The sequence below is a fragment of the Mustela nigripes genome, chromosome 3, assembly GCF_022355385.1.
Source record: "Mustela nigripes isolate SB6536 chromosome 3, MUSNIG.SB6536, whole genome shotgun sequence".
NCBI lineage: Eukaryota > Metazoa > Chordata > Mammalia > Carnivora > Mustelidae > Mustela > Mustela nigripes.
In genome coordinates, this window is record NC_081559.1 from 189,131,613 (window position 1) to 189,202,691 (window position 71,079).

General features: G+C 52.6%; 1 protein-coding gene across 1 annotated transcript; it reads right to left on the reverse strand.

Moving 5' to 3' along the window:
• Positions 1-2,832: 2,832 nt before the first annotated feature.
• Positions 2,833-55,373, reverse strand: NDRG1 (N-myc downstream regulated 1). The gene is made up of 16 exons (XM_059395202.1): positions 55,289-55,373; positions 42,951-43,027; positions 40,165-40,200; positions 29,455-29,560; positions 27,373-27,493; positions 23,617-23,679; positions 22,824-22,884; positions 21,706-21,792; positions 19,255-19,311; positions 16,791-16,894; positions 15,342-15,398; positions 14,489-14,540; positions 13,356-13,403; positions 11,016-11,051; positions 7,974-8,025; positions 2,833-4,760 (listed from the first exon to the last, which is right to left on the reverse strand). The coding sequence occupies exons 2-16, from the start codon at positions 43,011-43,013 to the stop codon at positions 4,549-4,551; spliced, it is 1,155 nt and encodes a 384-aa protein (XP_059251185.1). The 5' UTR covers positions 43,014-43,027; positions 55,289-55,373; the 3' UTR covers positions 2,833-4,548.
• Positions 55,374-71,079: the final 15,706 nt, after the last annotated feature.

Here is a 71,079-nt window from a genome sequence, read left to right on the forward strand (position 1 = left end):
ACAAAAACCTGCTGAAACGCCCTGGGCATTTTGTGCTGGTCCTAAGGACACAGAAGAAATGCCATTGCCGGAGAAAAGGACACCCAAGGTAACCCACAGTTGAAATACTGCACGTTCTACTGGGTCCGGCTCTGCAGGACATGGTGGGTGCTTCCTGCGGAGGACGGGTAATTAGGAAAATACTTCTCAGAGCAGGGGTGAGGAAGGCTCTGTCTTGCAACAGTGAGTTTGGCTGTCAGTGAATTTAACCTTGAAGAATACATAGCAGTTCACGTGTTACAACTACACACATTGCTTAGAGCCCCTGATGCACTTATGTGGGGGGAGGGGGTGGGAGGAGGGTGAACCCAGTCATAGTTGATTGGACAGTAAGTGCACACCTAAGTCAAGCTGAATCAGTGGTTTTCTTTCCCTTAGGAGACACAAAGACCTGACTGGTTCCATGTCCAAGAACCTGAAGGTCAGAGCCCTTGGGTTAGGACTACCATTTTAGGCTTAGGAGATACAGAGAAATCTGATTCTTTGGAAGAACAAAGAACGAGGCTGATGGGCTCCCCAGGGTCCCTCCCTCATCTGGTCTCCAACCTCTTAAGGCCAACTTTTACTCTTTGCCCCTGGATTCCACATGGGACACCCCTGAAGGGTTTCCACGCAGCCCAGCTAGCCCAAGACAAGTAGGTAACCAGAAGGATCGGGGTTACATCAAGGGACCGATCCAATGATCAACAGTGAAGCTGTATCTGAGAAGGGACAATGAAGGTGGTGGCAGGTCAAGTCCCCAATGTCCCTAAAGATCCTGCACATGGTTCATCTCCATGCACACTTGCTCTGCTGGCTACTACTGAAACCCAAAGGTTAGGGGACAGAAACCAAAACAGGCATCTAGGAGAACAGAAATAGGTCCCCCCAGCAGGCAGAAATCCTCTGAGTGTAGCGTCTCTCAATAGCCATCTGGTGCATGCACACACCTGCCACAGCTCTTCCTCCGGGGGAAGCCCGAGCCCCAAGCTATGAGCATGGCGGGTCCAGCCGTGGCTGCACCACGCCCCCACTCCCAAAGCCAACCTAGGCACCCACCGCGTGCTTCTGGGCTCTTCCACTACCCGCCCTCTCTCTGTTCTGACTCCTGCATAGGACCCGATGCAGAAAAGGGGCTTTCTAGTGAGTGTGGGTAAAGTTCCTTCTCCCGTGTGTAAAGTAGGTTTCCCTAATGTGGGGTGCTCTGACCCATGGTCCGTGTTTAGAATCCAGGGGCCATGTATGGGATGAGGGTAAAACGCATCTTTGTGTTGACTAATCTGATGGCGGTTTAGCGTACCCCCCCCCCATTTAAGCGTACGCAACACACCCCAATATCACCGACTGAAATCACACCATGGCAGGTTATCTGCCTGGTCACCCGCCCCCGTCTCCACTACAGGCTCCTCACAAAGGCCCACGTCTTCCCTCCTCCGCACCGGGGTCCACACAGTCCCCGTGGCTAGGAAAGCCTTCTTACCCTTCCGTGCTGCACTAACAACTCTGTGTCAGCCCAAATTCATTTCTGAAATCACAGCAGATCTCCTCCCTGAACCATAGCGCAGACATCAAGTTTTATAGGGAATTTATAGCCAATTACACTTGAAGGAACTCTCCCACGTAAGTGAAGAAAATCCCGCATAAATAACAGCAAGATAGCTATTTAAAAGGGAAGGCAGGCTTGAGTGGGGTCTGTCTTCAGCAATTTAGTGACCTCCTTCCAAAGAACAAGTGTAGGAAAGCAGAAAAGTTAACAGGGCAGTGGAGGACCCTGGCCAACCCTGCCTCAGCCAGGTGATCAGGGTCGACGGTGTTGAGTGGGGACTCCCGATGACTCATCACGCTGTTGGCATGGCACGGTCTCTGCGATCTTCCTTCCAAAAACCCATCGCCCCAGTGGAGCCATGAGAATAGTATCATAGAACCCTTCACGGAGGGACAGTCACAAAATGCCTGACAAGCACTTCTTAAAGGTATCAAGGTCCTCTAAAGCAGGGAAAGTTGGAGACACCGTTACAGACCAAGAGAAGTTAGGGAGACATGAGGACACATACCGTGTGGCATCCTGGATGGAATCCGGGGACAGAAAAAGAACAGCGACAAGGTAGTGACATTCCAAGGAAGTATGGAGCTTAGTTAATAGTTAATTACCAATGCTGATTTCTTAGTTGTGACCAGTGCACCGGAGCAAAGTGAGGTCTTACTAACAGTGTGGGGTATATGGGAACTCTCCACTGTCTTTCCAATTGTTCTACAAATTTTAAATTTTAAACTAATCCCAAGCCGCCTAAGTAACAAGATATTAAAACCTGTTGTGTTTAAATTATTTTTTTAGTCTAGTAGAAACAAGGTGTGAGGAGTGGTTTTATCACATGCTTTGCTGTAATAAAAATAAAATGTAAGGGATGTTTCCTTCTAAATACGGGTTGAAAACTTTTAATCCTTTGTTGCTGTGCCGTCTGAGCTATGGAGCCCCCGAAATAGGGCTGGTCTGAATTGAGAGGTACTATAGTGTGAATTACTGATTTTCTTAGCATAAAGGTGAATTATCTTAATCATTGTCATACTGATTCTATGTTGAAATGGTTGATATTCTGGATATGCTGGGTTAAAGGAAACATACTAAAATTCTCTGGTTTCTACCTTTTAAATACGACTATTAGAGAAGGTAAACTTATATCGGTGGCTCGCATTGTAGTCTTCGGGGACAGTGATGTCCTAAGGCAGGCGTTGGGAATTCCCAGGTGAGGAAGGACCCCTCCCGCCATGTGGGGCTACACACCCACTCTCTCAGAGGAAGAAGACACAAGCCACTGCAAAGTTACAAATTTATTGGTCTGGAAATAAATACAAATATCTCATTAAGAAACTCCTTTGGAAAGACGTGTACAGAACAGTTTTGCGTCTCGATTCAGCCACTCCTGCCCTGACCCCTGACCTTTCTGCACAAGTCGGGGGATGGGGAAGCCTCTGGATGGTAGGGGCAAGAAACTTGAGTCACTGCCCCTCCAGTTACCTTGAAGTCTAGACTACTTCCTTCTACCTACCAATCGTAGGGTCCCAGAAAGCACCAGGCCCCAGTGGCTGATTCGCACGGATTCATCCCACTCGGATCAAACCTCCTCTAAGATCACCCATGGTTAGCCAAAATGAAAATCAAAAGCCAGTAGTACAGAAACTTGACAGCGATGCTGACATTGCCCAGAACTGTCAGTGGTGCCGCTGCATTCAGCAAAAGGTTAGAGGGGCAGGGAAGAGGGGCAAGCAGGAGAGGGAAGGCAGTCCCATGGAATATTCCAGAATCCCTTCATCTTCTCAGCCAACACTCTCCGTGTGAATCCCCACCCCCCTGCAGGGGCAAACGGTTCTCCCCGAAGACCCAGTGATGCTACCAAGTCAGAGACATTCCATTCGGCTGTCACACTCAGGTTCAACCCCACTAGTCAGAGATTGGAAGCAAGTTAACTCCATCACCCAAGATTCCTGGGAACCGGAGTGGGATCAACTGAAATCACGACTGCCCTGGATCCCATCACAACCACAGAAATCCCTTACACCTAATAAACCAAATACCACCCCCACCCCAACCCCTGCCCCACCCCCACCCCCGCCCCACTGCGCGGAGACTCATCACAGCCATGTAGGGCTGTTTGGAATGTTTCCCTCCATGTCAAAGAAAGCAAGGACAAACCTAAGTCCTCTTCCCCATGAACGAAATCATCACTCACGTATTCAGGGTGGGAAGTCGGGCTACGGAGGAGGAGGCAGACAGCAGAGCCAAGGGCTCCGATCCAATGACACTGATGTTTGCCAAGACCATTTCTTTGGAAAGCCCAGAGATTTTGCTGCCCACTTTCACTGTCCATTGAAAGGATGCCAGAAGAAGAGGCTTGTATGTTTCGGCATGAAAGAGTGGCTATATACACTAAATTTGAAAATCTATGTCTTCACGTCAACTGCGTAGATTTGTTTTTCCAAGCATTCTAGCCTCCACATAAATTCCACCTCTCTCCCGCTTCCTGTTTGGTGGAGTTCAAAAGAGCTACCTACAATCTGCTGCTCTCCCCTCCCCAAATCAGAACAGGGTTCTGTTTCCAGAAACTGGGTCAGTTTGTCTTTAGTTGGAGAAGAAACAGGAAGGAGAGGGGGCTGGCTTCCGACAAAGTGCCCTTTAGAACCAGGATGCTCGGGTCAGCCTAGGCCTGGATTTAGGAAGTGTTTAGGGCGGCATGTCTTGTTTTTGGCAGTTCGGCGTCTCTGAGGGAGGGTGGGGGGCGGCCATCAGGCCAGCCCAGCCACGAGCACAGACACTGAGATCCTTCTTTTCCTTTGATCCGCCTACCCTGCTTCTGCTGGGGAAGGCACCCTTGATGAACCCAGTCTCACTGTGTGCCCCCCCCAGAGCTCTCTTACACCATAAGCTTTGGGTTAATACGAGTTACGTGTGGTGTGGCAGGCGGGGGCGGGAAGGGCCAGAGAAAGGGCAGCTGCGCAAGCCCAGAGTCCAGGGGCAGCCGTGGTGCAGGCCGCCTAGCAGGAGACCTCCATGGACTTGGGCCCGGTGTTGTTGCCCGTGGCCCCGGAGTTGGGAGTGATGTCCAGGCGAGCACCCTCGCTGGTGTGGGAGCGGCTGCGGGTGCCCTCGCTGGTGTGGGAGCGGCTGCGGGTGCCCTCCAGGGACGTGACGCTGGAGCCAGAGGCCGTGCGGGAGCGCATCAGGCGGGTCATGCTGGCTGAGGGCACTGGGGAGAGAGAGAGAGAGATGCCCCTGGTGAGGGACCCGGTTAGAGAACACGACGGGCACCTGCACGCCAGCAACGGCGCCTCCTCCTGCCTGACCTGTCCATTCCGGTATCCACCCAGCCACCGGGCTCCCTGTCCTCTCCGTATCTGCTCGCCATGGTGGACAGCAAGTCCCCATGAAGCTAAGAACGTGCAATCACACAGTGGCTTGAACCTAGAGGTGGGTCTGAATCCAAGTTTGCTACTTGCTTAACAGCTGTGTGACTCTGGGAATGTCCCTCTCGGAGCCCTCCAAGCCCATCAGTAAAATGGAAACACCGATCCCCCAGCATCAGCACCCCCGTGTGTGCCCACGTACCACAGCCCTCCACTGTCAAGACACCCCTGGAGGACACCAGCTGGGCTAATCCCCGCATGCCACAGGTGGGGAATCTGAGGGCACCCCCCCCCCCCCCGCGCCGGCAAATCTGCAGCCCAGCTGTGACTGGTCATCTCTTCCAGAGAGCTCGTGAGCTCCCAGCTATCAATGGCGATGTCCATCCTTTAGCACTTGTACTAGCCTTGCACAGAGCAGATGGCTGAGAAAGTGAAATGAAGACAAAGCGACTCCCCCACCGGCACTGGGCTGAACCCTGCCCTCTACTCCCCGCAAACTCCTAACCACCAGCCCTAAGTTCATAGGCAGCAGAACTGAAGAACAGAAATATGGTCCTTGCCAATACATTTTGTTAAGATGAGGTCATACTAGATTAGGCCGGTTGTTCATGAGACAGAACATCCCTACACGTGCGCGCGCACACACACTCACACGGCCATGTGAACCCAGGGCAGAGATGGGAGTCATGTGGCTACAAGCCAAAGAAAAGCGAGGGCTGCCAGCTCCCTCCAGAAGCTGAGATGAGGCAAGGAAAGATCTTTTTAGACTCTCCAAGGGGAGGCATGACCTTGCATACATTTTGATTTTGGACTTCTGGCTTCTAGAGCTGTAGTAGCGTGAAAACACGTTACTCGGTGTTTTTAAGCCATCCGGTTTGCGGAGATCTGTTATAGCAGCTATAGGAAGCTAGTACACCACCCAAACAAAGCATCACTGCGAAGGCCACACTGAGCAATTGGTCACAATCCACGGAGCCGGATACATACACAAGCCTGGCGGTGATTACGCCCGTCACTCCGAGGGCGCAGGGGCTGGCCTGTTGGGACACGTGCCCATAAACCAAACGAATCTTTGCTGTACTGAATTCCCTTCTCCAAGAGCGAGTGTTTAGATCCAGGGAGAATCGGGATTTCTCCCACATCTGTCGCTCACATTTTTTTCTGAACCCCTATTTCTCAGTCCCCCAATCTGAGAGTTTTTTTGATGTCCCAGGGCTTAAGGCTGACCAGCAAATGATGTCACGGATGCAGAGAGCGAGTCCTGCCTGGCCCAGCTTGAGCAGACACTCAGCAGATGACTACTTGCTTTCTGGGACGAGAGCTCTTCCTGCTTTCTTCCCCTGTAACCTGCCGGATGCTTCAGCTTCCTGGAAACAGAAGCTGGGGTGTGTGTGGGGTGGGGGGTGGATATGTGTGTGTTGGAGGGAACAAGGCCTGTCTTTCACTTCCTCTCTCCTCAGAATACACTTTCGGGGCAGAAATCCAAAGCCAGGGCAGGTCCAAAGCAAACAAGCCATGATGTACGCCCTGCCAGGTAAACTAAGTCCATCCGGCAGCGTTCTCCGGGCGCTGCCTCTGCCTGCTCGCTTTCCCATTGGGCAGGTAGCTGAGAAGGCAGCAGACCCAGAGACAGATGTTTTCTGTTGGAGCAGGGCACCTGGGGACACGGGCCCTGCCTGCAGCATGTAAATGAGACTCACTGGCTCTTGGCCTCTCCAGAAACTAAAGGCGGCTGCGGCCAATCTTAAGAGTGTGGTTGGCTTACCAAAGATACCATTACTGTTTTAAATGACAAAAAGTTTCGGTCTCCAAGGGGGAAAAAAATGAATAGATTAGACATTCAGACATCCTCGTTAAGATGGGCACATAAATTATAATTCAAAGCCGTCGGCAGAAAGAGCCAAAAGAACCACGTCATGGCTCACACCTCAACTGGTACCATCTGTGGCCACAACCCGCCAGAGTGCTTACACTTGGCAATGGTCTGTCCCGGTCATGGGACTGCACTGCTGAAGAAGGCTGGATGTGTCTAACAACTAAACTATAACCATCACGTGAGAAACAGCACGTTCCTGAAGTATGCTTCTATTTCTCCTTCAATTCCCAAATCCAAGGACTTGGCAAAGAGGCACAGTCTTGAATATGGGTGACTTTATCACCCATGTACCGAGTTTTATGGTTTTCAAAGAACTTGCAGAGCTACCTACTCTGCTGCTTGCTTAATCTCTCCAAACCTCAGTTCCATTATTTGTAAGATGAGGTAAGAGGACTTCATAGGATGGGCACCTGGGGGGCTCAGTCATGTAAGCATCCAACTTTTGATTTCGGCTCAGCTCATGATCTCAGGGTTGCAAAACTGAGCCTTTCACTGGGCTCTGTGCGGAGTGTGGAACCCAAGATTGTCTCCCCCCTCCCGCTGTTCCTAACCCCATTTGTATGCACATGCATTCTCTCCCTCTCTCTCAAAAAAAGGGGGGGAAAAAGTATCATATAGGCTCACTGTGATGGTTAAATGAGGGGAAAAAAATGATTTAGTAATAATCTTTCATCATGACCATCATCACCACCACCATCCCAACTGGAAGTCTCGTAAGCAAGCACATAATCACATACACATAACTTGACGAATCACTAAGTTTTGCCCCTGAAACTAGTGATGTACTATATGTCAATTAAATTGAAATTAAATTTTTAAGAAAAGCAAGCAAGCATGTAACTGAAATGTGGAAGATTTTCAGAGTTCCACTGTGCTCTTTTTGGTGCGTAGAAGGTGGGTCCTCACCTAATCTAAAGAAAATTCCGTTTGAAACCACACCTGGTAATTAGTGGATGGAGATGAAGCCACCGTGGTATAAAGAAGATACTAGAACCTCCGCACTACCGCCCATCCACCACACACCTAAACATTTCCTCCCCTGACCTTCCTCATTTGCAAAAAGCTGAGGCTGGCCGGGAGTACTGAGCGTGGTTACTTACAAGCCCGGTCCAGGTCATTGTGTTTTCAATTCCCGTGCCTGCCCCTCACCCCACCACCCGCCCAGAAAGGCCACACTTACTGTATCCCATGCCCTGCACGAAGTACTTGAAGGCCTCGGCAAGCTTGGCTGGCTGCAAGAGGAAAAGGGACAGTGTGGTCAGTCGTCGGAGGTCTCCCTCCTGAAGGGCTACGTGGAGCTGTGCCCACAGTCGCCTTTATTAAAGAGCTGGGCCCGAGAGGGAAGGCCACCCCGTGCTGATTGGACAGGGAACAAAAGGAAAGGAAAGACTATGGGTTAGTCATGGGGAGCAGAATTCACTTTGGCTAGGGAGAAAAAATTGTAAATTCACTTCATAGCTGGGGGAGTCTGGTCACGTTATATGACCTCTCCCTGTGAAACACGGACAGATGGCCACACTAAGTGCTGAGGGTTTCCATGAAGATGATTACACTGATAGTGATGTGTCCAACTCAGCATCTGGAATGTAACAGCACTAACAGCCGGAAGCAGTCCATCTTCTTTTGACAATAACTTTCTGAAGTTGGTGCCATTTCCATGCATGTTTCATTGCTCAACAGTCATGGAGCGGTAAATAATCCATCCACGGTCTTACAGTCAATTCATACGTGGTCCTCCAGATTCATCTGGGGCTTTCTGAACTCCATGCTTTCAAGGCAATTCACTCTCTGCTTCAAGAGAAGGCTGGCTGGCTGGCTGGCTGGAAGGACGGTGGACAGGTAGAGAAAAATAAAGACGGATGGACCGAAGTAAGGAGTATCGACAGATGGATGAAAAGAAAGGATGGATGCAAAGAGATTAAAAACAGAAGAGGAATCGATGGATGAATGGATGGATGGATGATGGACAGTTGGGTAAACCAACTAACCGAATCTATGAGCGACTTTAAGTGAAATGAGTTCGGAATACTGAGAACCTACCCAGTTCCATCAATTAATCTCTCCAAATTTAAATTCATCTGAACTGGGAGGTGACATGTTCTCAAGGCCACACCCACAGTCCCATTAACCGCCAACTATCCCAAGCGATGTCCCGGGTCTGCGCTCCTCAGTTTCTTTCCGCCCCAGGGAGAAGTCATCGGCAGTCGCAGTGTTCCTGCCCACCCCCACCAACGCCTGCCACTATTCTACAAACAGCCATGTGACATTTAAAGGAGAGGCTGTAGGGGGGCTGGGTGGCTCAGTCGGTTGAGCGTCTGCCTTGAGCTCAGGTCATGATCTCAGGGTCCTGGCATCGAATTCCGCATCAAGCTCTCTGCTCAGCAGTGAGTCGGCTTCTCCCTCTGCCTCTGTGATCTCTCTCGCTTTCGCTTTCTCTCAAATAAATAAAATCTTTTAAAAAAATAATCAATCAATAAATAAGGGAGAGGCTGTGTTCAAGCTGCCGTCTGGGGTTTGTGCGACAACAGTAAGTGACAGGAGTTGTCATCGGAGCCCAGCACAGAACAATTCTCCAGCCTCCCTTCCCCTTCCGTGACACTGCAACACACACCTGTTCTTCTCACCTCTGAGGCCTTGCAAATGGAATGAGGGATGGGGATGCCCCCTGGAAACACACCCCCAATTCTCGTAAGGGCAGGAGGAAGAGGAAGGACAGTAAACAGGGTCTCCCTGGACTGGTCTCCCGGAAACTGGGCTGGTTCAGCCCCTGCCAGGCTTTGACAACGTGTTTCCATTATGGTCAGGATTGGAGCTGTTCTCATTTCCAATACAGACAAGGAAGAAGGGGAAGGGGGCAGCGACAGGGGGAGGGAGGAAGGGAGGGCAGATCGAAGGAACCCTGGGGCCCCTCTCCCCGAGCCAGCCTGAGGACCGTGGGTCCTGGAGAAATACTGCTTCACTAGAAGTCCAGCAGCGAGCTGGATGCTGGAGGATGCACCACCCGCGTGCAGGTATTAACCCCTGCTTCTGTCTAAGCAGGCTCTATGGCGGGGAGCCCATCTGTTCCCTCTGGAGGCGGGACCAGCCCACCCTCCTCTGGTTTCTCCCAGCTGTAATGAGGCGTAACACAACAGCAGATGAAACACTACAAGGATTTTGTACTTTCCTAGTGGGAGCGGAGGGAGCCACTGCCAAGAGGCTAGTCGAGCTACCAAAAGCCACTTGTGCCTGCACTTCTGTGCAGAGTTCTGGAGAGAGTGGCTGCAGTTGAGAGACAATGCAGAGAAACGAGTCAAGCCCAGGATGCACCTGTTCCAGAAATCTGCTTCTCGGGGGTCTCCTCGTCCCTGTCTCTCCCTACACCCTGGCAGGTGAGACGGACCCTGCATGCAGGCTCATTGCCACCAGAGGCTCCCACGGTGGGGGCCCAGGGGAAGGAGGGTACGTGTCTCTAGAAAAAGATCCAGATTCTAGTGCTGTTCATCAAGAGGGTGCTGGATTGCAGAAGCCATGAAGTCCCTTTCAGGAGGGCAGGGAACAGAAGACAGAACAGGCATCATTCCGTCCATTCCCACCGTTTGGTGGCAACGGCGACCCACGATTCACATCATGTTCCATGTTAGGATAGAGAAGAAAACTATGATGATGAAAACTCAAGGACAGAGATTCCGGAAGTTCCTTCCCTGGTTAGGTCAGTGGGGTTATTTACGGATGGGGGATGGGAGGGATGAGTGGCTGGGCAGCAAACACACTGCACTGACGTCTGTACGCACATGCACACACACGTGCACACACGTATGTGTTCACATGCGCACTCACAGGCGTGCTCAGACACATGCACGTGTTCACAGGCACAGACATACATGTGTACACACACACACACACACACACACACACACACACTTTGGCTTCATCTCCCCACTGCCCCGCTCTGCTTGGCCTTGAGCTCCGGCAGAATCCTGTGGTCTCTGAGGGCGAACCCCAGACACAGTTAGACTTGGGTCTGCAGGTGTCAAGCCGTGTCCGTGCATCAAACCCCCTCCCCTCATAAACCCCAGCGTCATCCACCCCGCTGGGGTTCCTAGGATGCTCAAGCAATTTCTGTATACAGTGACATGTCCGTGGTGTCGTCAGATGTCACAGTGAGTTGGGGGACAAGCAGACAGTGGGGGAATGGGTGCTAACAGGACACAGAGGCACCCACGGGACAGGTGGGACTCACCTGGGAGATCTGTGGGAGGCCACCGCAATCCGCCATCTAGGAGAGAGGGAAGCTGGTCAGTGCCAAACACCACGGCAGAGGCCTCCCTCCCCAGGGGACCCGCCTGCCACCGCCCGGCCCGGTCTGGCCTCGTTCAGCTGACACTGGGCACCTGACGGGTGGAGAGACACCCACCCCCACCCACCAGGGCTGCTCGTTTCTGTCCATCTCGGCATGGATCTGTGTCTTCTTGACTGAGATGCCAGATACCCTGCTGGCCCCTGGATATTTCCCCCAGTTCCCTGAGAACCGAAGGTGCGAACATCCCACAGCAGAGGCACATGGTGGGCCTGAGAGAGCTCGAGGAACCAGCAGGCCTGAGGCCAGGGTCCATCTGACCAGAAAGCCTCCGTGTGGGAGGCCCCGCACACACACATTCTCGTCGAACGTTCTGAACGTTCCCTTAGACAGAAACTGCTCCACCTGGGAAGGCCGGCCTCAGTCTCCCCACTGGCTATACCAGCACAAACACCACAGCTTCCAAAGTTTCTACGGAATCATCAAACCACCAGGCACGTGGGACCATGACCCAGAGACCCAGGGCTCGGGAGACTGGGGCAGCAGGTGGGGACAGCAGGGGGGGCGGGGTGAGGACGGCTAGGAGAGACACGGGACCGGCAGGCCTGGTGAGGGACCAGGACGGCAGCTGGCACTGGGCCAGGCCAAGGCCCAGCGTCTCGCCTCAGGGTCAGGCTAACTGGGGTATCTGGGGGCACCCATGCAGCGACAGGACACCAGAACCGACCCCAGGGGCCAGGCTGTCTGGACTCAGATCCTCATCACGGCCAAATCCACCCCTGCTCATAGGTTGTCACCTTCCCTCCACAGATGTGCTGAGCTAAGATGAGGTCGTACTGGAGGAAGGTGGACCCGAAATCCAGTGACTGGGGGTGTCCTTAAAACCAGAGGGAAATCTAGTCACAGGGCTGCCCAGAGAGAAGGTTGGGCGGCATGGAGGCAGAGACAGGAGGAATGCGGCTGCCAGCCGGGAAACTGAGGCCTGTCGGCAACGGCCACAAAAGGGAAGAACATGAAAGGGGCCTCCCTAGAGCCCTCGAAGGGGCCGTGGCCCTGCCCACACCTGGACTTGGGACTTGCAGCTTCTTGACCGCAAGGCAGCAAGAGAACAGACTCCTGTGACTTTCAGCACCGCACCCCCCTTCCCCTGATCTGGTTGCTTATAATGGAGACGAGGAGACTAAACCCCTTCTCGAATGCTCCATCCTCCTCTCCCTATCAGCAGTAACTGTGACCTCTCTGTCTTTCTCCTGGGATAGCGGCCCCAGTGCTGCCAGAATCCAGACACAGTTTGCTGGGACAGTTAGGAAAGTCAACGGGCCTCCTGGTGCCGATCAGCAGCCCCCCGGGGCCCAAAGCCCCACATCTTCACCTGTAATTTCCCGTGAAGGAATCTTGATAGAAAATGTATGTGAAGTCAGGGCACCTGGGTGGCTCAGTGGGTTAAGCCTCTGCCTTCGGCTCAGTTCATTATCTCAGGGTCATGGGATCGAGCCCCACATCGGGCTCTCTGCTCAGCAGGAAGCCTGCTTCCCCCCAACTCTCTGCCTGCATCTCTGCCTACTTGTGATCTCATTCTCTGTCAAATAAATAAATAAAATCTTTTGAAAGAAAGAAAGAAAGAAAGAAAGGAAATGTATGTGAAGAGCCGGCTCCGGGGACCAGGTCCCCTCCTCAGTATCAGACGCCTCCCAGTGCCTTTCACAAGGCCACTGAAGGCACAGTCCTCCACAGACCCTCAGCTCATTCCACGCAGGCCCTACCTGGGTTGCCTGCCCTCCTGGAGGTACAACCAGAAAGGGTCCTCATCTTGTGTGGTGCCTTTACGCAAGTCACAAACAATATGGTGGCTGGACTGGGAGTCAGGGAGGGCACAGACCCTCCATCTGGCCTCAGGGACAGCGAGCACCTCAAGTACCCAGAGAAGCTGCCAAAGTCCTGCCCTCCCATGGCAGAGCCCCTCTTGGAGGAACATCCAGCCCAACACTTAGGAGAGCCCCTGCTTGCACAAATCCTAGTCCATCCTTCATTGGAGAACCAAGGCCAGTAGCCCACAGACTCTAGGGCTCCCCCCACGGGTCTAGACAGTTCCTTTCATCTCTGCAGCCTAGGGTGTCCAGCCACGGGCACAACAGATAGATGTTCACGAACACACACATTAAATAATTATTTCAAACGGTCTCTGCCCCCAGCTGTGCCTCAATTAGGCACTACTCCATTCTGCAGCGAGCTAGGGGTTTCTGAGAAAGAAACAAAGGCAAACTCGCATCCTTCTGCCTGTACCTTCAGGAGAGTAGTCTTTGTTGGATCCAATTTCGAGTTGCACTCCACCTGAACCAGGAAAAGGGAGAAGGGATCTGTTAATTTCCCACCCACAGCCAAGGTCATCAGCCTTCCCCCTTCGCTGCCCCCAGAGTGGCAACTCGTCTTCCCACTAGCATGGAGGCAAGAATGTGAGCTTCAAGATGAAGCGACGTAACCGAAGTTCCAGCTCCGTCATTACTAGCGACCTTTGACAAGTTACTTAATTTCTTTGAGCCTCCGTTTCTTTATCCATAAAATGGGGGTAATCTTTTTTCGAAGGATTGTTACAAAGATGAGCTAAAATCCAGCAGACGCTCCAGAAACAGCTGCTGCATGAATGGGCTTACTTAACCCAGTGCTGCCAGAGGTTCTACAAGCGGATCAACATCTGCAGTCCTGACAACCAGTCTTCATACGAGATTAACACCCACTAGCTTTAATTTGTCAATGACTATCTCAGAAGCACATCCAAACTGGACAAAATACCCACATGTAACCTGTGATGTTCCAAGTGCCCTACAGTAAGATTATTATCTCCCTTCATATGAACAATATCTCTGCACTGATATATCCTACGATTACGCCTGGTGGGTCAGATCACAGGAAACTCATGGCCCTTTGCAAGTCCCACTCTGTAGCCACAAGGTGTGTCACCATGCTAGCACTCTGCTCAGTAACCCCTAAGGTTCTCTGTCTTCAGCTGTGGGGCTATGAGAGGGTCAGGTCTGCACTTTGCCTCTCCAACATCCCAGGTGGGAATTAAGGGATGAAATGAGTCAGAAAGCCTGGTCTAAACGCCACTCCCCAAGGCCCTCTCTGCCCTGCCAGAAAATCAGGCACCAAGCACGTCTGGAAACTCTACCAGATTCCCGAACGAGAGGAGAGTCTGTTGGCCGGGAAGCCAAGCGGCAAACATGCCCATCTAAACAGACCAATGGGAGGTGGAACAGCAGGTGTTGGGCCTGGAAATAAAAGACAGAGGACCCGGTGCCAAGCAAACAGGGCTGGCAGTCACCAGGGGTAGAGGCTGATGTTGGGGCCCTCTGCCCAAAGGCCAACCAGATTCAGACTGTCGAATTAAGCACAGAAACAAGTGGACGATTCCTACATACCACAGCATCCACAGCAGGAGAGTTGTCCCCAACCACCAACAAAGCAGGACACCTGGGAACAGAGAGAGAAGAGCGAGTTAACACAAAGTTTACTTATTAAAGATTCATATGCTCCCAGGCCTCCCAGGCTGAGACCAGAGTTCTAAAAATATTTGTTTTGGTCTCCCCAGTACCCTTTGCTCTTCGAAATTTCTTCTCCTTCCATTCTCTGCTTTGTTTTAAGATAAACTGAGATGATAGTCATTTACACCTTAGTATGAATTTCAGCCAGAGAATTTCTGGGCCCTGATGTTTTAGTCTCAAGCATCCTCTCCTCAAGGAAGGAGGAGTAGGGCTCTGCCAACAATTAAGACCAGAGACCACGTGGACATGCCCGACAAAGGGAATGGCATATGCCAAGTTCAGGTGTCAAATAACATGGCTCACTGACAGAACTACAAAAGACAGAGGATACTGGCAGAATGCAGTCCGCTGTACCCATGACTAGCTTATAGGGTACTTCAGGGTGGGACTAATGTCTTAGCCATCTCCCGGTTCTGTGAAAGCAAAGCCTAATGCAATATTCAACATAGAGTAGGTACTTAGTAAGTTTTATCCAAAGTACACGCATCGCTCCTTCTCTGAGACCCTAGGCTCCCACCCAAGTCGCAGGGACACCCCCAGGAATTGAACCCCTGCACATCAAGTAGGCGAGAGAGACTGGGCCAGGCCTGCCTCCTGCGAAGCACACACCCAGGGTGCGCCACTGATGGATGTCCTGGCACAGAGCGCCACCCCTGCCAAACACAGAAGGGCGGCCCTGCCAGGGGCTGAGCAAGACGACAAGATGGCGAGGGGGAGAAAGGCCACTCACTGCAGGGTGACTGTGTGGGTTCCCGGCATCGGCCGCTCAATCTCCAGGTCCCGCCGGCTGCAGATGACAAACGCATGGTTACATCGTTACCTGGACAGCCCCTCCCATCTCCCTAATCCCAGGAGGCCCTGCCACTGGCTGTCCTGGCAAAACACTCGTGTCCCAACCCGCATGGCTCTCCGGGCCAGCACAGCCTCTCAGGGCCGATGTTAATGGTTTTAGGGACAGCAGGACTCACTCATTTCCCATGGCACCCACCTCCTTGTCCCCAACCCGAGTCTTCTACACAATCTCTTTTACACTGCAGACCTGATCCTTTCCCTCCTGCATTTCAAAGCCTCCCACGGTTTCCTACTGTGCCGCCTCCTGCCCAGCATGGGCCCGGCCAGCCCCATGGCTCACCCCTGCAGACGTCTATCCAGCCTCTCGCCTCCTGAGGGCTCCTACCAGCAGACACCCTTTTCCAGAGCATGGCCTGGAGCCAGAGAGACTGGATTTAAATCACACCCTTCCACGTCCTCGCTGTGTGACTTTGGGCAGAATGCTGAACCTCTCTGTGCATGTGCTTCCTTGGCAGGAAATGGTGATGGTAACAGTGTCCCAGGATTTTTAAGAGGATTTACTTGATTCCTAGGGGCACCATGAGGGCAAAGCAGTGTGTGGGACTTGGAGGTTTGTTCTGGTCTCTGCAGGTCTGCTGCTTAGCCAACAGCCTAATTGTTCAGGCTTAAGCAATGCTCTGCAGGGTCCCACGTCTTCAGTTGCCCACTAGGGCAGGACCTCTCCCTCCTGCACTGAGAGGCGGGATGCTGGGAGGATGGTAGAGGAGATGGACACTGAACTTTGTTAGACACTAGCGCCTTTCATGAAGCAAGCTACTGACTGCAGAGAGATACAGTCCCGAGGCTCCTTCCTGTCCCCCAAATGGGAGAGCAGCAGACGGCGTTCCCTGTTTGCAGAACACCTGGCTGACACCAGTGTCCCTGAGCTGTCCCCTCCCTTAGCTGAGGTCCAGACCAGCCCCTCACTATCATGAAGAGGGCTAACACCTTGCCAAAGGCTGGAGGGATGTGCTCCTCGTCCTTGGCTTGACTCACCTTCCGGCAGCTTCTCTGGACTCCTCCCTCCCACTCGTTCCCGCCCCTCACTCTCTTCACCCTCCTCACACCTGGCCTCTCTGCAGGGTCAGCCGGGGCACGGACACTTATTCCAAACCCCGGTGGTGGGGGGGGTGTGCGCGTGACCGTGTCTCCCTCATGCCTGCGTCCCCCTCGTCTGGAGTGCAGAACTCCGGGAAGCACCTGTCTCCCTCTCCCAGCCATCTCTGTTCAAATTCAGGGGCTGGATCCTCTATTGACTTCATAAGCCCCCTTTGCCTTATGCCACATTCCAGACCAACAAAAGGAACTCGATTGATGGCCACTCGGTGGTCGAGCCGCGGACTAATACCTGTTGTAGGCGTTGATGAACAGATGCAGGTTGCTGGGGTTCAGGTCGTTCACAATGTGCTGGCGGTAGGTGTGGACCACCTCCACATTGTTCTGCATTTCCTCCTGCATTGAAAGAGGAAGACAGCCTTTGCTGGGACCAGGTCCCCGGGGCCACTCCCGAGTACCTCCATTCTTCGGGTTATGCAGGTACAGAGATAATAAGGCATAATGCATTCAACTCCCAGGGAGCCTGAACAGACTGCAGGAAATGCAGTCTGATTTGCCTATCAGCTGATAACAGGAAGGAATGCAAACCCACAAAGGGAAAAGAACACTCTTCTGGGGGGCACCTGGGTGGCTCAGTGGGTTAAGCCTCTGCCTTCGGCTCAGGTCATGATCTCAGGGTTCTGGGATCGAGTCCCACATCGGGCTCTCTGCTCAGCAGGGAGCCTGCTTCCTCCTCTCACTCTCTCTCTCTGCCTGCCTCTTTGCCTACTTGTGATCTCTCTCTGTCGAATAAATAAATAAAAATCTTAAAACAAACAAACAAACAAACAAAAAAAACGCTCTTCTGGGTTCCTTACTTCTTCAGGCCTTTTTAATTTGAGGTCAGTCCTCCCAAACCTGGAGCTTGTCTCTGACACTCTCCTTTTTTGGGGGCAAGTGTCTTAACCTCTTGGAGCCTTAGTCCCCTCAAAAATTAAAGGGGGGATGACTATTCCCTGTATCAGCAGGCTGTGGGATTAAGAGAGGTGGTGCACATAAAAGCCCTTTGTAAAGAGTAAAAATTGATGCAACTCTTAGAAGTTAATGTTTTTAAGGGGGAGTTGAGAAGTTTTTCATGCTGGAAGCACAAAACCAAAGCATGCAACTCCTGTGAACCTTCTGGAAAGAAGGGCCTTCTCAGCTTCCGGGGGCGGGGGGGCGAGCCAGAGACCTGCAGAAGCCTTAGCTTTCCCTCTCCCTGGTTTCTTTCTGAATGTGATTTGGGACAAACAAACAAGTTACAAGCTTGCTCTGTTTCTCATTTGTAAGAGAGCGGATGTGACGGCTCCACGAAATGGCCTGATGTGATCAGTGGCCGCCAGGGCAGGACAGGGAGGGAGCAAAAGGGACCGCGTGTCCAGCCCGAGCTATTGTCTGACAGTCCATGATCAATCAGTGAAGCAACAAAGAAGCCAACATGCCGTTAGAAACGTAATCAAGAAAAAAACCATCGTACATTGTGCTGCGGGTTCAGACAAAAAACAAAAACAAACAAAACAAAACAAAACAAAAAAAACAACAACAACAAAACAACAAACTATAGCAACCTGGGGGTTCCTCAAGTAATGTGGGGCAGAAGCAGGTCAGACTCTCACCCTACACTTGACACCCCCTCCTGCAAGGAAATACAGAAACTGACTTTAATTTCTCCCATGGTCCCCTCAGGCTCAGATGATACACACTCCGGTGGAGGAGACGTATCGCAAACTGAAGGGAGCACAAAGGGGAAGACAGCTACCGTGGGCCGCAGGCTAGCCCCAGAGGCCACATCCATGTCAAGCCCCTGGGCACCGTGACCGCTAACTTATCTGAAAAAGAAGTCTTTGTAGATACCATTGAGAAGGATCCTGATATGAGATCATTCGAGATCATCCCAGTAGGTCCTAAATCTAACGACAAGTGTCCTAATAAGAGAAAGGCAGAGGGAGGTTTTGTTGTTGTTGTTGTTGTTGTTGTTTTTAAGATTTTATTTATTTATTTGAGACAGAGGGAGAGAGCGTGAGTGAGTCGGTGGGAGGAGCAGAGGGCACGGGGCGGGCAGACTCCATGCTGAGCGCGGAGCCTGACGCCGGGCTCGATCTCACAACCCCGAGATCATGCCCAGAGCTGAAATCGAAGAGTCGGGCGCTCCACTGAGGCGCCCCCAGTGGGAGATCTGAAACAGACGCGGAGAGGCCCCCAGAGACAGAGACAGAGCCTGGAGGGCTGAGCCACAAGCCAGAGAATTCTGAAGCTACCAGAAGCGGGAAAAGCAAGGGAGCAGCTGCAGAGACGGATCTCAAAGCAACTGCGCCCAGCGCACGAGGTGGTGCCTTTTATGTAAAACTCTAGGAAATACGACCTCATCTCCAGCGATGGTCAGCAGATCAGAAGCTGTCCAAGGGGCAGGGAGGGAAGGCTTATTAGCAAAGGGTATGGGGGGCTTTCAGGGGTGATGGATATGGTCATCATCTCAATCAGTGTGGCTTTATGGGGAATGTGCGTATGTGTCAGCATTGGTGAAATTTCATACTTCTAATACCAAAGCACCTTTAAAAAGCCTCATGTTAGAAAGAGAGCAAGCGGGACCTCATTGGAAAGCAGTCACAGGCGCTGTGGGCGAGGCGGACGTCAGCAGAGGTCTCAGGGGTTTGTGTCTGGCTGGTCTCTGCGCCCAAGGCCCAAGCAGCACGCAGTCGCATGGCATGAAGGACAGGATGTGAGGCCACGCCACTCACCTTCCCAAAGAGGTGGGACACCACCATGTCTGGAAGGGCTTGGGTCCATCCGGAGATCTGGGCAGGGCAAGAACAGGTGTGGTGAGAACAGGTGTTTGCGGTGGTGGGTCAGCAAAGCCTTCAGTGCTGCGCCCCCCACACTTTTAGGTCTGAAGACAGCCCCCTCATGGGCACTTGGTTACCTGTTCCAGTTGCCTGAAAGACCTGGGCCCTCCCTGAAGGCAGCACCTGAGTCTCCACCAATCACTTGTTCCCAGGGCCCCACGCACAGTGCAAAGATGCACAGAAAACAGGAGCTGAACAGAGACCCAGCCTGCTCCTGGCCTTCCCTGTGCTGTAGCACACTGGGTTCTCCCAAGGAGGGCCCCCTCCCTTTCTTCTATACACACACCAAGCTCTTCTAGTCTCTACCCCAGGACCTGCTTACCTTGAACTAGCCTTCCTGTATCATCCTCTAGATTACCCCCGTCGAGCCAGTATCATCTCTTGGAATATATGGAGGTCACTAAAGACACGGCCAACTTTCTCCCCTCTCTCTCTCCCCAACACAATGCCAGGTATACAGCAGGAGCTCCATAAATGCTAGATATACAGCAGGAGCCCCATGAACGCTAGGTGCGTAAGAAGAGCTCCATAAATGATCAGGATACAGCAGGAGCTCCATAAATGCGTGCTGACCAATTTCAGTGTCAGGCAAGGATGGGCAGGATAGAGAAGCTCCAGACCAGGGGACTCTTCAGACTGGGGGTCCTGCCCTACACGTGCTGTGTGGGTCTGGGTGGGTTGCAGAGTCTCTGAAGCTCGAGCCTCTTATCTATTAGGCAGCCGTGCCGGGAGCTTCAAAGACGCAAGGTCAAGGTGAGGATAACATGAAGCGACCACACGTGTCATAGGATCTGACATCAGTGCCTGACACATCATAGACGACTCCCGATATAGGGCTTTTTCCTCTTGGGGTTGGAAAGGAAGGATATGGTGCAGATACTAAAGCCACACAGACATTCCTCAGGCCCTACTCTGGCCAATGGTCAGCGTCCCCAGCCCTCCACGTCTGGCTCCAAACAGTTACCCAGAAGCCAAACTGGCTGACGGTAATATCACTTCCTTTCCTGGAAAATAGAATAAAAAACAGGGAGTGTGCTCCGCTTCTGAATATCACGCAGATCAGAGGGATGGGCTCCTGCATTTTGGCAGAAGGTTCCAGAAAAAAATGCAGTATCAGAGTGGCCAAGACGTGTGGGAGGTAGCAGGGAGGGGCGCAACCCCTTCAAACGTTGGTCTGCGACAGCCACCCAACACTTGGCAAAAACATACTTTCAAAATGAAGGGCCAGGATCACCCCAGCTTGAAAGGTTCTGTCCTGTTTCAATTGGAACGGCTAACCTCTTCCCTTGGCAAATACTGGTGCCTTTATGAAAAAACACAATAATCATTTTTAAAAGATAAACAAGGAACGCTAGGACACCAGCCAGAGCTGAGCCTCCCAAGACAGCATGCGTCCCTCCCCTCCAGGCAGGCATGGGTCCTGCCCCCTCTGTATTCCCAGACCTGCAGTGCTTGGGTCAAGGGGCCGTTCCACACCTGCTGGATGAGACTGGGGAAGGAGGCAGGAGGTGAGGCCCAAGGACTACGGAGTCCATGGGATCTGGATTCAGCCCTAGTTCTCCCACTGTCTAGCTTTGTGCGATCTTGGACAGCTTCCTTCACTTCTGAGCCTCACTTTCCTCCTCCAGAACCTGGTTTTAACAAGTCCACCGCCCGGAGTCACTGGGAGGATTCAATGTGGTCAGACAGTGCGAAGAGCGCCTGGGAAATACTCAGGACACACTAGCTAATTATTGTCGTCATCAAATGAGTAGCGGCGCTGGTCCTAAACACACCCTCCTTTTTCATCAATGATATGTGGGTTCCTGACATCAGAGGCCTTTGTCTTGTTCCTCTTTTGATTTCCAGTGTCTTGACCGAAGCCCAGTACATGTTAGGTCCTCAGGAAACACTTCTTAACCCAAGCTATGCTTATCCGAGCTGGCTCGAGGACTCGCATCCCCATGGGATGTCTAGTTTAGATCACAGTGTCCTACTGGAATCTTCTGAATGGCAAATGGCTGAGGTCATGTTTACTACCCCAAACAAAGCAAAGCAAACTGTTTTCTTTAAAGGGGTGGGGAGTAGGAGGCTGCAAGGGGTTTGGGTGGGCACAACTATTCCACTTGCTTGACCCTGACCCTAGACCTTACCCTGACCCTATCCCAGACCCTCACCCTGGCCCTGACCCGGCCCTGCCCCTGGCCCAGACCCTGACCCTGGCCCTGACCCTGCCCCTGGCCCAGCCCTGACCCTAGCCCTGACCCTAACCCTGGCCCTGACCATAGCCCTGGCCCTAACCCTGGCCGTGACTGGAGCCCTGACCCTGATAGTGACCTTGGTCTTGGCCCTGACCCCCAGCCTCACCTTGGATGCAGCCCAATCCATCCAGCCTTCTGCACAAGGGTTCACGTTGATAAGGACGAGTCCCTCCACCATCTCGGGGTTGTTCAGCTGCAATTCAAGACATAAGGTGAGTGGCAACGCTGTGATCTCAGATACCATGCACTTCCAAGGTGAAGTAGAAAATGGAGAAAAGTACCAGAAAAGGGCCCATGTGCATCCCCAGAGCAGTCTGCTGCCCTCAAGACCCTTCAGCCCCACCTCCCATGCCAAACGGAGGCTCCAGTGCAACAGACACAGGACTGAGCCCGAGACAGTGGGGCGGGGAAGCAGGGGAAGGAGACGTGTGTGCGCTTGGCACACCTGCCTTGGGCAAATCACTTCCCCTTCCTGCACCCCCAGCTGCCAGATGGGTCTACCAGAGCACCAGTTTCAAGGTCAGGAAGGGCATGTCATGGCTCCTTAGCAACCACTCCTGGAAGACACATCTGTGTCCATCTCATATCGAACACGGATCTTCCTTTATCAGCCCAGAGCTTCGTCCATCAGGGTTCTGGGTTTTTCTGTTTTTTTTTTTTTTTGTTTTTTTTTTTTAATTCATACCAGCATTTCTGAGTTCTGACAACGTCCAGCAAATGACATGCAGTCGGAATACCTTCAAGTCTATTCATCAAACGAGCACTGCTGCATTTTTAAGCAGCTGCTCGGTAAGGACACAGGGGCTCCAGGAGCACCTGGCTTGGACCCACAGTCACGTGAACCTATGTGTCTCTGATTCTAGTGGAGAATCAGTCAGAATCCGGAAGCTGTGGGGTTTTCATGAAGCAGCAGAAGATATGGTGACATGAGGACCTCCCATAACCAACCAAGAAGTGAGCAAAACCAGTGATCAAAGAGTCAGTCTGTCTGCGGTAGGAAAGGCAAGGTTGTCAGCACGTATATGAGTACACTCGCACGCGTGTGCGCACACATGACTCTGGACCACACACCACCATGTGAACTGCGGTTCTTCCTTCAGACTTAAATTATGGGTCATTTCTCTCTTCATTCTGGGATTTTTGATGCTTTTCCAGTTATTTTCCTTAATCCTGACTCAGTTGCATTTAACACATTTTTTTTTAAAAAAATGCCCAAGAACTCACAGCAAAGCGAGTGAGGATGTAAGCACCTGCTCCCGTTCCCATGCCAATAATGCTTTTCAGCCTGCAAGCAGAAATAAAAAGGCATGTCACACAAGGATGAGCAATGGGAGCCCTAATGACCCTCTTAAAACCTCCCCCACTCCTGGCCCCTAAGGAACACCACCACCCCCAGCGTCTGTCCCGCTCATGGCGGAGTGTGGCTGGCAAGCCAGAACACGCTGCCTCAAGGACCCGACATGCATCATGCTTTACGGCTTGACAGAACACCGTGACCTTGGGAGAGACTCATCCCTTTTCTCAGGCAGGCTCTGAGAGACTGCCTGACATTTATGGGAAGGCCCATTACGGCACCACTTCTTCCCCTCTTAAGCTTTATTTTAGACTCTGAAACTAGGAAGGAAAATAAATTGGCCAAGAACTCTGAGGTATGATCCTCACACAAAAGGCTCAAGTAAAAGGCAAATGAGCACTTCAGAAATAGGGCATGGAGGGAGAAATGGAAGGCAGGCCACCCTCTTCCAGAACATTCCATCAATAAGGAAGAGCAATGAAAGAAGAGGGGGCAGGGAAAGGATGGGGGGGAGGCGGGCTTTAGGTGATGGATTTGCTCATGGAGAAAAGCCCAGCGGGAGGGAGGTAGACCATGGAGTAGAGACGGTGTGACAGCTCATTTCTTTCCTGACCATTCACCCTACATTTCAGTGGCTAGGCCAGATCAAAGCCAAAGGAGAGGCAGAGGCTAGAAGCCACCTTTCTCTGCAGGCTGCTGGGGCCATCGATCCCTCGTTCTTACCCAAACTGGTGGAGCACTCCAGGAAGCATTTCGGCCAGCTGGTCCATGGAGGGATACATGTACCTTGGGAGAAGCCATGCAGAGGCCATTAGTGGGGGCCTGGACCCCGGCGGAAATGAACCATTCAAGCAGGAACAGGACTGAAGGGCAGGACTCCTGCACAACCTGACCCATGTGCCCGAGCCCCCGCTCAGCCCCCTGCTCAGTCCCCTGCGCCCTCCGTCCCGGCATCGAGCCACACGCACCAGCCTCAGTCCCTGCTCGAGGCCGCGCCCCACCCCAATCCTCCCCGTTTGTAAACTGACCCTTGAACGATTGCTTCCTAGGCTCCAGGTCCCACAGCAAGCATCAGAGGAGGCTTAGCAGCTCATCTAATACTTACGGCAACCCTGTGAGGTTCCCGTGATTTCCCCTGGTATACAGATTATAAATAGCAGTGAAGCTGGAATAAGCCACTCGGCTTCACAGCAAGGCCGGCCTTTGGAATGGCATCTCCCGTGGGCTCTGGGATTTCTCACCTCCCAGAAGGCAGCCTGCCAGCAGCTCTCCCTAGAACATTCCTGGCCACAGGGAAGTTCCTCCCTTCTCCCCCCTGACCCCGAGAGATGCTCTGGAACTCGGAGAGAGCACAGAGAAGCAGGCCATGCAGATGAGCTAGACACAGTGGGCTTTGGGAGACGGAACACCCAGCAGGATCTGAAAGCACTGGGATGCCTCGATTCACCCATTTTCTGGAACCATGGTTCCTGCCTGAGTGTGGAGTCTGCAGGCTGTCCTAAGCCTACGTATTACGGCGGATGCTTCCCCTTCCCAGAGTGCAGGGAACCACCATTGCCTGTCACCAAGTCCTTAGGCCAGGCCCACATGGGCTTCTTGTTCCCTCTGTGCCCCCCTTTTCCATGGGCATACCCATGCCAACCCCCTGCACAGTGAGGAGCCACTTCCCACCAGTGCTGCCCCCAGTGTCTCGTGGAGCATTTCCACGCCTGCTCTCTTCCTGGCCTTCACATAAGCTGTTCCCTCTGCCTGCTCACACCGTGTGTGCTCACCTCCCTGGATCTCCAGAAAAACTAAAGCTCTGCCCCTGCAAGAGCCAACAACCCTAGCCAGAATTCCTGCATGTTTTCTTTCCCGACTTGCCTGGAAGAACTCCATCACCCCTTTTCCCAAGGCCTTGGGTGCCATGAGCAAGCCGGGCCCTTTTTATCAGAAGATGCACACGGCTCGCTGTTCAGGACCAGCTCCTCGGACATCCCATGAGTCTCTGGACGGGTCCCTGGAGGAGCCCGAAAAACTCCGCCCGAGACCAGCAGATAGGCCACAGTATCGGGGAGGCACAGGAGCATCCTGGACTAGGAGGCATCCCACAGGGCTGGTCTCCGGGAGGAAGACTCCGGGAGGAGGACCTTCCACAAAGGAATTACAGGTGCTCACTCTTCCCCAGGGAGACCACATGAGCACAAAACCCCAGTCCCACACAGGGGCCAGGCGAAACAAGGGAGTGTAATGACAAAGGATGTAACAGTGAGGGAGGTGGGGGTGTTCAGACAGGGATCCCTGTTCTTTTGGATCAGGTGGTTAGGGAGGGCTTCTTGGAAGAAGTGACACTGAAAGAGGCATTGGGGTTTGAGGAGTGTAGAGTAGAGGAAACATATTCCAGGAGGGAAACCCAGCAGGTGTAAAAGCTCTGGAAAGAGCCAGAAAGAGCCTGGCTGGTTTGTCTACACATAAATGGGGCCAGTTTCCTTCTGAAATGGCCATGGCTCAGTTTACAGCCAGCAGTCCCTAAAAGGGGATTCTGGGGAAGCCACTTACCCAACGGCTTCTTTCCTTGCTGTTCCTGGGGTTGGATGCAGAGTCAGGAGGCAAAGGGATTCTACACAAGCCCCCCCCCCCCCATATGTAGGAAGCTGACTCCAGAGCTGGGGTCCCCAACCCTGCTTTGCTGCCTCTGCCTCGGGACAGAGGGAACATACCCCAGAGGGTACAGGAGACCCCCAACTACAGAAGGTAGAAATACGGCAGGGCCTGTTCAGGCCGTGGCTGCCACCAGCCACACACTAAGATCACCTGCTGACCCGGGGGATGGGGGGCAAACACCCTGAACCTTGGCCTCCAGGTCAGCTTAATAAAAACTCCCCAGGGTGGGGCTCAATGCTCAGGACTTTTTTTTTTTTAATCCTCCTATGGGGAGCTAAGAGCCACTGCGTTACCGCAAGTCTTTCAAACACTGGCTCCCAACTAGGATGGATTTGCTGACAGACCTATGGCTTCATCTGCTAGTGAAGAGATAACAGGGTCCCAGGGTATTAGGAAGCTTTTCATTTTTGGTCGTGGCCCCATGTGCCGGTGTCCTTCCCGGTCTCTGACAAAGGTTCATTATTAAGGATAATTCTGAACACCAATTAGAAAAGAGAAGAGCGGAGAGGAAGCTACCTGTGAATGTCAAGAGGCCCCTTCTGGGAGACTTGAAACCCCTGAGCCTGCTGCACCCCGGTTTAATGACAGCCTCCAAGAGGTCTGCCTCCCTCCAGGGGCCACTGATGGTCCCGGGCACTCAGGAAGCCTCAGCCTCGCAGCAGAAACCAGAAGCCCATGCTGGCTGCACACTGGGGAGAAGCAGGCAGCTAAATCCCTGGGACAAGAGACCCTGAAGTTCTAAAAAGAACATGATCCTTCAAGTCAGCAGAGTCTCCGATTCCCCCAGTTAAATGAGCCGCAGGACTCTGAGCAAGGTACTTAGCCTTTTCACTCCTTAGTTTCTTCATCCAGGAAATGGAACTGTAACACCAGGCACATATATCCTAGCCACAGGACTAAGTGCAAGTGACCCGTATGAATAAAAACCAACCTGGGGGGTGGGGGCACCAGGGTGGCTCAGTAGGTTAATTTAAGCATCTGACTCTTGATCTCAGCTCAGTTCATGATCTCAGATCATGGGACTGAGCCCGTATTGGGCTCCCTGCTAGCTGGGAGTCTGCTTGGGATTGTCTCTCCCTCTCCCTCTGCCCCTTCCCCTGCCCTTGGACACTCTTTTTCTCTCTCTCAAATAAATCTTAAAAAAGAAAAAAGAGGGCGCCTGAGTGGCTCAGTGGGTTAAGCCGCTGCCTTTGGCTCAGGTCATGATCTCAGGGTCCTGAGATCGAGTCCTGCATCGGGCTCTCTGCTCAGCAGGGAGACAGCTTCCCTCCCTCTCTCTCTCTGCCTGCCTCTCTGCCTACTTGTGATCTCTCTCTGTCAAATAAATTGAAAAAAATCTTCAAAAAAAAAAAAAAAAAGAAAGAAAAAGAAAAAAAATAACCTAAGCCTGGACCACAGGAAGTACTTCATCAAGATTATTTCCTATTGTTCCCTCTCTTTTTCTTCCCACCTTTCTAGAACTTCCCATACTGTTTTTCTTGTGAAAGTCTTCTCCACTCAATCGTGTGCCTGTCATGCGCACCTATTAAAAAGCTAGCTCCCTGGGTGGGTGAGAGTGGGGGTCGGTGCAGTTGGGGGCAAGGAGTTAGTGCTTAGCAGGGACAGTGTTTCAGTTTAGGAGGCTGAAAAAGTCCTGGCGACAGGCAGTGGGGACGGCTGCACTACAGTGTGAACGCACGTGACACTACTGAACTCCAGGCTCGAGAATGGTTCCAAGCGTGCATCTGGGGTTATATATACCTTACCGCCATAAAACAGAGACCCAGTGTGACGCCTCCCCCACCCTCTGCTCAGCTTTTCTGTGCCCCTTTGGGGGCACGGGGTTCTAGGTCTTACCCCACAGGGAAAGAGGCAGCGCCGTCCTGCTGGCCAGGGGCATCCACGTGGCAGACGGCAAAGTGCTGCGTGATCTCCTGCATGTCCTCAGAGTTGAACAGGGGGTTGTAGCAGGTTTTGTCTGGAGAACAGGCAGGGGCGAGAGACGAGGAAGGAGTAAGGGCAGAATACATCTGGGTGCTTGGTGGCATGTAATGGCCTTTTGCTGCTCTCACTCCCATGCAGGGAGGAATGACTGCAGAAGCAAGAATGCCGACCTTCCTGTCCCCTCACTTGCCTCTGGTGCCGAAAGGCAAGCAAGCGGGCCTGGTGGTGCCAAGGGCAGGTAAGCTCCACTGCATACGGCAGCGGCTGGAGCCCAAACACGGATGGAGCTGGTGCTGTGAGGAGGCTCCTGTCATGGCTCCAGCATCACCCCCCATCAGCTGGGCTGCGACGGACCTTGCTGCACTCATGTCCTCTTTCTGTCTGTGTTCCTGGAACCCCCACATTGGAAGTAATGGCCAGGGCACATGACTCTCAACCAAGGAGGGCACAGGAGATAAAGCACGGACGCTCTCACTTCTTATGTGGCCTTGGAGGAGTCTCCCAACTGCTGAGTGCTTGAGGCAAAGAGGGCCAGCTGTTCACCCATCCACCCCCCTTTTCTTCCTGGGCACACAGCGGGACTACATTTCCCAGACTCCTTTGCAATGAGAGGCAGCCATGTGACCGGGTTCTAGCCAGTAACTCGTGAAGCTCGCAGTTTCTTGTTAATACCTGCCACCCATTCTTCTAGGTTTCTCTCCCTGCTGCCACCTGCCAAATGCAGAAGGCTCTGAGGCCCCAGGGGATGGAGGAGCCACAGCTGGCAGGAACCTACATTCTGGAATCACCAAGCCAAAGGTGTCCCACAGAATGCCCAGAGGCATTACAGGAGGGAGAGACAGATGTGTATTGTGTACAGCCACAGAGATCTTGGGGGCTTCTGTTTCTGCAGTTGGCTTACTGAAGCAGTGAGCCTCCACCACAGGGTAACAGCCACAGGCAATTCCATCCCTTAGCAGGGCTTGGAAAAATAAGATGGCAGATATCCAAGGACCTAGCACGGGAGCTGGTAGCTAATGGATCCAAGGGTGGGCACAGAGAGGAAGAGGGATATAGGAGAAGGGATGATGAAAGAAAATGGTTTTCCGTGACTGACATCACTACCTCAAGGTACTAAGAAGCTGGAGGAAAAACACGCAAGCCAGGCAGGCTGTCAATCACCGATCACACCATCACCCAGCTTGCGATACTCAGGATTACAGAGGGGCCTGGACGTGCAAGCCGTCAGTGCCTTCTCGATCTCCACGGAAAGATTCGCTTCTATCCTGCGCGATTTTAACATTCAGCAGACCTTACGCCTTTACCGTCTGTGAAACATGGGGAACCCACATATGGTAACACTTCCTGGGAATCTCAGAAATACAACGTAAACATTCACGGCAGCCTCATTTGGAATAGCCAAAAAGCAAAACCATCCAAGTGTTCATCGACGGACAGAAATATGAACTGTGGTCTATGCCCACAATGGAGTATCCTTCAGGAACAAGGACAGACGGACGTAACACAGGGGATGATGTGGATGGACGGAAACCATTAGGAAAGCAGCCAGCCGCAGAAGATCCCGTGTGGTAGGACTCCGTTTATAACAAATGTCCCGGATACACACGTCCTTAGAGATAGAAAGTAGACCAGAGGTGGCCGGGGGCTGGGGGGTTCGGGAGATTGCGAGAACAAAGTTTTCAGAGTGATAAAAAAATGTTCTTAAATGGCCTGTGCTGATGGTTGTACAACTCGGTCAAAAATCATAAAAACAACTGTACACACTGATCAAAAGAAGTCACTGTCACCCACAGACGTGGAGGGCCCCGAGTTCCCAGCACACCCAGGCACAAAGACAACGTTGTGCCCTGTGTCGTGCATTCCAGCCTCTTCTAGACTCTCACAACCGCCCCAGGAAGTGTCAGCAGAAGAGGAACAGCCGGCCCTCCCACCAGCGGCCCTTCCGCGCGGCCCTCCTCCCCACCCCGGCGGGAACCGAGGCTCCCGGGAACTTACGGTTCATGCCAATGTCATGGTACGTGAGGATGACGGGCCGATTTCCCTTCGGGGTCCCGCACAGCGTGACGTGAATGGAGCCATGCACCGTCTCTATGTCCTGCTCCTGAGGAAAGACAGAGACAGAGGGCTCTGTGATGTGGGCTTCTCAGCGTTGCTGCGGCTGCGACCGCTGACTGCGTGCGTCCAGTTTCCAACTGTGTTTTGAGGAAGCTCCACGTATGTTTCTCATTTGGTCAGCAGAGCTCTGGCCTTTGGGGAGCAGATCTCTCCGGCCAGAGAAACCGCTCCAAGAGCCAGGGAGCGAAGGGGAACTAAGCTAGGAGGCAGAGGAAAGAAAGAGTCCTGGCTCGGATGCAGACATTAACCGCCCGAAATGTGGGAAAGGCACCAGCCCCAGCCCCTCTCTGCACAGGATCTGGTTTTCTCCACCTGGGAAATGGAGGTCATCAAAGCCTGAGCTTCCTCGACTGTCTGCTCCCACGGTGGATGGTGACAGCCTGGATCAGGGAAACCAAGGCAGCTGCCCAGAATCACACTCAGGACCCACCACAGGATCACACTCAATATTCTTCACAGGCTTCTTACGCCCTCACACTCTGAGAAGCCTGAAGAGTCAAACCACATTCATGCCTCAGAAAGCCACCTTAGGTCAGCCCTTGACATTTATTCACCGAGGAGAGAACATTCTAGATGCCATCTAACTTGCTCCCAAAACCAACCTAAACGTGAACCATCTCAACTGCTGATGAATGGCGGGAAAGAGCAGGTCAGGGTCCACCCCACGTGGACAAGAAGAAGAAACGGGCCAGATGCCCCAATTAGGAGCCTCATGGAGCTGGGCAAGCTGCCCTTCCCCCAGGCTGTACCCTGCGAGCAGACCTAGGACCTGGCAGCTCCGGGGATGCCAGGAGGCCCACGGGACAGGACACAGCAGGAGGGACGGTGCCCACAGCCCCTCCATCCCAGACCTGTGAGAAACTGGCTCACAAATCAAGAAATACACCCCAATTCTCAGGCTCTCCCTCCAGAACAGGGCAGCGCGCTCTCCACGCATGTAGCAAGAAGCCGCTCCCCTCCCCATCCCAAGCAAGCAGTGCTGGCGCTTCCAGCCCTCGCTCGAGGACCCCTAAAGCAAGCTGGGGGATTCTGGGTCCTGGAGGGGGCCTTCCCCGGCTGCCCTCACACCTGTGACATAGGGAGAATGCTGGAACCTCACCGAGTATGAGCGCTCACCAGGTGACGCTGATGGGCCCACACAGACCACAGCGCGGAGGAGACGCCTGTTCCCTGTCGGTCCCAGGCCCATCCCCATCACAAGGGTCCTCCTGAGCCACCTCCCTCATCACCCCAACAATGGCAGTCAGTCCCTCGAACACAGAGTCCACGGTCTCTCTTCCCATTGGTGCCCAGCACTCCGATCTTGCCTCTACAAGCACTGGAAAAATCCACAGACGAGGGAGCAACAGCCCGGCCCCAGTGGGGGCCACAGTCATCTGCTGGGCCCGTCCCTGGCCCTGAAGCCAATCGGGGACAATGGTTCATTGAGAGGGTCACATTCTCCATTGTCTCCTCAGCGGACCCACACGGCGCCCTCTAAAAATAGGCCAGGCTAAGCAGCATCCCTGCCAGCCTGAGGTCATCAGGGTTCAAATCTGAGTCCTACCCTTCCCCGATGCTTCTGAGCCCTGGGTCCCTAGCTGAAGGACAGGAGCGAACCACCTCACCCTTGGATCCTCAAGGGAGGAGGTCACCTTGGGGTCTGAAACAGTGCCAGGAGGAAAGGAGGTCTTTGGGACACGGCAACGAGGTGTTGAATGCAGTGCCTGGGTACTACTTAGTGGCAGATACAGGATGCCCAGCCCTGGCAGGCACCAAGGATGTCCCTGACAGCCCACTGGGGTGGGGATGTGTAGCTGATGTTGACTCAGCTCTGTGGAGGCCTTAAAATTATACCTCCCTGTAACCAGAACTAAAGGTGTCCAAGAAGCGAGGGGCAGCCCTGCCTGGCTTACTGTTCTGTCCCCAGGCCAGGCACCCAGTCCATGCCCCCAGCAGACAGTCAGGAACTGTTGCATTAAGACCTGAGAATAAATTATCTTTCTTCAGAAAGTCCACTAACTACTCTGGGTTCAGGCTCCCCTCTGCCTCTTAATTGGCTCTAGGCTTCTTGGAGAGCTCCTGCTCCCACTTGCAAACTCCAGGATTGGCACGAAATTTCCCAGGACAAGTGCAGAACCTCCCAGGACTGCATATAAGCCCCATGGAGCATTAAGGTTTCATCCTCGGGAGGAACCACCCAAGGGTGGTGGCCGGTGGTGGCCGTGGCCCGCGCCGTCTCACCACTAGCCTGGACCTCTGTGCAGCCAAAAGCATTCGCCGCAGCTCGCCTCGTCTGAAGGATAAGGCAGCCAGTCTCAGAAAGCGGAAGCAATACAGCAAGGGCACTCGGGCAGCAGGAGGAAAAAAGACCGATGTGATCTTTCTTGTGCAAGTCCCATTCCTTAAGTCACAGAAGCACGCACACGCACACACACACACACACACACACACACACACACACGTGCACACGCACGCACAGGATGCTAAGCCAGCCCTGGTGCTCTCTCTGCACTGGCCAAAACCAAGACTGCACCTGAGATGGATGGAGGAATTAAAACAAAAACACATGCTTTGTCCTCTTTAGACCCAAAGAACATTCTGTCCTTCTGTCTCCAGGGGGATGAATCACTACGCCGTATCCTGTAGGAAGGGGCCTACCTCACACCCCCACATTCTCCCACAGAGAGGGCACCAAGAAACGCAGTGGCCCGTGCACTTCTTGTCCCCTTGCCTGAGAGAGGACGTCCCCTGTTCTGGGACTTGCCAAGGCTCCTCTCTCTGGCTACGACATTGGCTGGATTTCCTCCACCAGCCAGATCTCCAACCTCCACCCTTCTCTGGTTCAGAGCCAGATCTTCGAAATGCCTTTGCATAGGGGTCTGATCCAGCCAAAAGCAAGCAACAGAGAGAAACCCAAGCTGTACAGTTTTCCTCTCTCACCTCCTCTGTTAAAGCCTAGAAAGCCACTCTCTCAAGATACAGAGGAGGTGGCAATATGGCAGAAATACTCACCCAATCAGGCCTCCTACTCCACTCCAGCCCCGCCCCGAGCATTCGTTTCAAGTCTTCTCCCTGAATGCACGCAGCCCCACCAGGTAACAGCTGTCCTCTTTACAGAAGAGAAGACAGGCCAAAAGAGGGCAAGTGATCTACCCGAGGTCACACAGCTGCAACAGAATCTGAGGCTGTTCCAAGTCCAAAACCCTGGACTCTGTGTGCTCTCTGACACCTGTTTGCTCTCGGTGCCAGATGGTACACGAAGAAAAGAAACCTTTAAGACAGAATGTGCACTGGGACTCTAAGTCAGACCCCTCCCATGTGACTGTGGACGGCCTTCTACGGCCCCAGCATCTCCAGGGACGTGCCATCCACAGACAAGGTGCTAGGGGTACACTGGGCACGTGGAACAGAGGCATGACACTGGCTCCGCCCATCCTTCCCAGGACGTGCACCTGCCTCCACACTGTCATAGGCCGGCAGGTGTCCCACTCGGAAGAGTCTCAGCACAAACATCACTGCACTGGGCTGACCCCTTCACCGTGTACTGGTACTTTTATCTGCAGTGCCCACTATGGGGCAAGTATCTGTTTGATCACACCTCCCACCTGACAGCCAACTCCCAGAGAGAGAGGCCAGCTCTGGCCCCCAAAGGGCACCAAGATTCACAGAGTCCATACCACCTATAAGCTGGTAAATGGCGAAAGGGCACCTATCCTATTCCTACTGTCTACATGGCTTACAAGACAGCAGGTGGTGGAAACAGCACTTACCACTAAGTATTCCTTCAAGATTTCATTTCAGCTGCCAATCCTGGCTTCGGAGCTTTATTAACTATGGCTGACCATGTGGGCTGGCCTCTCCCACATCTGTTATTCCCCCTTTAGGACAGAATTCCCAACAATGTGCCTGATAAAATTTTCCCTTCTCCCATCTGCCTTGTAGCCGGTTGGGCGGGGGGTGGGGGGGGGTGGTCCAGAGACTTGTTTCTGCCTCATGAGATGTCAGCAGAGTTTTGAGAAGAGTATTTTCTTTTTAAAAAGGTCAAACTTGGCCTTTTGATTTTTTTTTTTCCCTTTCACCCCTCTGCCTGCTTCCTTCCTGGAATGTGAATGAGATGGTTGGAGGTTCGGCAGCCATCTTATGAGCATGAGGACATAAACTGTATGCTAGAGAAGACAGAGCAGGAAGCTGGAAGGAGTCGGGGACTGGGTGACTTCACAGGTCTTCCAACTCAGCAGAATAGCAAACATTTCCTTGTTGAGAGCAGTGTGTGTTGAGGAATACTAATCTTAACGATACATTCCCCATGTGCCCTTGGGCAAATTACCAGACTAGTGTGGGAATTCCTCAGCTGTCAGCTGAGGGCAGTAAGGAGTCCACCTGCTCTTGGGGCTGCTCCCCATGGGATGCGCTGCAAAGTGTTCTAGAAAAGGCAGCCTTTGGCTCCATGCTGGCTGTCACAGATGGTTGTCCCAGAGATAATCAGTGTGAAGCCACAAGGGGGTCCCAATGGCTTAAGTCAACTGGTTGAGTGATCCAGGGGCGCTCTGAGACCAGCTGCCACCACCTCCCTCCCTAATCCCCTCCTTCCCAGCTGGCCCCAGGGAGACGCAGAATCATCTAGACTCTAAGGGATGACACACTTAGCCAGACGCTAAGTCAGCTGGCGCACTAGGCTGCCCCTCCCCGAAGTCTAGCAATCCTTGGTCAAGGCACAGCCAAGGGTGGAGGGCACTCTCTGGAACAACAAATAGGCAAAGAAAACCGATTTGGGCTAGTCAGACATAGCATGAAGTCATGCTTTGTTGAGGCAAGAAAAGGCAAATCATGACCACAGAAGCTCAAGAGGAAATGGCAGGGGACTGCCCTCCCCCCATCCTCCTGGTTCATCTCCAGTGCCCACAGCTGGGGAGGGGCACCGCTGGCTAGGCCACTGACCACCTTTCCATTAAGAAGCAGGTGAAGAGTGGAAGATGCTGGGGAGGGGCGCGTGTGTGCAAGAAACATAGATGATCTGCCTGTAAGGACAGTCGTCTGTTTACTGAGCAAACACAGTAACAGCCATTTCACAGACGGAAAAAGCCAGCATCTGTGCACCTCAGCACATGCACCTGCACGTAGCAGAGGCAAGGTTCAGGACAGGCCCCTGGGCCCCCCACGTCCAGATTGCCAGCCAAGCCCCAGGTTGTAGGAGGCACCCTGGGCCCCCTCGGAAGACACGACCTCAAGGAGGCCCAGCAGAATGCTGTCATCACATCAGGGAAAAGAAAAGCTACAGAGTCAGGAAACCAGCTGTTGCGGGCAGACGGTGTCAGCCTGGGAATACAGAGTGAAGCTGGAGCCCACACCAAAGACCGCAATTCTGCAGGGAAGAGAGAGTTAGGAGGGAAGTCTTGTCGGATCAGAGAAAAGAGAAGGAGCAGCACCGGCCAGCCACCCACCCACGGAGCAGAAGAGGGAGGCTTGTGTGCTGCATCCCACGCTGTGTTTATCATGTTCACGACACCCCTGGGAGTAGTGATCCTCCCCCAGATTACAGATCAGAAGACTAAGCCCCTGGGAGGTCAAGCCACCGGCCAAGGACACACAGCCGACAAAGACAACCGGCTTCTGTCCACTGGACCTGCCCTGTGACTCCAGGACATGGATGTCTATACTGTGAGCCTAGACCTAGGGAGAGCTGAGCCCCACCACGGGGGCGCTTGGCGGGTGAGGCACCCCTCTGCTGGCCCACCGCCCCCCTCCCCACAAAGGGCACTCCCAGGAAACCCCCAGAGGAGAGAAGCAGCAAGTCATCTCCGTGACCCAGAGGAGCACTTCTGCCATCTGTCACTCTGGCTTGGCTCTAAGCCCCAGTGGCCGGGCTGGGAGGTGGGGCTGGGGAAGGCAGGGATGGGAAATGGTGGGTTGAGGATTTCCAAGCCTCTGAGTTCTGCCCACCTTCAGTCAGGGAGCATGAACACAAGAAGCAACTGTGTGCAAAGAAAGAAAATTAGTAAAAGGTCACTGTTTCCATTTTCCCTAGAAGCTGATCTGCTTCCAAAAAATGGGGGGAAAATCACCTCTCCCAACACCATCACCCTCTGCCAGGCTCAGAACAGAGCTAAGAAGTGGGAGCCAGACCCCAGGGGACGCTGCTCACTGCCTCCTGTGCCATGGCCCCTGCTGCTCCACACCCAGAGGCCCAGCGGGGTCATCAGCTCCCTGCCCAGGGAGCCCTGAGGAGCACACAGACGCAGATTCCCACGGACACCAAATCAGATCAAACCACCTGAATAACTGAAGATCCAGGTGGAAGGAATGAGAAACAGCAAATCTAACAGGGAGGCCATTTGGGGCCAGAGCAAGTGTCCCACCTCTGGAGTGTTGGAGTGAGGGGCAGTGGTTGTAACCCTGCCACCCTCTCCCCGCAACTGGTTATAGGGACTTTGACTTTGGCTCCAGACATGGGCACTGGGTCAGGCTTGGTCATCTATTTCATCACGGGGCAACACGGGGCAAATCCCTTCAACCTTCTCTGGGCCTTGTCCACTATAAAACACGGGTGCACTAAGCCGTCAGCTGAAGGCCTGGTGTGAGGGTTAAGGACACCACACAGAAGAGGCCAGAACTATTTCCGGGGTACGGTTAGTGCTCAGAACATCAGTAATCAGGACTCCCGTGATTATCTCCTATCTCAGAGTCCCATGGGTCACTGAGGGTTATCTTGACAGCACCCTTTGGTGCATTTCTTTACATCTCCAGACTGATTTCTCATCTGCGAAAGAGGGTAACATTCCCACCTGGCACGGACGGCCTCCGACAGTAAGCAGGAATTCAAATAATGCATTCGTTCCCTTCGCCCCTCTCCCCCCTCCCGTTAGTGGCCTTCCAGGAAGCCTCCCCACCTGGAGCGGAGAGGGAAGGGCCAGCTCATAAAGCATCTGCCAGGTCTGATATTCTTGGATTCTGTGAGTCTAGCCAAAGAAAGCAAGCTGGAACCCAAAATATTTCCACCTACCCTACTCATCCAATTTGCAAACACAACAGCCTAGTTCCTGATGCCAAAACCTTCTCTGCAAAATCAGATCGAACTGCACCCATGCTACAGCCAAGGCACCTCAGCCCAGTAGCCCACCCAGCCCTGTACTCTGAGGACCCCAGAGGGTCGCCAGGAAAGGCAGGCAAAGAAAGGTCCCGAGAGCACGTCACAATGTTCCAAGGCTGGGAACCAATCAATTTGCCCCAAAACATCAGCCAGGCCCCAAACTAAGTGCCCAGCCTAAGGTAATGTCAGCCGGGAAGAGGCGAGGCCACAAAGCCTGTGTCCAGGCAGCGAGCTCTCCCCCAAGGAGCTCTCTCCTAGGGCAGGCAGCCCTGAGGCTCATGCCACAGACCCTCCAGCAGCTTCTGACTGCTGAGATCTGGGCTACGGTGTGTTTTGATTCAGGGGGAAAAGAAATCTTGACTACTCTGGGAAAAGAACAAAGAGTCTGCCTAAGTTAGTCAAAATGCTGAAGCACCAAATTTTTTCCAAGAAATACCATGGGCTGCCGTGGGATCCATGCAGGGATGCTGCTCAGACTCCTTAAACTTGGCCCTCAAGGAGCCGCCCAGCCAGGGCCCCCATTTTCATGAGCATCAAGGAACCAACTAAATGAACAGATGAAAGCAGTTCGCCACGAGGGCACACCCGCTGTGAGTCCGGCATCGGCTCCCCCTCGGGGGTTAAACATTCACCCCCTCCAAAGTACTGTCCAGAGTATTTGCCCAGCCAGGTTGGTTTACAACCGGAGCTGCCAAGATATGCTGGCTTTTAGCCCCCACCGGCCCTCCCAGGCCCATCACCACTGTAAGGCATCACAGCAGAGAGAAAGGGTCAGGGTCAGACTGGGTTCAGTGGGGCCCCTTCACACCTGCTGGAAACCCTCAGTTTCCCGATCTGCCAAGGAGGGATGATAGGACAAGTCCCAGAAGAGTCAGCAAGAGTGCCTGGGAAGCCCTGGGCACTAGCCTGGCTCATCTGAGGCCAATGAAATCTGCAGCAGGCAGGAGACCCTTTGCCAGAGCCCCGTGTGAAGTCTGAGGTCAGGGTCGGCTGGTGAGTCCCTCCCTGGGGCACAGAAGCACGGCTCTGTCCTTCTCCACCTCTGGCCTGTGGTCGGTAACTCTTTAGGATACGGAGAGCCTCACAGGGCCGTGCAGCTTCAGAGGGAATGCCCCACAGCAACCCACACCCACGATTTCGGAGACTGCTGGAAATCTGACGGAAACTTTCATAAACACCATGAGTCAACCAGGTCTAGGAGCCAAATCCATATTAGTATAGTTTTATACAAAGAGATACTTTTGCAAACAGCCTTGACAGAGTATTACTCCGCACCCAGATTCAGCCCCGATACCGATTCACAGGAAAGATCGCACCTATTCACTTAGAGAAGATGTTAGGGAACCCTCAGAAGGCTCGGGAACCAAGCCAGAGGGGCCTCTGTGTGGGATGATGGGTCCCTAAGCTTCTGCTCATCACATGACTGGCTCCATCTATCATACCTGTCTCAGCTCAATGTCACCGCCTCCAACAGCCTTCCCGGACAGCACCCCACCGTGGGAGGGGGAGTTGATGTCCTCAAAGCCCGTCCAGGAGCTGGCGCTGGCGTGTTTGACTGGTTCCCCCGACTCAGAGCAAACTCAGAAGAAATGGTTTCCAACAGGCGCTCTGGAAACGCACCAGCTGAGTTCAGACCCTTTTCCACCCCTGAGGCTCCAGGCAAGCTACTCAACCTCTCTGTGCTTTGGGCTCTCCCTCCGCACCACGGTGAGAGGGACCATTGTGAGCTCGCCCCTCTGCGCTCAGAGCCATGCCTGGCATGTGTTCAGGGCTTGGCAGTGCTGAGCTAGGAGTTCGGAATTTAAGTTCCTGAAAACAAGGATCACTGCCTGTCACACCCCCCACTGTGTCCCCAGCACCTAAGACAATGCCAGGCACAAAGCAGGCATTTGTGAAAGGAACAAAGGGAGGCACATCAGAAAAATGCTCCCACCTCACAGGACAGCTCTGGGATTAACTGCGAGGGCCCAACCCAGCCTGGTGCATGATGGGTTGGGGGAGAATCTCACCCTCTCTCTCCCAGCCCCCGGCCAGGACTTCCCTTTGCTGATGTCCTGAAGATACAGCATCCCACCCACCCCAGCCGGGGCGACCTTAAAGTCAGGTGGTAACCTGGGCTGGCAGGTGGGGCCGGAGGTGCTGTTCTCTGTTCTACTGGCTATCAGTGCCTGGAAATCACAGCATCTAACAGTGGTTTGCACACTACCAAAAAAGACACAAACACGAGGAATTATCTTCCTGGGAAACAAATAAACGATGCTTTCAAGGTTTCTCCAAATCCAGAACCAAACTTTTAAAAATCTACGATAACCACATGATCCAACCATTCTCCATCTGGGGGTGCACCCCGAAGAAATGAAAGCAGGGTTCCCGAACAGACATTTGCACGCCCATGCTCCCAACAGCATTCCACACAATCGCCAAAACGTGGAAGGAGCCCAAGTCGCCACTGAACGATGAGCGAATAAACCAAACATGGTCCATAACACCTACAACGGACAGTATTCAGCCTTAGAAGAGAAGTGAATCCTGCCTGACACCTGCCGCAGCACAGACACACCCCGAGGATGTGGCGTGAAGCAGAAGAAGCTAATGACAAGACAACAAAACTCAGCAGGATACCCCTTACATGAGCCATACAGAGCAGCCAGATGCAGAGACAGAAGCAGAACGGCGGTGACCAGGGGCTGCGGGGAGGAGACAGTGGGGAATCTGTGTCTACTGGGGTTCGAGTTTAAGTTTTGCAAGATGAAGAGTTCTGGAGCTGGACAGCTGTGATGGTTGCACAACACCAGAAATGTTGTTAGTGCCCCTGGAGCTTACATTTAAAAATGGTTAGGGCAGTAAATTTCATGTGTATTTCACCACAAGGATTGGGGCGGGGGGGACACAACACAACAACTCACAGAAGAGTTAGTAGACAGGGTGTGCTACTGACCCAGCACTGCCCAGGACACCTCCCATCAGGGTTCCCCCACCCCCACGTGAGGCCCATGCCAGCTTTGAAATAATGAGTCCAGGGCTTCCAGTTCCTGAGGTTCTGACCCTTCCCTCTGCCAAGACCAGCCAGCCTGCTCTCCTGAAAACTTGTTCTTGGAAAAAGCTCCAGACACACCCCCCTCGCCCGTGCCAACCCTGAGCAGGGATGGAGCCAGGAGACCACAGAGAAGGGCTCACTTTCCCAAGCAGAGCCAAGAACATCAAGCCTTGCTCGGCTTCCTCCCATCACCGGGTCCCAAGCCCACCCAACTTCTCCCCCATGTCCCTCCCGCATATGCCCCACAGCCCAACAACCCCCTCCTGCCTTCCTAGGGAGAGACGGGCTCTTGCTTCTTCGACCAGCGATCAAACCAGTTTCTCTCCGGGGAGAAGGAGCGGAGTGTGGAGAACCCGGTGACGCAACTTCCTTCCCTCCCCTTGCCCCTAGTGTCCGAACAAAGATCTTCAACCAACAGAAAGAAGAAGGAAAGAGAGAAAACAGAACAGGGGAGGGGGAAGGGCGGCCACACCCTCTCACTTGCCTGAACATCAAACTCTTGCAGGAGGCCGGTGATGGTCTGTGGAGAGAAACAGAGATGAGATCAGTCAGTTCTGTCAGTTTCCTGGGGAAAAAAAAATAATGTTGGAACACCCGGGTCTCTCCAAGCCCTGAGTCTATCCTGACCATCCCTCCTCCGTGGGACCTCTCCAATTTCTCACAAAGAGAGACTTTCCTTTTCATCTCAAGGAAGAGCAGTCCAGCAAAAAAGTAGACACATTAGCCAGATCCTTTTTGACAATACACTTGATCAAAAAAGATCTGAAGGTCTAAGCTGGCCACAAGCTTGAGAGATACAGGAATGTAACAGGCTATTAAGTAGTTTCCCTGCCTCTACCCACAAGTTACACTTTTAAACTCAAACCTGACCATGTCACTGTCCTTCAGTACCTTCCATGGTTACCGCCATCATCAGGGGTCCCAGTCCCCTGGGGAGCAGGGAGAACGTGGCTCTGAGAAGGGACTGCAACTTTCCCAGGAGATGTTGCTGGCATGTTTTTTTTCTGGCCTAGAGATGGGAGTCCAAAACACTCTGAAAATGAAACCCCTTCCAGACCCTATAGTTAAACACTAGGGAGGAAGACAGCTCAGCAGAGCAAAATGCAAATGAGGGGAAGGAAATACAGAGGGAAACCCCTTGGGAGAGTCAGAGCTGGAAGACCCGATTGTAACAGGTGTCCCGCTGCTGGAGATTAAAGGGGCTTCACACACCCTGGGCGGGGTTAAGGTACAAGCAGATGTGGCCAACGCCCACTCTGTGAACGTGTGTGTCGGTGGGAGGGGGCTGGAAAAGCCATTCTGTACAACCCCGCCAAGTGTCAACAAGAGCGCCATGGCCATCCAGATTGAGAAGAGGCATCAGAAAGAGCTTCCCCAAGCAAGTCTAATTAAAAACACTCTGCTGAGACAATCAAAAGAACTAGAAGGTTTCCTTCCATCAAAACCTTGGAAGAAAAGGCAAATATTCACTTTGAGATAGACGTGCCACCTGCAAGTGATAACCTCCTAGATGTTGGTTTCGAAAATAAAATTTTCCCAAGATACCAGTAGGCTGCCTGGAAAGTATAATGACTGTGTGTAGAAATGCAGTTAGACCTGGACCCAGAGATGCCACCCCTGAGAATTTATCCCAGCGTTGCACCTGCACGTATACAGATGACGCAGGTCCAAGGTCCAAATGATGCAAGTACCCCGCAGCGTTGCTGGGAATGGCAAAAGGTTGGGAAGACCCACATATCCACAGACAAGGCATTGGTCCAACCAACTCTGGGGGACGCTGGGAAACTGGAAGGGAAAAATGTCCTGTGGACCCTTGCTGGAAAGGTCTCCAAGAGAGTTCATTACATGAGTAAAGGCAAGGTGTGCTCTACTATTTCAAATGGCTTTTTTTTTTTTAAGATTTTATTTATTTATTTGACAGAGAGAGATCACAAGTAGGCAGAGAGGCAGGCAGAGAGAGAGGAAGGGAAGCAGGCTCCCTGCTGAGCAGAGAGCCCGATGCGGGACTCGATCCCAGGACCCTGAGATCATGACCTGAGCCAAAGGCAGCGGCTTAACCCACTGAGCCACCCAGGCACCCCATATGGCTTTTTAAAAGGGAAAAATTAGACCATGTTGCTATGTCTCTGTATGACCAAGGGTGGGTTGGTTGGTTTGCTTCCTTTTAAAGCCTCTGTCACTGACCCCAGATGGAAGAGGAAATGGATTTGGAGCACGTGTAGAGACAGCAGGGACCAGCAAATGACAGTCCTCCTCTATTTTTGTCAATAAAAGTTTTACTGGAACAAACAAGTCCATTTGCTCACAAACTGTCTATGGCTGCTTTCATGCTGTTAATGGCAAAGCTCAGTTGTTATGAAAGACGGAATGGTGTGCAAAGCCTGAGGTATTCACTGTTTGGCTCTTTACAGAAAATATCTGCAGACCCCCAGGGCAGAATGGTAATAAGGAGTCTGCAGCGTTCCCTGGGCCTGGCTTCTCCTCCTCCTCCTGGATGATCGTGGGTGATTCCCTTCCCAATACAGACCAGTGTCTGTCTCTGCAAAATGGGGAGAGACACGATGGCCTCACACATTCCTAACAAAAAATCTACGAAATAATGGACCTAAGACACAGCAGCCACATGCAAAGTCATGAAAATACCAAAGGAACAGGCCATTCACCCAAAGCAACTGGCCTGGGTTTGGCTCCATGCCCCACGCTCTGTAATTATGTGATGGAAAACACATGAACTTTCCAAGACTCCCCTTTCCCTTCTGTTAAGATGGGAACGATCATAGAACCTAGCATCAACTCATCCTAGTCTATCCTGTCGGTCAGCCCAAGATAACCATGAAACTGGCATGCAAGACATGGCTGGTGAATGTTAATTATTATTTTTGAAAGCCTTTACTTGGCCTTAGCATAACTTCATTTTGAGCCTGAGCCTTGTATCCTTAAAAAGATGTATCATCCCAGGCAGTTACAGAGCTTGGGAGGACAGGGAGGCGAACACCGCGTCAACTGTGCAAATGGAACGGCTTTTCCGGCCCAGGATGGACCATGCCAGCCCAAGCTGGAGGACATGGGCTTCTGTTTCCAACAGGGAGGCCTCCTTGATGTGAAACATCAAGATACCTCTTGTCCTTCTGCAGTCTTGGACACTAGGAAGCAGGGGACAGATGCAAGTGAGTATCCACGCAGGCACACACGTGTCTGTACTGCACGCCCACCGATGTCCACGTACGAGCGTGCATGGGAGCGGATGTAGCCAGGAGCGTCTCCACTCACCTCCCCTTTCTCCACCAAAGGCTTCACCTCAGCGAGGTCCACGTCCTGCATCTCCCGAGACATGTCCCTGCTGTCACCTGGCAAAGAAACGAAGGCCATGGGTCAGCTCTTCCTGCTCACAGACGTTGCCCAAAGGAAGCAAATCTGAGGCCACGGAATGAGCCCCCCTCTGCCCAGTGGCTCGCACCACCCACCCAGCACATCACAGTCACAAGTAACCCCCACCCCCCGCTCCGTGCCACCATTCCTGCATCGGGGGCGGGCAGGGAAACCAAGGCTCGAGGACACAACTGCCTTTCTAGGGAAAGGGATGGACTGACACTCTAAGCCGGGTCCTCGCCCACAGCCCCCAGACCCCCCCGCCTCACCCAGGGCATTTCTCATGGCATTCTTTTCATTAACTTGTGACTGGCATGCGGTATGATGTTCCTTTCCGGAGATATTTGTTTCTGGAGGGTGACCGGTATTTTTATCCATTACGAAATGATCACCACGGCAGGTCTCCAAATGAGGACAACGGTGTTGACTACAGGACCTATGTTGCTACTGAAAGTGTAGGCAGTGAGCTCGCAGATGTTGGTCTAAGCACTATTTTGGGGTGTCTCCTCAGTCAAGGGCAACCAAAGCAAAAATCGGATGATATCTTGCTGCATTTGGGTAGGACCCGCATCACTGATCCTAAGTCCGGCAGCCCCAGGCTGACGACCAAAAGGGGATGGAGAGTCAGGGGAGGTTCCCCATATGAAGGCCTGGTGCGAGCTTCGTCCCCTTTCATTCTCCAACTAGTCCTAACAGTGGGCTGCGCCGCCCGGACACCTCCATGTCCGCCAGCGTGCAGGGCTCTCTGCTACGTGCTGGTGAGGACGGGGCCGGGCCAGGAACACCTCCATCTCCACGGGTCTACAGGACTCGACATTCAGAGGGACTTTGAAGGAGAAAAAACTTTCAAGGCAGCAGGGAGTGGGAAAGAGGGTGTGGGAGAGTAAGGTGGGAGAGGCAGGGGGGGGAGGCGATGGTAGGTCAGAGTGGGGTTGGGCAGGGTGGGGGCAGGGTGGGGGTAGGAGTGGGAGAGCAGGTGTGGGGCGAGGGGGCAGGAAACGGGGAGGGTGAGATCAAGGATGGGGAGCAGGGGTGGGGGCAGTGAGAGGGAAGCAGGACGGAGCCGGGCTGAGGGAGCAGAGTGGGCCGGAGAAGGCTCTGATTGGCTCTAACATGGGGAGGCACAGAAGGATCAGGAAGGGACCCCTACAGAGCTCAGCAGGAGAGTTCTGGACTCATCAGCTGTCCCCGGAGCAAGCTCTGGGCAGTGATGCATGGCCCAGCACTCCGGAGACACAAGGGGGCCGAGAGAGCAAAAGCTATTTAACTAGGGCTCCTCTGAAGACCCATTCTTAGAACCCGTGAGAATCTTCATCGTGAGGCACCTCTCAGAGGTCACCCTGAACCCACCCCCTGTGCCAACATATGGCATTCTGTGGGCAGATCCCCCGGGATGCTCTGGTCTGGGGCCCCAGCACGATTATCCCCAGCAGATAACCAGCCCCACAAGAATGCCTTTATGCAGGCTTTGGAGTCTATGCTCGAGAACATTCTGAAAACAAAGTCGGTTTTATGTTTGTGAGCATTCCTGGGCAGCTGCCAGTTCGGAGGCAGGAGGCATGAAAGGGAGAAATCTGTCGGCTTTGCTAACTCAGCGTGTTCGTGGTCCCGAGACCCTGGCCCGTGGGACACCTTCGCCTACACAGCCTAAGGAGCCTTCCAGAAGCCCCGGGTTCTGGCAATGCCACCTTTCCCATTCCACAGGCTCCTACACGCAGGGCAGCCCCACCTGCGAGCTCCCCAGGACTGGGAGCTACCTACCTCGTCCCCAAAGTTGGACCACAACTCGCTTGTTGATTACATGAACAGGTCTGATGCAGTCTAACAGCCACGTCTGTGTTTAAATTCAGTTTTAAATCATCACTACACCACAGGAGTGAGGACTTGAAACAGTCCCCATGCCCAAGGACTCCAGCACATGCCTGCGTTCAGCCCAGCGTGGTGTGTGGCTTTCTGATATTGGGATCTCATCAGAACCTCAGCCTCCGCTGGACCGGCTCCCTCATTCTCCTTCAGAACAGGAAAGAGCTTCATCCCAGCCCTCCCGGGTTCCTAGATGTGCTCCCGGGGCAGCCTCCTTCCCCCACTCCCTCCTTTTCCTTCCTACAACTCAGCTTCCCAGTCCACGCCACGCAGCAGGTCCAAGAACTGGCCAGTCTGTCTTGAAGATCAAATACTCAAGAATCACTGCTTCTCTGGAGCCCATGGGGACCTCGGAGAGGCTCTGGTGAGGCCCCCGAAAACTCCCGCCAAGTGATTCTCCAGACAAACAAGTGATTCGGTTCCTCCAGAGGACATTAGCAATGTCTGGAGATGTTTCTGATGGTCACGGCCCGGATATGCTGCTGGTGTCTCGTGGGTGGGGGTCAGACACGCCGCTCAGCAACCCCGTGTTGCACAGGACGGCCCCCGCGGCACGACTGTCCCGCCTCAGCTGTTAACAGCACCCAGGCTGAGACACCCAGGTCTAGATGGAGAAATATTCATAGGGCCCTGGGGACTCTGAGGTCTGTGGGGAGATTGGGATAAAGCAGAAGCAGCTTCCGTACTACGTGTCCCCGGGGAAGGTGGGGGTGCCGCGGGTCCACGGCCGCCTGTACTTGTGAACGCGAGTTTCCCGGCAGGGCTGTGCCAGGTCACTGCCCTGCACCAACCACGGCTGCCCACACCCGGGCTGCTGAGGTGCTCTCTGCCCCTGGGGCATGCCCCCCTTCTGTCCCTGACCGCAGGCGGTCAGTCTGCCAGGGGCAGAAAGACAGGTGACTGCTTCCAACACAATTCTGCTGACTCGGGCCAGCCCCAGGCCAGCCCGCACCCCGTTTTCCTTTGCCTGACTCAGAACATTGCAAACTTTTGCAATGTTTGCCTAAAGAAATCTTATAAAACAGATTTACAAAAAAGCCAAAAAAAAAAAAAAAAAAAGCTGGCATGTATTGGGTGACACGGAGAATAGGACCCAATGCCCCCTGGCAGCCCCCCCGAACCTCCCCCTCCACCCCACCTCCTACCATGGGTCCCTGCTGCCCTGTGCCTCTGTGCCCACCCTCAAACACCCTTCGAGTCCCAGGAGAGTGGGCTTTGAAACAATGATTCGTTCAGAAACTGTTTTCTGTACTCGCTTCTCCCGTGCCCAGGACCAAGCGAAGTGTGACAGTTCCCGTAAGTTTTGCTGACAAGGCCCTACTGTGTGATGGGTCATGGGCAATGTCATGAGCACAGCCAGCCCTGCCCCACCGAGCTCGCAGTCCGGCTCACCCCACCCCCGACCCCCATCATGGCTGCCCGTCTCCCCGCAAGGCCACACTCTCCCAGACTCAGAGTCCCACATGTCCCCCACCACCACCACCATCACTTCGCCTGCAGCCCCGGGGGATGGAGGGACCGGCCTGGAACGGCACAGTGCCGGTGCGGACAGACTGGCCCGGATGCAGAGGCCTCTGCTGCATCGTCAACTTCTTCACCACACTTTTCCTTAAAAAGCTTTTGCTACAGGTTTCAAACCCACAGCAGCGAGACCCTCTGGCCCATTCAAGGAAGCAGGTCCAGCAGCTCATGCCGCTTTGCAGGCAACTCTGATTTCCTTCACCAGGAGGGAGGGACGCCTGTGGGGTCACCTGGTTTGGGGTGCTCTGCCTGGTGCCCCCAGGCCATCCGAGGCCCCACATGTCTCAGCAGGTTCTATCCCCAAGCTTACGGCCCACTACTGCATGCCAGTCCCTGCCCCTCTGCCACCTCCTGGAGAGTCCCAACACAGAACATCAGGTCCCAAAGGGCCAAGGTGATCTTTTCTAGAAGAAGGTGACAGGACAAGGACATACAGGGCACTAGGTGGGAACCCGGGTGTCCGAACTCCAGGCCTCTGGCCCCACCCAGCATGACGATGGGTGAGCAGCATCTGCCCACTGTGTCCCCAGAAAGCACAGACATGGAATCAGATCAGGACAGATCTCCGGCCAAGACCCCAAATCAGGGCCGAAAACCAGCTCTGGGGCAGCACACCAGCTGCCAGACCAGTTCACAGCACCACGTCCTCCTCTCCCACAGGCTCTCCCCAGAAGGAATTCAGGGGAAAACCATGGTAGACAAGGGGACAAGGGGACAGTCACCAGGAGCTGGCGGAAGACTGGAGGGTCAGCCTGAGCGTCGTCATTTATTAGCTCTGTAATCCCTGCCAAGTTCCCCAGCCTCATGGCCTTAGTTTGTGCATCTGTGAAACGGGTCCAACTCCTGCTCCCAGCAAGCAGCAGCGTGGCTTGAAGACTAGAACACAATCTGGCACACGGCACAGTCTCCCAAGATCCCCAGGGGACGCCCTGAATACTACGCGCACCGTTCTCCTGTATATACGCACCCGTGTCAAAGGCACAGTATGAACGATACCTCCTAATAAAATGCAGTGATTCTAACGATATACTGTAACCAAAGCTTTGTGACTGCGAGCTCCGTCTCTTGAAGGGTCTTACTGTGCCGAGCTCACCCCTCCTGGAAGGGTGTCGTCGCTGTGAGGCGACGTGCCCCCAGGACCAGATGGAGTGAGGGGAACGATGCAGGCGTGTGTCATGGTGGTAGGCTACTGTCAACCTTCTGAGGACATGTCAGAGGGAGGGTCATTTGCCTCTGACCCTGGTTGACCGTGGGGAGCTGAAACCATGGATAAGGGGCTGTCTGCTTGACTGCTTGACTCATCAGTGCACTCCCCCTTCCTGGTGGCCCCAGAGATCCAGGGACATCTGTGAGGACACACCCTGGGTTTTATACGCTGAGTCCCCGAATCAACCCAGCAAGGAGGGGGCGCTCACGGAAGTTCAGCAAGCACCAGGTGGGTTTCCCGCAATCGGACCCAGCGCACCACCACGGGGGTCTTCCTTCAATTAGCCATGTTGGTGAATGAGTAACGAGGGCCCAAGGGCAGCTGGGCGAGCACCTTTCCGGTTCAGTAGACTCAGGACACAGTTAGCAATTAGCTGGACCTCCTGGGTTCCAAGGGAAGCCAAGACTGGCATTTGCCCAGAGAAGGGAAGACCATGACTCTGGGGATCTGGGAGGGCAGGAGACTGAGGTATGCTGGGTCATGTGAGACCCAGAAAACGGTTAACCAGTCACGGGGACCAGGGACACTCAGAGCCTGTGACTCTCAAAAGCCTTGATGCAGCAGCAGCAGCCCTGGCCGAGGAGTCAGCAGGGCACGGAAAGCCAGTCACTCTGCTGCCATGTGACCTTGACCAAGTCATTCAGCACCTCTCTGGGGGCCTCAGCTTCCCCACTTGCGAACCAGACTGAGTGTGCCCTAGGGACATCACATGGTCCATGAGAAACGTGGGGACGAAGGCTGCTGAGATGGGAACGTGCTTTACCCAAAGGCCACAAGCGTCCTGCCCGGATCCACCCAGCCTGGCCCAAGAGGCCACAGACACAGACACACCATGACAAATAGCACGGGGACAACGTCCCCAGTGTTTACTAGACTCTGAATTCCATACTGCCTCAGAGCTTCTCAGGACCCAGAGGCGGGCACTATCATGTCCACCATGTGACAGACAGGGAAACTGAGACACAGAGCAGTGAAGAAATGTGCCCCAAGTCACCTAGCCTCAAGCTAGCCCAGGTTCAAGAAACCTTTCAAGAGAAAGCTGACTGTGCAACTGGCTTGGTCTATACTGGGCGCCCACCCTTCGTCCAGGTGGGATGTTCTTAAGTTCTAAAAACAAGCTGCTTGTGGCCAGGAGGCTTTTCCTGTGGGAGGTCAGCTCAGGGAGTCACGGGCTTCCCCTCCACCTCGCAGTCCTGCAGGGCCCCCACGCCTAGGCTTAGGCTCTGGACAGAGCCCCCGTCCTAGACTTTCCTACTTTCCTTCATAATGCCCAGAAAGGCTGTGTTTTTAGCTTCCCTCCACCTTTTTTTTTTTTTTTTTGAGTAGGTTCCATTCAGAACATGGCACTCAATGTGGCCTCAAACTCACCACCATGAGATCAAAACTGAGCCGAGGTCAAGAGACAGACACTTCATGGAGCTACCCAGGCGCCGGCAAGATGCCTTCAGCAGTTTTGACACTTGGAGAAAGTGTTCATCGCCTTGTTCTATTTGTGCCCCGTGGAGGTCCCCGGCAGAAGGTGGGAATCACCAGCCCAGCTTCCAGATGGGTAACCCGAGGCACAAAAGCAAAAGTCCACATGACTTCCGAAAGGCCAAGACCCACTCCTTCAATGTGGGGGCACGCATGGAGAGCAGGGGCGGACAGACGGCATCCTCATGGTCACCTCTAGTGGAGCAGAGGGAAAGGCAGGCCAGGAGGCTTTGTTGACAAGCTTGCATCGATTGTGATCGTCAGCAACTGGCCCAGATTTTGTCCCCTCCGTAACACACCCGGTTTCAAAGCCACATGAAAGTGGTGTTCTTTCCAGCACACTGGGCTCTTTATGGAACAGAATTGAAAAGGGGGTAGCAGGGGGTGGGGTGGAAATCAATGTGTGCTGCTACTGTTGGACATAGCAACGTCCCTGGATACTGCAATCCCCGAAGCTTCCAGAACAGCCCCACGTCCATATGAACCTCAAGGAAAGCAGCCTTGGGGTATGCCTTGGCTACCCCTTTCTTACTGTAGATAGAGGCAGTGTTTTCTTTTTTGGCCAAGGAGATTGTGATGTCAAACTGTAAGGTAGTTCACGGTTCTCTCTAGATCTTTTGAAACTCAAGGCTCTAGGGAGATTAAGAAGTTGGTGGTCTTAAATGGCCATGTTTTTCTTATGTAATTGAGCTAGTAAACAATATGGAAGAACCTAGAAGAACTGGACTTTCAAGAAAGTCCCCCAGTTTAGGGGAACGAAGTCGAGAACAGGGTTCTCAAAGTCAATAAAATGGTAAAAATGCCAAGCAGAGGGGACATCAGACTAGAAATTCCTAGAGTGTCCCCTTCCCGCTTTGCATGGGGCCTGCTCAGCAGCATTCAAGAAACTGCTTGATGCCAAAAGAAAGAAAAAGGAATCTTCCAGAAAAAGGCTAACCCCAGCTTACAGGGCTGCAGCTAAAATAGGACGGCCTGTGTTCAACCAGAGCACAGAACTAGCCAGGGGGTCCGGGACACAGAGCAGGAAGAGGGAAGGGCTGGCAATCCATCACCACCCACACCCTCTCTGTAACATGACCCAGGGATCTTCCTGAAGCTTCTCAGTGGAGTCTTGGCAGCCCGATCCATGGTTTGGCAGAGAGAAGACCATCCAGAGGACAAGCAGAATAATGGAAGTCTGAAGGAGGACACTGGTGGGATTCGAGGATTCGTCTGCAAATCTGCAGGACAAGCATGAGCTACCCTCGCTGGTCTGTGAGATATCAAAAGCCCACAAACAGAGCCAGTGTTGGCACAGGACACGGAAACAGATTCCTCCTACAAACCCTTTGTCCCAGAGATGGGGCGGTTGCCACATTGACAGGATCCTTGCTCAAAATGGTCTCGCTGTTTCCACACTCTGGATGGTCTTCCGATCTTTCCTACACAGGATGGCCCAAGTTATTTGCTTCATAAACAGAGGGTTTCTTCTGACCAACGCGGAGTGCCTACTAAGTGCCAGGCCCTCAGGGGCCACAGGAACAGGGTAAACAGAGACTCAGTCCAGAATGATCCAAGGAGGGCACACACAGCAGCATGCCAGCTTGGAAGGGAAAGCCAGCGACAGCTTCCTGGAGAAAGGAGGCCAGTTCAATGCTTGTTAAGGACAGAGGAGAGTCGGCCAGGGTTCCCAGCTGGGGAACTGTGGACCTTTGGGCGGTGCCCAAAGAGCTGTAGAGAATCTTCTCAAAGCCAAGGGCGTGGAGCTGGGATTGAGATGGGGACGGCCTAGAGCTCTGGTCCCCATCTACCCCTTCAAGGAAGGCTGCACGTGGATGTAAGACTCACACTTGTATTTTGAGGTTTCTACAGATTTCAGAGAAGAAAAACTATAAAGTAAAAGACAGAACTCCTGGGCGCCTGGGTGGCTCAGTGGGTTAAGCCGCTGCCTCCGGCTCAGGTCATGATCTCAGGGTCCTGGGATCGAGTCCCGCATCGGGCTCTCTGCTCAGCAGGGAGCCTGCTTCCTCCTCTCTCTCTGCCTGCCTCTCTGCCTACTTGTGATCTCTGTCAAATAAATAAATAAAATCTTAAAAAAAAAAAAAAAAAAGATAGAACTCCTGAACAGGCCATTCAATGCCTGCAGACACTAACGAGCCTCAGCTCCCACCACCTCAGCTGGACTGGAAAAGCCCAGACACAGAGCCTGCACAGACCTTCCCCAAGGGGAGCACATCCCATCTCTCAGAACACCCACCTCCAGCAAGCCTGGGCTGCCATGGCAGGAGGCCAAGAGGGCATCAGACAACTCACCTCTACCTCCGTAGCACACACTACCTTCCGTCCATCTCTTGTCTCCAAATGGAAGGAGAAAAAAAAGCAGAAAGGCAAGGCCTGGGATCAGGCAGGTAGGAACTGCCACACATGAAATGGGTGCATGAAATGAATCAAGGAAACCAAGTTCATGCTTCAAAGACAGGTCTAGAAGGGTCTGGAGGACCTTGACACCACCAGGATGGTCCACCTAGAACAGGACCCCACTCACTTGATTATAGACAAGCAGGTCATCTGCCCGTGCCTCAGTTCGCTGATCTGAGAAATGGCAGTAATGTCACGTATCTCAGCTGAATGAGGTGATGAGCCGAAACATCAAGGCTCCTTGGCCAGGTAAGCGGGGCTTACAGAGCACCAGGGAATGGAGGTACAGAAGTATGGGCTGCTCTGGCCTCTCCTTTCCTTTCCCTCTCCGCAGTCATTCTGGAGCAGATGGCCTCAACTCCACCAGCCTTCACGACACCCCACCCTTAATCCAGCCCAGGCGGCTTGGAGATGGTGCAGATTCCCGGGGCCTCCCAGACTTACTGGGCCTGGAAATCTGCATTTCAGACAACATTCGCATTACATTCTTATGCTGTCTGCATCCGCTTAGTTCTTTTGGAAGAACTTCAAGAAGTTCTTGAACTCAAACCATGATTTCAGTCCCTGCAGGCACTTTCACCCGCATGGGCAGGCTTAGGACACAAGTCCCTGAAACTGATCGCCAAGGAATGCCTTGAGAAATGTAATCTGTGGGAATCACTGACAGCCAACACCTACATGGTGCTCCCACGTGCCAGGCACTGTTCTCTGCTCTTTCTACGGATTAATTCATTAATATTTATATGTCCCCATGAGACAGTGTCTGTTATTCGCATTTTACTGGAGTGGAAACTGAGGCACTACACTCCTCATCACATCTCTGGACTTTTCTTTCATTCCAGTTTTTTCCAGTTATCCCAACATGCTGTCATGAAAAGGAACAAAGGCTTAGGTGTCTGCCTCTCTGGGTTCAAAGTCTGGCTCTCCCACCTTTCGCCACGTGGCCACGGGCCAATCTTTCCAACTCTCTCAGCCTCATTTTATCTACTCAATGGAGTCAATACAGATCAGGCCGCGCTCTGGCCAGGAGGACCGGGGTTAGGAGGGATGCAGCAGCTGACTAGGAAGACTGTCCTGCCCCTCCCTGCCCTCTCCCAGCCAGAGTCTTAGATGCTGACTCATCATCCTGGCTTCCTTTCTGAGGCACAGGGACTTTGAGTCACGCCTTGGATGGGATTCTCTGGAGCTGGGTCCCAAGGAAGAACAGCAGCTTTGGGCCACCAAAAACACACAACACAACCCTTCTTCCACATCCATGCCAAGGCAAGCCCAGACCAGGAGCTTTCTGTGAGCCTGGTGGAGGGAGTCCCCAGCTCTGTTCAGATCTAAGTCCAACCTGGAGGGGGCAGCCAGAATCCAGTCAACCATCCCTCAGCAGGGCTACAGCTCCTCCTGCTCACTGGACTGATTTCTGCTAAGTTCTCAAGAACATGTGACTGACACTAAATAAATAAATAATCACCACATTCCACCTGGAAAGTTTCCTCACCAAGAAATGCAATGAAGACCCAATGTCAGCTATGAGAGGGGCAACAATCAAGACCAAGAACCCCTTTCACCACCTTCAATAGCAACCAGAGGGGTCTGGAGGGCCAAGTTCCAGCTCTGGCTCAGCCTTGGCAAGTCATACCCTGTCTCTGGGCCTCAGTTTCTCTCTGTAAAATGGAAGATACAGAATCAGGAACATGTGTTGAGTTCCTGATTCCATCCCAAATTATCAGACCGACTGTTGGTAGTCTTGGATTTGCTCCTTGCTCCGAAGACTCTTGCTCTGGGGAGGGAAGATCCCAACAGGTGCTGGAAGGTCTCCCTGGAAAGCCAAGTCAAACACCACCACCCCGAAGGTCAACTGCCTGCTTGGGACTCTACCCAAGAGATTACAGGGGAATGGGACAGAGGAAAGGAGCCATTCAATTCATTCAATGCATGTATCTGAACTCCTGGGCCAGGTACCAGGTTACAGGGCAGGGCTAGGGAAGCCTTCCAACTCACCCTCTTGTGGGGGACAAGGTCCCACAAAACGAAGAGGTCACAGTTCAGCGGATTTCACTGCTTACACCAGGGCACCGTCCCTCACAGTTCCCCAACACTTCCTGATCACCTCTACCTCGCCATACCTGGGACCCCCACCCCGGGCCACACCAGCACTTACACTCTTTGCCTGCATTTCTCCCCCCGAATGGGTGAGCCCCTTGAAGGCAAGGGCTGGAACTTGCACTCTACCTTGCTTATTTCAATTCGTATCTGTGAAAATCAGTAAAAACCTAGCATTTTCGGTACAGGAGGAGGGGCTGGTGAGCTTGTCTTCGAACTGCATTTTCATAGCAAGAGCAGTTTGTATTTCAATATTTGGCTCATGGGAGGTGGCTGAGAACATTAAGTATGGCCAATGGACATCACAAAGAGAATCATGCTCTCCCGTGCGGCCAAGGGCTGAACTCTGAATCTTCAACCTTTTCCCAGTAACTTAAAGGAAGCAAAGAACTGAAGGGCCTGGAACACTCGAAGATCTGAGCCTGAACCTTCCCCAACCAGATTTCCCTCCCCCACTGGCTGCCAAGCACCTCCCCTTTCCAGACACATATGGGTGCTGCCCCGACCCACAGGGACGTCTGACAACACAGGCGACAGAGTGGCTGGGAGGGGGGTTGTGTCGGGGGACGGTGAAGGAAAAGACTCACTAAATCCCAGCTTCAGCCACTCAAGTGACAGAAGTGGTGACAGCGCCTTTACCCCCAGCCTACCACTCTCCACACGCCCTGCGCTCCCCGCCCCAGGCTGAATCAGAGGCCGCGGATCTCCCAGGAACATCGGAGTAATTCCAGCTGTTCTTCCCTCAGGAGGGCAGTAGAGGCGTCCCCGAAGGCAGGGGGACCGGGCCAGGGAGGTGGGCGGAGGCGAAAATGACGCCACTCGCAGCCTCGGCCGGCGCTGGGTCGCCCCTTGCCCACACGACCCCTCTGGACCAGGCCACCTCTTCGGTGCCTCCACAGCGCCAACCCCGGGCCACCTCCGGGGACGCACCCTGCCCAGCGGTCCTGGCCAACACTCGCTCCCGCGCGTCTGGCACGCACTGTGACACACTCAGACCCTCCCCCCCCAACCCCCCCCCCCCTCGGCAGCACACACGCACGCACGCACACACCCCACCCTGGCCTCGAGGCTGAATCGGCCCCCGCCCCTCACAGGCACATCGGTTCAGAGCTCAGCCTGGAAACCGGACACACCCACGCCCCCTTTCTCCAGCCTCAGCTCGCCGCTCTCCCATACTCACCTCCTTTCCACACACGCGCGCTCACACCCTCCTTCCCCAGACACCCCACTCGGAGAATACACCCCACCCCAACACGCGCGCGCGCACACACGCACTCTCCCAGGCCCTCCTCCGGCTCCCACTTGCAGTGCGCTCTCAGGCCTGCGGCGCCAGCTGTGACTCCGGGTGGCGCTGGGAAGCGCGACGAAGGTGTGCCCAGGCCGGCTCTCCACCCCTCCCTGGAACCCAAGAGATCCCACTTTCCCACTTGGGGGAAGGTGAGCAGGGACCTGTTTTTTTTTTTTTTTTTCTTTTTTTCCCCTTCCTCCTCTTCGCTCATCGAAACCCACACCCATTCCAGCGGCGGCCCCGCCCCAAAGCCCCTCTGCGCGCCCTCGCCACAGGGTCACCACGCACTTGCAGCTCCGGGGGCCACAGAGAGCGATCCAGAAGCCGCAGCTGCAGGCGCGGGGTTATCGATCCCCGATCCCGCCCTGCCCGGCACGAGGAGGGTGTCGGGCTTACCTAAGGTATAGAGAGAAAAGCAAAAGGAGCCGGAGCGGGGGCTGGAGGCGCGGCGGCCAGCGAGCGCGGAGCAGAGCGGCGAGGACGGGCGTGCGCTCCGTAGACCAAGCTGGGAACCCGACGGGGTTTGTTTATGCCCGGGCCGCGGGCGACTTTATAGGCGCCGCGGCCGCGGCCCCGCCCCGCGCTCGCCCCGCCCCGGCCTTCCGGAACCCGCACACCGCGGGGACACACCCCTTGCCGCTCCCTCCTCCCTGGCGCTCCTCCCGCTCCCGCCAGCTCGCGGGGACCGGCCGGGCGGAGGCTGAGCGCGCCGGGCGCCCGCCGGAGCCGCCGCCTGTTGCGCAAGCCTTTGTAGGGGCGCGGCGGGGAGGGGCCTCCGAGCTCTGGCTGTGGTTCGGCTGCGCGGTCGCCTTCCTCCCCCGGAAGGCCAAGGCCTCCGCGGGTGCAGTGGGCATGTGCCCTGGGGATGAGTCCGTGTGCTCGCGCGTGAGCATGTGCTGTGTGTCTCTGTGTGACCCAAGGGCCCCATCTCGGTCTCAGAGTTTCTTGAGTCCCATCGCGCCACGCCCTGACATCCCTGGTGGGCGACTCCCTACTTCCTCCAAGTCTCAAGGTCTTAGCTCCCCAACCCGATTTAACTGCCTTCCCGGGGGGGAGCGGCTCCCAGCGACTCTCACTCCATGCCCCTGTCTTGTTGCATCATCTCTCCGCTGAAATCCTCGCTCCCACTGAATCCATCGCGTTCATTCTGTTCACCCCATCAGCTCTAAGCCCAACCGTGCTAGTCCTTTCCCTCCCTTGGCCTTCTGCCCTCCCCCAGGAGCCCTGGCTGGGAGGATCCTCACCCCCTGAGTCTTCTGCTGCCCAGACCTTGTTCTGAGCACCCTTTGCACTGTTAGCTGCCCTTCTCTGCGGCCTCGTTTTGTTTAAAGATTATCTCGTGTTCTCAACCCACCCTGCGTATTAGAATTCCCAGAGGAATTTTTTTTAAAAGATACCTACCAGGGGTCCTAGGATGGACCCTAGGCCAGTCGTATCAGAACCTCAGGGATTGCAGAGGAGGAATTGGGGTGTTTTTAAAGCTCTCTACGTGGCTCGAATGTGCAGCCAGGTGAGAACCACTGCATTAGAGGAAGACCTTGTCACTGTCCCTCAGGCCCCGGCAGGCCTCATACTGGCAGCTCAAGGGCCCTTCCCCCACCCTCCTCCTTCTGGTTAGTGACAAACCTGTTCCCTCCAGCAGCCCATGCTTTGCTCAAGGCAAGGGACCTGACTCTCTGTGCAGCCCCTTTACCTCCATAGGCCCTGACATTTACTTTTCCTGTCATTCCACAAATATTTATTGATCCTCTGCAATGAGCCCGGTTCTGTGCTCAGCCACTGGGATAAGGACTGAAGAGGCAAAATCCTTCCCCTCAGGAGCACAGCATAGAAGACCGAGTCTCTGTTCTCCCATCCACACAGCAAGAAGGCTACACTGAACTCATTCATTACATACCTGGATTAAGCGCCTACCGTGTCCAGGAACCATCCTAGACACTAAGGACATGGTCATGAACAGAAAGTTCACGTCCTCCGGAGCCAGCCTGCGATCTGAAGACCCTCCCAAACCTGGCCTCACGTAAATCCATTTTCCCTTACCTCCTCTGTTTTTGAGCACCTCTGGTTTATTACCTGCCAAATACACAGAGTCAAGTTCAAAACTACAGAGGAAGCTGCCTCCTCCTTCAACAACAAATTGAAACGCTAGTATGTGGGCCACAGAAGGGCATTTTGCCAAGAGAGGCCATTTCAAGATCCTCCTTTGAGGAAGTCTTTGGGGCAGAGCACACAGAGCAGCCCAGACCTGCAGCCAGAGGCCTCAAAGTCGCTCTATAGGAGCCGCAACTTTCCAGAAGACAGTGAGCAGAAAACATATTCCAGCAAGGGGAGGGAAGGTGCCCAAGGCATAGAGAGGAGAAAAAAAAAGAATTGTAACCACAGAAGAGTAGAATTTCAGGGAGCAGCAGCATTCTAAAACCAGGTTGAGATGAGATGGGTATAGGGTCTAAATCCACTTGGAGATGTTCTGGGGAAAGTGCCACTAGATCCCACATACCCTCTGCCGCAGGTCCAGAACAGCCAATTTCTCCTCCCGCTGCACTGTGTTGTTTCTTCCACTGAGCCCCGGATGAAACCACGTTCTTGTACCCAAGGTGGCCACTGTCGAGGAAAGACTGACTCTGGCACAACTTTGGATGCACATGCCTCTAAAGATGCCCGTCCCCCAGAGCGACCCTGGGAGCTGAGAGCCGCCCACCACACCCCCGCATCCCCCAGCCCAGACACGCTGAGGCAGCAAAAGCACCTAGAGCCAAATGTGGGTGCAATTGAATTGCACTGTTTAAATTATTTCTTTTTCTCTCTGGTCAGCAAGAGAATTAGATTTGCTTCGTAAATGAGTGTGTGCTGCAAATCCATCACGGGATGAGATCAGAGTTTCTGGACTCATAGCCTCTGGAAGTTTCTATCTAGCAATACCTTAGATTTGATTATACACTATCTTGACTTAAAAGACCATAGGATTCATCTAGTCCCAACCTTCTGGCTTGGGTACTCGAGGTTGAGACAGACCCAAGAGAAAGCTGGAGTTCTTCTCCTGATTCCAGCACTGAGGAGCTGGTGGTAGCTGGGGCAGTTTTCCCACCTCTCTGCACACCTGTCCCCCCACATGCACCTGGAGCACATGGGTGAGAAGGCCTTCCCACCACAACTCAGGAGCCCGAGGCCGCCATCTCAAATTTTCTTCCAGTTGAGATGAGACCATGTCCCTGAAAAGCCAGCATCTCCCAGCTCCAATCCTGGGCCCCCCCCCCCCCCCCCCCCGCCATCCTCTGGAATCCACATCTACCTCCTTTCTGGATCATTCTAATCAACAAATACACGTTCACTGCAATTCATGACCCGTCCTATGACCCCAGCTGCCCTCTGGGGACGGTAGCCCTTTCCTCTCCCTGTCTTTCCCCCACCAAACTATGCTAACGAGGTGTCTCTACACATCTCTCCATGTTCTGTGCCCCCTCCCTTTCACTTTTAAGTATTTAATTTATCAAGTTCCTGGACAAATAATTCTGCCAACCTTGTTAGGAAGAACAATTGCCTTCCTGACCCTCCCTACCTCACTTGCTCTGCACCCAAGGGCAAGTGCTTGGATTTCCTGTCTCAGCCTCATCATCAAAAACAAAAACAAGGGCCCCTGGATGGCTCAGTTTGGTTAAGCAACTGCCTTCGGCTCAGATCATGATCATGGAGTCCCACATAGGGCTCCCTGCTCAGCGGGGAGTCTGCTTCTCCCTCTGACCCTCCCCCTTCTCATGCTCTCTCTCTCTCTCATTCTCTCTCTCTCAAATAAATAAATCTTTAAAAAACCAAACAACCAAACAAAAACAAAAACCCCAAAAGCACATAGTAATAGCGTTAACTCTCCCAGGGTCACTATGAGAAATACACAAGCTAACACATGTGAAGTGCCGAGAACAAAGTGGGGCACATAAGAAACTCTTGTTCTTGATAAAACGTTAGCAGCCATCATCATCATCACCACATTCATCATCCCGCCCGGCTTCCCTGGCATCTTGCATGGTGCCCAGTTCATCCCGAAATCCAGTAAGCATCGGTTGAGTAAGTGAGCGGATCCAGGTGCTTCTCTCCCAGTTCTCCCTACCTTGTGTGGACTTGTTTGGACTTTGTTGGGAGGGGAAGGGAGCTTTCGCCTTGCTTTGGGAGTCCATGTGGGAGGACCTCCATTCGCGGACCTGTGTAAATTCTCCCAGCGCTCTGAGAGCAAGCCTACCCTATAAAATCCAGCTGTAAGCAATGGGAAAAGGTGCAAAGGAACAATTCCACTGGAGGCTGGATGTTAGCCTATGCTCCGAGCTCATAATGGTCCTTTACTTTGAACAGACAAAGAGATGTACAACTTTGGCCCCATAGAAGGTCAGTTTCAGTGTCTTGCTCCCCCGGAAGGCTGTAGAAAAGAATCCTTCCCTGTACCCCATGTCCCCAGCCTCTGGGGTGTGCTGGCAGTCCTTGATGTCTCTTGGTTTGTGGACGGGTCCCTCTGATCCCTGCCTCTGACATGACACGGACTTCTCCTTGGATGCTTCCATCTCTGGCTCTTCTCTTCTAATGAGGGCACCAGTGTGATTGAACCCTGATCCACCAAGACCTCATCTAACCCTAACTAATTACATCTGCAAAGACCTCATTGCTGAATAAGGTCTCAATCGGAGGTTCCCAGTGGAAATGATTTTCCGGGGGATGGGATCCACGCCAGTATTAGACTACTATGTGTTTTACAAATATCTGTAGTGTATTTGCAGAAAGACCTACCCAGTGCCTCCCCTCACATCCTCACCTCTGATCCTTTGCCCACACTGTTTCTCCTTCCAGAAAGCGCCCCCACGCCTCCTCCCCCTGTGGGGATTTCATTCACTGGGGGAAACCACCAGGATTAGTCACTCCCCATCTCACCTCTCCTCCTTCCTGCCTCTTTCTCCCTGAAGTTCAGCATGTGGGGTTCCTGGCGTTGTCGATGACCATGGAGTGGAAGGGACCTGTGTCACTTTGGATGGCTACGTGTTTGTTTGTTTGTTTTAACATTTTATTTCTTTACCTTTCAGAGAAAGAGAAAGAGAGAGAATGCCCACAAGCAGGGGAAGTGGCAGGCAGAGGGAGAAGCAGGCTCCTCACTGAGCAGGGAGCCACCCCAGGCATCCCCGGATGGCCGGCATGTGATTCGCTTTGCTCTCCTGCTACTGTGACAACCAATGCCCCAGATATTGTGGGTTCCATCCCTGAGGCCTAGCAGCAGGAGGCATGCATGGAGCAGAGCCCCCCGCCCCCCCCCGGCCCCTCCGACCCAAAGTAGTTATGTGACATGGAGAAGAATTAAGCTGCCACTACAACTTGGAGCAGACCTGTCGCTGCAGCCCCCGCAGCCCATCCTGACTGGATCTGTGTCGTCCCAGGCCACGCCAAATGTCAACTCTTCCAGGAATGCTCTCTTGTTCTTCTCCAACCAGTCTCATTTTTCAAATTCAATGCATAGCTGTCAAGCATTCCCAAGCCTTTCCCGCACAGGGTGAGGTGCTGGAACCAAGGGATGAATCGAACAAGGGCAGGCCTGTGAGCTTACGGGTAGGTGTCTTCAGGTAAGCCCAGAGGGTCTTAGGAGACTCCATGACCCGAGAGTCTCGCCTGCCCTGGAAGGTCTAGAAGAACCCTCCTGGAAAAGGGGTATTTGAAGCAGGCTGCCAGGAAATGAGGCATGGGTGGGGGAGCGTGATCTCACCACCTTCTGTTCTCGGAACGTTGCATGTTTTCCTTTCTTTCTGTTAGTCAGAACCCCTCAGTGCATATGTGGCATACATACCACTTCAAATGGCTGAAGCAATCGACGGAGGGGATTGGCTATGGGCTCCTGGAGCAGCGGAGTCCGGTGGAGGCTGGCTTCAGGCACAGCGGGAACCAGGGCCTGACGTCACCAGGCTCCTGCCTCTCTAGCTCTCCGTATCTCTCAGATTCCTTTAGTCCAAGTTGGCTTTGTTCTCAGGCAGTGCTTTTCTAGATTCCATCAGAAGGTTATCAGGGATTTGCAGCGCAGTGAGCTAGAGAATTCCTCATCTCTGAACAAGGCAGAGCCCTGGGAAATCTTTCCTGCCTTTCTCTGAGAGGCCATGGCAGCTGTGAGGAGCCTGAATGTATGCTTGGCAGGCCCTCCTCCTAAAATTGTTGGCCCTTAACCCTCCTCCGCCCACCTTCCTGGCCTGACCAGCTCCCTTCACTGCCACCACCGCCTCCACCAACAGACCGCACCTTCCAGTCAGACTCGCCTGCCTGCCCAGGCCAGTCACGCCGGGCAGCTTCACACTTTGCGTCTTTGCAGAGCCCACGGCCAACAGGGGCAGCGGCTCCTCTCTCTTGGGAACACACCAACCTGCAGGTAGCAGGCAAGACCTGAGTGGTATTTGCTGATTGAATGTAAGGAAGCAGAGAGGGGAGAGGAGGAAAAGGCTTTGGACCTAGGTACAGAGGATCAGCTTACAACTACTGCTGCTTCTTGTATTTCCTTTGCCCCTTGGTACTTTCAAAACTTCAATCTGCTCTTTTTACCTCTGAGGCTGCATTTCCCTCCCCCTTCCCTGTAGAGGTGCTCCCTGATGCCCTGAGTGAAAGCTTGTCTTGGAGAAGTTAAACCTGAGCCTAAGTCTCCCCATTGGCTCCTGACCGATGCCCCCCCCGCCCCGCCCACCATCCCCTGGAACCTTGATCAAGTAACCATGCAACTGACTTGCCAACCAGATCCTTGAAGGAACATCATGTGACTTCGCATGCCTTGTGTTGAAGCGGAGCTGGGTCAGCCCCCCATCTACTGGACCTAGTGGTGAATTCCATCTTGGTCAATAAATTAGCCTGCCCCATGTTATTACAATTAGGAAGGCAAGTCCGTGGCTTTCCACCCCCACCCCCCCAAGTTGCTGTGCTTTCTGAAGCTAAACCAAAATGACTCTCAGGTTCACCCCTTGCTAGGAGCCTCCTAAGCCACAGCTCAGTGGTAACACTGATTCTGCAAAGCCTCTTGGTCCTGTTTTCTGGACAGAAACTGACATTTTCATCCCATCCAGGCATTCTAGCAATGTGCGCCTTTGACCACCTCCAGGATCAAATTCAAGGGAAGGAGTCTTGGCAGTCGACCCCCCAGGCTGGGGAGCACAGTGCAGGCATTCACCCCGCAGTCTGCAAGGGATCAGATGATAGAGCTGTGAGGGTACAACGGAGAGGGGCCGGGGCAGAAGAAGTTAGTATTATTTTCAAGGTACAAGAAGACCAACGCTCAGCTGTCCTGTTCCTAAAGAAGGGAAGACTGTGGAGGGGGAACCAGTATGCCCTTACTCAATCTGTTGAGGGTCGATGAGTTCACCTGAGCAGAAGGACAGGTCTGTACTCAATACTCTTTCTTAAAACGGTGGAGCACAGGAAGGTTTCAGAGGGAAGCCCCCCCCACCCCTGTCCTGTGAGCAATGCAGGTGCCCATTTCCCAAATGAGGACACTGAGGCCCAGATTTGACCAATGACACAAAGCCATCCGTCTTGGCCGAGGCCTGGGAAGGCAGCCCCAGTGGCTGACAGACTGCGTGAGGGCTGGACTGGGAGCTGGTGCCATGAGCAGGTGGTCTCTGAGCAGGGCGACACTCGGGGAAGGAGTGTCAGGAGAAGAGAAAACATGGCGGTCTCAGTCCCACCAGCCAGCCAGGCGAAGCAGGGGGCAGAGCCACCAGAGCCACATCTGGGGCTGGGGTGTGTTCTGAGTCACCCAGTCTTCCTGAAACAGACAATTCCTGGTGTATAGCCAATTGAAATGTACACTTGCCCAAGCAGACAGTGATTTTTAGTGCAGGGGCGTTCAATGTCAGCAGACCATACTTTAATCTGAGCGTATCATGCGCTAAGAGGTGCTATGGAAGCGGCTGTTGCCTTAACAACAACAAAAAAAATTCAAAAATAAATACTCCATGTGGAATTATTAGGAAATTCAGATAGGCATGAAATACATACAACAAAAATCACAAAAAAATTAAAGGAAGTCACCCCTTGTAATACTCTGTTAATATCTCAGGGCTTGTTGCTCTAGAAATTCTGTGAGCATGTATGTTTGGATGTGTGTGAAAATATATATTAAAAATTTATGATAGCATTTAATTATAAGCAGGTATTTTGATGACAGCCTATAAAAGGTCTACTGACTTTGTTATAACCTGCTTTTTTCAGATAACCAGATGTGATGAACATCTTTGCAGTTGAAAAAAAAAATCTACCCACACATTTCTTTTTACTGTCTTGTCATAAAAGACAGCATGTATAAAGCAGAATGTGCATCAGATGTAAGCACAGAGTATAATGGAATAATTACAGAATGAACGCCCCAGAGTCCACAGCAACTACCTGGGCCAAGACGGCGAACACAGCCTCCCCTTGGGAACCCTTAATGCTGCTACCACCACCGTCCACGAGGCAATGAGATTGTTCTTCACAACGCATAGTATTTATTCCCTCAGAAGGATGGACCGCGCTGCGTATAATGTTTCTAACAAGAGTCGCTAATACCCATTTTGCATAAAGGACCTGGGAACTATTGTAAAGTATTTGCATGTAACAATGATAATCTTCACCATGTCTCCAAGACTTAAGGGGCTCTTTTTGTCATCCCTACTTTATAAATGGAAAAACCAAGGCCGGAAAATATGTGAAGGGATTTGCCCAAGACACCCCACGGGTACGTGATAGGGCTAGAAATCAAATCCAGGCAGCCCAGCTCCCAAGTTTGTCCCTAACCTCTGTATCTGGATGGCCCCCCAACCCACATTCTTTCTCCTATACCTCCACGTGCCTTCTAAATCCAAGGGGGTCCGCAAACTCTCTGTTATGGGACTTCGGTGGGCAGATGCTTGGGGCCAACATTCTGTCTGCAGGGCCTGCACAACCAGAGAGAAAGCTGCCGGCCTTCCACCCTAATCTTGTGACTCTGAATCAGGTTAACTTGTATTGGTTCCCGCCCACCTCTGCTGAAAGGGGAAAGAGGGCCTCGCTGATGACGTCACCTCCTCCCCGGCCACGCCCCTCCACCGCAGAGGGCAGTGGGGCTGCTCTCCCAAGTGCTGATAATGGGCTGAACTGTTACGTGTGAATGACTGTGGGAGGTTTCCTGTGGCTGATTATTAATAGAAGCTTAGGAAGGTGTGTGCCTTTGGCGACAGGCTGCAGGTTCCGGGTACGAGGCCAGCTTGGTCTCTTGATTCCTTGAGTCATCTGGATGATTCAGACTCTGGGCGGTCTCCCTTGACTCATCCCCTGGCGGAGGGCTTGGTTTCTCACCTCGAGGGCACCCCATTCCCAAAGCAAATTGCTGTCTGACCTCCCTCCTTGCTCCTGATGTACATTATCTGCTCCATGGACTGTAGACACTGAAGCTTCTAGTCGGCGAGACCTGGGTTCGTACCCTGGTCTAGATTGTTTAACTCTTAGAACCTCATCTTTGAAATGGTCAGGGGACATCTAAGGGGTTGTGAGGACAGCTGGAGAATCACGTAACGGCCACGCGGTGACCCAGCTCTAGGATTTGTCACTCTGAGGCTGCCACCATGCCATCAGGCTGCTACAGGGCTCGGCTGCCTCCGTGCCTTTACATATGCCTCCCCCTGGACATGGATGTATTTCCCTGGTGTCTCATCCCTTCCTTCGCATGGGCATGACAGTCCCCTGAGGAAGTCCGTATGACGCACTGCAAAGTGAAATAGTGGGATTCTTCCCTTCATCTTTCTCTGAAGGGCTCTAGGAAGAAACCTGACCACTTGGAGCTCTCTCCACCCGGCTATGAGATTATCGGACCCAACGCACGACATGGACCTTGCTGGAGTTCTTTCAGTAATGGCTGAAGCAAGTGAGGTTTTGTTCCAAGGTTCCCGGAAGGGAAGGAGGAGAACTTGAAGGTGAAAAAGGGAGACCCCTCTGCGTGGGGTGGGGGCAAGCCTAGGGGTCCTTTAGCATCAAGGACCCTTGACCCTGGCCTTTGAGGAAGACAAGGAGCTACAGTATCCTCACCCACCTTCTCTCGAGGGTCCAGATGCCTGGGTAGCAACTTTGCCTGGGAGAAAGCCTGCCCTACCCCAGTGCTGTCTTCTCTGTCACACACCCTGGGGCATCTGGGATGACACTTGGTGTGGTGTGGGGGTACCGGATGCCCCACTCTAGACTGAGGCGGAACTCCCCACAGGGCTGGCTGTTTGTAAATTGATTCCAATGAAATGAAATTTCCAGTTAGCCGCCTGTCAAGTGGTTGATAGCCCCATGTATCCCACAGCCACTGGGAAAGCCAATACTTAGCTCCATTGTGGCAGAAAGTTCTGGTGAATGGTGTTCATGATCACAGGGTGGTTCCCCAGGGAGCATCAGGAAACCAACTTTCTCCATGGTGCCTGACAACAAGTGAAGACCTCTATTGGTTTTTAGGGACGGCTTTAAGGATTTCCAAGGTTGGGTATGAAAAAAGTAGCTCAGAAAACACAGCTCTCTGCAGAGGAAGTGTGTGTGCAGGTGGTTTCCACCTGGCCTGCATGGGGATTTTGTGGCCACTTTGTTTTTTGAGGCACACGCAGGCGTCCCTCCTTCAAGGCCTTCCAGGATGCTCTTTTGAGGTGAAGTCTCCAGTGCTGTGTTTCCCTCTGGCACCCTGAGGAAGACCGAAAGAGGTCTACTTCATGTCAAAGCCTCATTTTCTCCCCTCCCCCCTTCGTCCCCTTGGCTCAGTCAGTAGCACGTGCAACTGGATCTCAGGTTCATGAGTTCAAGCCCCACATTGGGCATAGAGATTAGTTAATTTATTAAAAAAAAAAAAAAAAGCAAATTAAAGGAAAAGAAGCCTCACTTTCTATCGCAGTTTTGTCTCTTCTCTTTGCGTACTAGCTAGCCTTTCGAGAAAAACCTCTTGGTCACCAGTAAGTCCCTGGCAATCAGAGCCTGGCCAGCATATAGTAGATGCTTAATAAATGTTGACAAGATGGATAGGTGGATGGATGGATGGATGGATGGATGGATACATTGTCAGATGGCAGGCTGGCTTGGGGTAACTGATTTTGATCGCCAGCATAACTGGGTTCAAAGCTCATCACTTCCAGGAAATCTTTGCTGATTACAAGCCCCAACTCTGGGCAGAATCCTATGTGTTTAAGAGCCAGAGAACTCTCTGCAGTGATCCAAGATTTCCTCCATGCTTTCTTAGGTTCACAGAACTGGCTTTGGTGTTCCAGCTAGGAGAGCGGAGAGATCAGGGGCTCGAATCTGGGGAGGGAAGGAGGGGAAGGGAGGGGAGGCTGAAACGCAGTAGATGCAAGAGGACAAAGGCCAGGTATGTGGAGCATTTGGGGCAGATAAGCCCTTCTCTGCGCAGCATGGTGCAGGTGTTGGGGCGGCCCACTGGCCCCACGACTCACTGCTTCTCTGACGTCGGCACCCTGCCCACGCCTGCCTGGGTGCTCTGTCACGTCCTCCTCGTCGGCTGCGTCCCCCACGTATGCTGCATCCGCCTCCCGGGATGCAGGTAAGCCTCTGGCCCCGGGCCCAAGGTGTGTCTGGCAAGGCTCACCTGCTGGGCGTTGGTGACTCCGACCTCCCCCCACCAACTGCAGGAATAAAGAAATCCCTTCTGTTCACACTTGGGCACTTACTTTGTCTCTAAGCATTCCTCACTAGACGGTAGAGAGAGATCAACTGGCAGCATCATTTTATGGCGTCTTGATCTTTTGAGAAACACCGGAAGCAGCGTTCACTCGCACGTTCATCATTTCTGCACTCACCCGTTTGTCCAGAAGAATCCCCGGCTCTGAGCACTGTGTTCTTCTGCTTCAGGGAGCCCTGGAGGTCCCGGAATGCAGGAGGGAGCTCTGTCCTTGAGCTCTAGTGGGACAGGTTCACGGGCAGTAATCAGTGCAATTACAGCTTATACTTACTGAGCGCTCATTCTGCCCAGGTCCTGCTCTCAGTGCTCTTTGTATGCGAAGCTTCAGAACATTCTTACAAGGGAGATACTATTATCAGTCCAATTTTATAGATTAGGAAAATGAGCACAGAGAGGTTAAGTGAAAAAATGTCATACAGCTTATAGACGTTTGCAAGGGCTGACATAGCAAAGTGCCACAGACTGAGGGCTTCAACAACAGAAGTCGCTTTCTTGACTGTTCTGGAAGCTGCAAGTCCTAGTTCAGGGTGCCAGCAGGGTTGGTGTCTTCTGCAACCGCTCTCCTTAGCATGTAAATGTGGTCTTCTCCCTGTGTCTTCCCATGGTCTCCCTGCTGTGTGGCCGTGTCCTCACCTCCTCTTCTTATAAGGACATAGTCATAGAGGATTAGGGCCCTCCCTAAGGACCTCATTTTAACTTCATTAGCTCTTTAAACCTCTTGTCTCCAAGTAGTCACATTTTTAAGGTCCTGCGAGTGGGGACTTCAACATATGAATATGGCAAGGGGAGTACAGTGACAGAGCCAGGATTTGCACCTGGTTCATGGCCCAGGCTGCTGCATCTCCCAGAGGATTGCCAGCATGGATGACAGAGCCACAGAGATCCCCTAACCTACGTCTGGGGGATTCCCAGAGCAGGGGACTCTGGGAGGGGGTGAGAGGAAGTGATGGTTGGTGACTTCCAAGTCCCTTCCTGCCTCACAGCTCTCTAAGCCCTGGACACCCCCACATTCCCTGGGAGCTCTTAAGCTACAAAATGACCTCCTCCCATGGCCAGGGAATCTTCCCTCCCCTGGAGCAGAGCAACAGGTATGTATGTGAACAGAAGAAAAGATTCTCCTCTCCACTAAGCATCTTGCTGGGTACTGCCCCCAGGGCCCATCCAACTCAGACAATAACCCTGCAAATTAGTGATTGTTACCCCAGAAAGGAGAAATTGGAAGTCAGGTTCTCTGTGGCCCTACCTTTCCCCTATATCTCAGAGACACCTCATTAGAGAATATTTAACTGGAAGATCTGTATCAATTATGGGCTCCAAGAATACTATAGATGAAAACACTGAGGCTCTGAGAAGGGATATGGTTTACTGAAGTCACAAAATCTGTTCTAACTGGAACTTGGACACCCAATTAGACTGTGGATTTCTTGGGAGGCGGGGTGGTAGGGACTGTGTATGCCTTAATCACCCTGAATCCCCAGAATGGAGAAGCAGATGAGTCAAAGTAAGCCTTTCATACATATTTGTTTGAAGAATGAATGAATGAATGAATGAATGAACAATGAATAAATTAATTCCCAGCCCAAGGCCTTCTTTTAGCTCCAAATTATCTAAGAAAGAATGGGCTCTATTCATTTTCCTCTTCATTCCACGAAAGAGAACACCAGATTTTAGCACAAAACCAGCAAAAACATGATATTTTCCAGCTTCCTTTTTATGTGACTAAGGTTTTAGACAATACTAAGTTTTAAATAGAAGTAGTTAAAATCTAGGAAGTATGCTTAAGGAGAGGAAGCATGCACAAATAGATTTGCCTCCTTCTTAATGATGGCAAGAATGAAATGCAATGGCTGGGACTCCAGCAGCCATGATGGACCATGAGATAACCTTTTGAATGAAATGTAACAGAACAATGAGAGATGGAACCTGGGTTGTTGATACCACAGGGCAGAAATCTGACCCAGACAGGCTTAGTTTGGGAGTTTGTCTTGCCACATATCAGTTATTTCAACAGGTAGGAGATTCCTTCAATCAGCTTACCAGTTCTGGAATCTTGGGGAATAAGCCATTTAAATATCCTCTGTTCCTTCCCATCCCTAGGGCCATGACAGTGAGTGCCTTCCCATCCCTAGGGCCATGACAGTGAGTGCCTAGAGGATTTATGCCAGGTAAGCTTGATACACAAAGCTTATTTCAAGAGCACACATAGAGAAGGACATGCATTTGTCTTACATAATCTCCTGTCTACAGGTGAACAGAGAGAAGTGGAGCTCATGCTAGCTGATATCCCCTCCAGACAAAGCAAGACCTTGAAGGAAAGCTCTGCACCCTGCCTCAGCAATCACACCAAAGAGAAACGTTTCAATGTCAATGAAATGTTAAGTGACCTGGAAGCAGCAATATATTTCAGTGATTTTTATAACTGGATATTAAAATTATTTTCTATTTAAATTTCTGATAGAACCTGAGAAATTGGTTAACAAGATTGTAATAGGACACTGAAGACCATTCTAGAGTGGATAAATGACTTTCATCTCTCCTGCATGGCGGTGGATGAGAAATGGCCTACTATATTGAAAATAATTCTCAGTGTCATATCGACTAGTGATGTCTGTCCTTCATATCAACTAGTGATGTCTGTCCTGACCAGAGAGGTGAGCATATATGCATAGTTAGGGTATTTGTCACACCTGAGCTAGTTTCTTCCTATCTACTGGTTACACCTAGTAAAGCTAGACCTGGCTTCCCTGGGTGCATGTCTTCTCTAGGCAGAGCTGAAAACGAAAGATGTATTGATATGGATTTTGTGTTAGGTTACCCAGAACTGAGTACAGAAGATGAAGCTCTTTATACACATTTTTTCTGACCTCACAACAATTGCACAAGCTAGGTACGAGTATGCCCATTCTACAGATTAGGAAACATGATTTCCTTGGACCGCTAAGTGACTGTTAAGAGGCAGAGCTGGAATCTTCCGTTCGGTGCCACTGTGTTCCAATAAGGCCAACAATTACAGAAGCTTTCGTTCTCCTCTGCTCTTGCTGAATCATCCAGGCAAACTTCTCCACCCGCATTTGGCTTTGAGTCTGGGGCAAAGCCTTGGCTTTCACCATGGACAGTTGTGTGGTCCCTCTAGGGTTGGGAAACACTGTGTTTTGTCTCACACAGACCAGCTTAGGGTAGGAACACGTTTTTCACGGACTCACCTTTAGACAGTCATTTCTCTGCAAGCAGAGACAAGGCTGGGTGCTGACTCAGGAATGCTTGGATGATTTGGGGTTGTTTGTTCCAGCAGAACTGAGAGCTTGAAAACCTGCATTCTCTTCACCAGCTCCTCAGCCGTGGGCCAAGAGCTTGAGGGGCCTCAGCAGACTCATCATGGATGACCCTGAGATTTCTCTCCTCTCACTTGTATCCCAGCTTCTTTGAATTGTTTTTGTGCTAATTTTGCCAATGTTTCAATACTAAGCAAATTTGAATAGGGAGTATATTCTAATAGCTTAACAAATAAACAGTATAAAAGTGTACATGTGAAAATTTCTTATTTCCACTCCTGTCCCCCATCCATTGTGTTCCCTACCCTCCACCATAATAGCCACTTCTATTACTTTTGTGTGTATCCATTTTGAGTTTCCCAGAGAAAACACACTTGTGATGAACATATATGATTATCACCCTACTTCTAGTATGTGAAAATTAGCACACTGAATACATTGTATAATATCTTATGCCTTGTTTATTTCAAGTAACATTATATCCCAGAGCTCTTTAACACATAAAGAATGTTCTGGTGGGTTGCTGGGATGTGTGTGTGTGTGTGTGTGTGTGTGTGTGTGTGTGTGTGTGTGTGTAAGTAACATTGCATGGATTCCATTGACTGGATTACTAGATTATTTGATTAGTCTTCAACTTGATAGATATTAGTTATATTTCCAACATTTACTACAAATAATGCTGCAATAACATATGCCACTTAGTAACTAAGCAAGATTATTGGTTGAATAAATCCCCAGAAGTGGGACTGGCTGGTTCAAAGGACACATGCTTTTATAACTTTGCAAGTATTCCCAAAGTACCCTCCATAAACTTGTACCAGTTTACACTCTCACCAGCAATAAACCAGTTTCCACCCAAAATCACCAACAGAATTTGTAGTTAATATTTAATTTTTGAAATCTAATTGGTGAATAATGGTACTTTGGTATTGTCTTATTTGATTATCATTTGTCTGGTGTCAAGCTATACATCTTTTAAAAATATTTTTAAAAGTCATTTATGTGTTTTATTATAAACTTTCTATTGATATCTTTTGCCCATTTGGGGGGGGGTTCCTAGTCTTTTTCTTGTTTATTTCTGAGATCTTTTGACTTATTAGGAATACTAAGAGATTAAAAGTGCCCTGTGTAGGGCATGGAATGCAGAATTGAGCTAGTGGTCCCAAAAGGAATGGAGAAGGGTGGACAGAATTGGCTTGATTTGGTCGGCTGCCTGAGATGGATGAGGAAGAGGGAGATGTTAG

Coding starts and splice junctions, on each gene's coding strand:
- NDRG1 (XM_059395202.1), bottom strand. CDS start 43,013: ATGTCTCGGGAGATGCAGGACGTGGACCTCGCTGAGGTGAAGCCTTTG. Junction 21,793..22,823: donor ACATCCTCACTCGCTTTGCT/GTGAGTTCTTGG, acceptor CTTGAATTGCAG/CTGAACAACCCCGAGATGGT. Junction 16,895..19,254: donor TGTCCCACCTCTTTGGGAAG/GTGAGTGGCGTG, acceptor CTTTCAATGCAG/GAGGAAATGCAGAACAATGT.